The sequence below is a fragment of the Symsagittifera roscoffensis genome, chromosome 4, assembly GCF_963678635.1.
Source record: "Symsagittifera roscoffensis chromosome 4, txSymRosc1.1, whole genome shotgun sequence".
Classification (NCBI taxonomy): Eukaryota; Metazoa; Xenacoelomorpha; order Acoela; family Convolutidae; genus Symsagittifera; species Symsagittifera roscoffensis.
The window spans coordinates 42,339,382-42,411,284 of record NC_087065.1 but is presented as its reverse complement, the minus strand read 5'-3'; the positions used below and the strand labels follow the sequence as shown (position 1 = coordinate 42,411,284).

At 36.4% G+C, this 71,903-nt stretch overlaps 5 protein-coding genes across 5 annotated transcripts; 2 read left to right on the top strand and 3 right to left on the bottom strand.

Annotated features, from left to right (window-relative positions):
- Window positions 1-13,919: 13,919 nt before the first annotated feature.
- LOC134843565 (histone H2A-like) lies at window positions 13,920-15,090 on the bottom strand. The gene is made up of 2 exons (XM_063859689.1): window positions 14,664-15,090; window positions 13,920-14,289 (listed from the first exon to the last, which is right to left on the bottom strand). Exons 1-2 carry the CDS (start codon window positions 14,979-14,981, stop codon window positions 14,176-14,178), a joined length of 432 nt encoding a protein of 143 aa, XP_063715759.1. The 5' UTR covers window positions 14,982-15,090; the 3' UTR covers window positions 13,920-14,175.
- Window positions 15,091-15,141: 51 nt separating this feature from the next.
- On the bottom strand, window positions 15,142-22,024 carry LOC134843564 (vesicle-associated membrane protein 7-like). The gene is made up of 8 exons (XM_063859687.1): window positions 21,780-22,024; window positions 19,842-19,899; window positions 19,589-19,638; window positions 17,563-17,650; window positions 17,046-17,151; window positions 16,863-16,930; window positions 16,049-16,141; window positions 15,142-15,456 (listed from the first exon to the last, which is right to left on the bottom strand). Exons 1-8 carry the CDS (start codon window positions 22,001-22,003, stop codon window positions 15,391-15,393), a joined length of 753 nt encoding a protein of 250 aa, XP_063715757.1. The 5' UTR covers window positions 22,004-22,024; the 3' UTR covers window positions 15,142-15,390.
- Window positions 22,025-30,184: 8,160 nt separating this feature from the next.
- LOC134843563 (sphingosine kinase 1-like) lies at window positions 30,185-36,348 on the top strand. Its single transcript, XM_063859686.1, has 3 exons — window positions 30,185-30,584; window positions 34,683-35,751; window positions 35,869-36,348. The coding sequence occupies exons 2-3, from the start codon at window positions 34,767-34,769 to the stop codon at window positions 36,216-36,218; spliced, it is 1,335 nt and encodes a 444-aa protein (XP_063715756.1). The 5' UTR covers window positions 30,185-30,584; window positions 34,683-34,766; the 3' UTR covers window positions 36,219-36,348.
- A 3,624-nt stretch (window positions 36,349-39,972) lies between these two features.
- Window positions 39,973-41,458, bottom strand: LOC134844124 (protein DDI1 homolog 2-like). Its single transcript, XM_063860632.1, has one exon. It carries the CDS (start codon window positions 41,452-41,454, stop codon window positions 40,156-40,158), a length of 1,299 nt encoding a protein of 432 aa, XP_063716702.1. The 5' UTR covers window positions 41,455-41,458; the 3' UTR covers window positions 39,973-40,155.
- A 25,439-nt stretch (window positions 41,459-66,897) lies between these two features.
- LOC134844889 (flavin-containing monooxygenase 5-like) lies at window positions 66,898-69,816 on the top strand. Its single transcript, XM_063861716.1, has 4 exons — window positions 66,898-67,744; window positions 68,009-68,102; window positions 68,605-69,100; window positions 69,463-69,816. The coding sequence occupies exons 1-4, from the start codon at window positions 67,153-67,155 to the stop codon at window positions 69,814-69,816; spliced, it is 1,536 nt and encodes a 511-aa protein (XP_063717786.1). The 5' UTR covers window positions 66,898-67,152.
- The last annotated feature ends 2,087 nt before the right edge of the window (window positions 69,817-71,903 follow it).

The following is a 71,903-nucleotide window of genomic DNA, read 5'->3' as shown; positions in this document are numbered from 1 at the left end:
TCTGTGGTTGTCCAAATTTCCTCTCCACAGTTTTCAAAGCGTCCTTGTAGAACATTCCACTGTAAACGAATTCGGCAATTGCATTCTTCGCTTTGCCTGAAATGAGGGTTTTGAGATATTTCAGTTTGACAAAATCACTTAAAACTTTTGCATCGATTGCGCTTTTGACTTGACCAAACCATTCAGGCCACTGCAATGGATTTCCTTCGAAAGATGACAATTTCCACTCAGGCAAGGGACCTTTCTGGCTCATTGTCAAGATTTCAGCTAGATCTTGATTAGTGATTGGTTTACTGCCCGAAGACGTAAATAGTCCCGATCGTTTGTTCTGACTTGTATATGGCGCCATCAGCGGTTTCGAATAGATAGCGGCGTCTACAGCATTAGGATTACCGACATAAAAAGTTATTGCTCCGCTAGAGAACGGTTGAACATTCGATGGCTGTGTGACATAATATGAGTTAGGGGGGAATGTGACTGTTGGAGGATTAAGAGGACCAACGTTAGTGGGTAAAAGCTGTTGGTACATAAAACTTGCAGAAGTATTTGGGAAAAAAGTTTGTTGAGCAATGGGCATTGAGCTCGTCGGGATATTAGACTGATGAAAACTACTCTGCATCAAAGGGTTGTAGCTATAAAATTTGGTCAAAGGTAGCTGTTCCTGTGGCTCATACGTACTATTTACGTTTGGATTTGGCAAGCTGACACTTGTATTTGATGTATGAGGACGTTAACACTCTGTGAGTTTGTACACGTGGTTTCGAAATAGTTAGCACTTGGTTGATAGTTATGAATCATCGTCAGATTTCTACTGAAAGGCGGTTCAATACTTAAAAACGACAAGAACTCGGAAGCAGGTTCCAGGTTGACACTTTGGACTGGCGCCACGGTCTGAACTACTTCCTGAGCTGCGAATTGAGTGTTCACCCAACTTCTTGTCCGGTCTTCCTCCGTTTGGTTCTCCTGAACGGCCATTGCCAATTTCGACCTGCTACGATGAAGTCCCCAGATTTCAGGGGCATCTTCCAGATTTTCAGCCTCTTCAATAGTTGCTTCGGCTAACTTTTGACGGCTTTCCTCTACAACCACATCAAGTTCAAGTTGACCCTTCATCGACTGAATCTGGATCTCTTGCTTTCTCAAACGAAGCTTAGCATCTGCCTGGCGTTCAATTACCTAGCGTCTATTTTTTGCAAGGGCTGCCTCTCTTCGACAATCACTCGAAGTCATTGATGCAATCTTAGAACGCTATGAAAGGGGTTTCTTGGAACGGACGGATTCGCTTGGCGTCGGGGTTCTTGCTGTTGCTATCTGGTCCTCTTGAGTTTTAATTTGAAAGTAATTTTTAGCTAGACCTAATACATCATCATTTTTGCAGTGATAGATCCTAGGTAAAACTCAAGTTGAATTATCATTTCAGCAGCGTTGTTGCTGCGCATAGACAAAGATTTAAGCTCATCATTTTTATCTATAATTTTTTGTAAGCAAATCTAGATTTTTCGATGTACGTTTCAATTTTAGCTGGTCTATCATTCGCACTTATCTATTCCGTATTTTTGGCATGGTGTTCGAAACTATTCGTTTTCAACTCTTTCCTGGCAAGATAAATTTTGTTTAGCTTCTGACCGAGATCAAGCTCCGTTTTGAAATGTTTGTTTTTTGTTTTTAAGAGCAAAAAAAAATGAAGTGTCGATTGACGGAATCAAACTAAAATCAATTCAAGTAGCCGCGCCCTATACTAAACGAGAGGATCCTCGCAAGACCCCTAAGATTCTCGTTGACTACGGAACAGAAGGACAACAAACTACAAGATTGAACTCAAAGATGAAGTTAACTAATGAAAAAAAAATTAAATCAAGATTCATAATGCCTAACAAATGTTAAACATTCTTCGATTGTTGTCATTTGAGACATCTTATGCTTATCTGCTTTTCTTTTCTTTGAACTTGGTCGAGGACTTTTAACTTAATCGATAAACTCAGACAGATTGGGGAAATAACGTCGAATCATTCTCAAATTTTTTATTTCTAAAAACGCCGGAGGATGAGTTAATTTAAGCTTACGAATTAATTCTTTGTCGTTAGCTTTTCTTTTTGAGATTAAATGTTTGGTCACATCAATGGTTAACATTCCTGTTTCAAGCAAACGTCCGTAAATATTGGGGGTATTTTGACGGTGTACGTAAATAATGGCTGATATTTTGATTTTGTTTTTATATTCTTTTAAAATTTCAAATAGACTTTCTGGTGCAAGTGGGTTATCGTTGTTTGATCTATGCTTGCTCAAGGAATTATTTATAAAATCGTGTCAAATTAAAATGTTTTCTCTATCATACATTTTGAGGAATTGCTTAAAAGATATTGAACAGTCTTTTGTCGGTTATTTGCATGCAAATTAAAGCTTAAACCTGGAACTGCTTTAAAAGTGTCGTCGAGGCGTTTTTGTAGAGTTAATGGTAATGTATTTACGGAGTGATGGAGAGAACTCGCAGCAATGATGAACACCATTGAGAGTGATAAGCGATACGGTTGTTTTATTGGCAAACAATTTGAGGAGTCTGTTGTTGTGAAATAGACACATAAACCAAAAAAAATTATGACGATAATAATTTTACGAACCTTTAGGTGAGGGTTTGTAAGGTTCTACTAAGGCTTCAGTTCGGTACTATTTAAGTTAACGCGTACGGTTTATCGGTTAAACTTATCGACCTTACGGCGAAACGGTAGTAGCAACGGTCGCGGCGAGCCGAGCAAATTTTTAAAGATTATCTACCACTGGAGGAAGCCGAGGTAGGGATTCACTCGAAAAACTTGCCCGGCACGATTGACGGTTTAAACGATTGAACGAGCGAGAAGAAAACGGTGTTTTCGGGCTTTGCTCCAAATTCGGGCAAAAAGAAAAAAAAATTTGTCAGTGAAATTTGTAGGAAAAGTTGATATAAATTTTTTTTTCGATAATTTTTTTTTGAAAACAATTTTGCGAAAAACTTTCTGGAATTTTTTTTATCACTAAATCTGTTTCCACAAAAAAAAAACGATCTGTGTGTCTCGAAACAACCATTTTCATCAAAAAGGGGCGTTTGTCATAAAATACTTTTTTAAACTTGTAATTAATGTCATAGAATCAGCCCTACGGCTCCTACATCCCTATCATGGAACCATACCCAATCTATAAGTTCTTGATAGAACTTAAAAAACTAACTTACACTAGTTGAAATAGCACCTTGGCCATAATTTTCAGTCCACAAGAAGGTATCAAGAACCTAAATGACCGAATTTATCATTTTTGAAATGAATATTGTCGCAAAAGCCACTTCACTCGTAAAATTATCTTCCCGAGTCGCGGCACCAAAATATTCTGCTCAATTTATACAGTTGAAACAAAACAGAATCGGTTTTAAACTCACGAAATATGCTCGAAATATTGTGACATTAAACGTATCAAGCCAAAATAGCGGGGTTGATCATGCGCTGATTTATGATTTTTTTCTATGATATCAATTTCTTTTCACGCGGTTGAATTAACAGAAACTCAATTGCAAACCAATTTTGAACCGATTAAAATATTGGCATTTCATGTTCTGTCAGGTTCGGCTCAAATAGGATCGACGTAGGTGAGAATCGAACCCACGCCGAACTCCCCGGAACGCACTATGTATACGCTGGGCTATACAGCTGTTACTGCCAAGCGACTATACTAGATTTATACTATACTAGCTTTCATACTTTCAACTTTAATGCTATGTAGCCTTAACTTCCTCCACCCCCGAAAGAACGAGAACCGGAACGAGCTTAACGAGCGGCCGAGTCTAGTTTCCGGAAACAGTCCTTAGGTTTGCGGAGCGTGCGGTGTTGTCTTTGTCGTAGTTTAGCGACATTATGCGTGCTAGTGGGTAGTGGCCCCTAGGGCTAGTCGTTTCAACTAACCACAGCAAATCTCCCGTTTTCAAAGAATTTTCGGGAGGAGCATGCCACTTAACTCTTTTATTGAGTGTCGGGACGTACTCTTTTAACCATCGCTGCCAAATTGCATTTGCGTACGACTGCGCACGGGCATAGCGTTTAGAGTGAGAATAGTTCTCACTCGACCTTAGAGTCGGGAACGTTAGACTGTGCTGACCTAAAAGGAAATGATTCGGCGTCAATGCCTCAAGACTATATCGGTCGTCAGAAACGGGAGTGAGCGGACGGGCGTTTAGTGAACCTTCAACTAGGCACATGGTTGTGTTCAAAATCTCGTCAGTCAACTTTCTTGACCCTTACACACGCTTACAAGAAGCGCTTACAACTGCGCATCATTCGCTCCCATGCTCCACCTTGATGTGGTGCACTTGGTGGATTATACTTCCACTTAATGCCTTTGTGTACGAGCGACAGTGGAGCTTCTGTATTCTAATTTTTGATGCACAGGAGAAGCTCTTTTTCGGCTCCTACAAAGTTCGTTCCGTTGTCCGACCAAATTATTGAGGGTGTTCCTCGCCTAGAAAAAAAGCGCTCGCCATAGCCATCACACATGAAATTGTGTCCATGGATGGAACCAACTCAATGTGAATTGCGCGAGTCGTACAGCCAGTAAATAGAAAAACCCAGCGTTTCTCGGAAGATCGACGAATGGTTACAAGAACCGGTCCAAAACAATCAACGCCGCAGTTCGAGAACGGTGGCTGGCGGTAACCTAGACGCTCTAAGGGAAGGTCAGACATCATTGGAGTAACGGTTTCCGCTTTACTCTTTCTACAGCATACGCAATGTGTTTCAATAGCTTTTAGTGCAGATCTCAAGTGTAGTACAACAAATTGCTGATGAATTACGGAACGAAGGTAGTCGACGGACTGATATTCGTGCTTGATGTGATAAAAACGGAGAAACAATCGGATTAGGCGATTGCGGCTATCCAAAATTATTGAATGGTGAGTTTCAAATGCGGTTGCGGAGAGACGTTGGATACGGCCGGTAGATCTAATTAAACCGTTCGGTCCGATAAAAGGCGAATACAATGATATACGGCTCGATGTTTTCACATATTTTCCAGCTGCTAATTGTTTAATTTCAGCTGTGAATGACTCTAACTGCGAAAGTTGCAAAAGTTTTTCCTCTGCATTGACAAGTTCTGCTGGATCAGTTATGGCCTTATCTGGCGATCTGAAATGTTTATGCTTAGGTGAGAGTCTCAACATATATGCGACCAGCCGCTTTATCTTGGAAAACGAGCTATACTCTTCCCAAGGGAAGGCAAAGTCAGTCGAAACTGCAGTGCACGGAAAAATGGAAGAGACCTCTAAACCCTCATTCAGATCGTAGACCAGACCATTCCGGCGAAACTTCTCAGTAACTTCCCTATTTGAATTGAAAGGCTTCTCAGAAGTTTTCAAAAAGGAAGGACCGTTCAGCCAACTGCTTTGCTTGACGGAATCAGCAGTAATACCTCTAGTTACGGTGTCAGCGGGGTTGTCTCCACTCAAAACATGGAACCATTGGTCAATTGATGTTGACTCCAAAATCTCGGCTACTCGATTGGCTACAAAAACGGGCTGTCTGCTTGTCGAGTTCAACCACTGAAGGACTGTTGTGCTGTCAGTCCACATGAACTCTTTGGAAATACTCAGTGTCAGAGCTTTCTCGATATCATCCTTCAGGCGACTAGCAAGAAGCGCAGCTTGAAGTTCCAACTTCGGAATTGAAAGCATCTTCGTCGGGGCTACTCTTGCTTGACCGAAGAAAAACGCTTGTTGACATTTGGAGTAGGCGTCTTTCTGAGCTCTAAAGAATGCTACAGAACAGAAAACGTCCAATGAGCTATCACCGAACATGTGCAGCTCAACCTCATCTACTGGGAAGTCAAAATAGCAACGAGGTATTTTGAGCTGCCCTAAAACTGGCAAGCCGAAGTGCCATTCAGTGAATCTGCAGCACAACTCATTTGGCAGTGGATCGTCCCACTGTTGGCCACTCAATCTCCAGATATCTTTCAGTAGCAAACGTGCGCGTACGGTATACGGGCGACAAAATCTATGGGGTCGAACACGGAGGACCCAAAACTAAGAACCGATCACTGTGTAACAGAGTCTTTGAGTTCGCGGTTAACTCCTCTGCTCACAATCAACGTATCGGTAACGTGGTCCCATTTGAGACCGAGAACATGCGATGCGGTTTCCGGATTAATCGCATCGGTAAGAATTTCCTTACGGTTGTTAGTGCTGGTATTAGGGGGATTTAGTTTCAAGGAAAAATTGGATACGGGTTAGGGTTAAGGTTAGGTCACGTCTTCAACATTGCACTTGAAAGTGGTGGCTCGAACACCAATTGGTGATGGAAGTGGGCCACTGAGAACCCAGCCAATGGGCATACGGACAGCGACAGGAACATTTTGATTTCCTCCTTGGAAGTAAACGAGAGGCTTGATTGCATGAAAAACATCCTGCCCCAATATCATCTCGACGTCGGAATAGTTGTAGACAATTGATTTAATTGGCTGAAGATGTGGAAACCTGTCTTGGAGAATGGGAACGTCAATGGTTTCGGAACCAACGCTCGAACTGTCTTTGACAAACGGCGTAACCCTAAACGAGTATTCGTGGTGGTCGAATTTGGCAAACACATTCACTTCGACTTGTTGCATGGGAACGGATTCCGTCGAATTGAAGCCGTTTACCAAAATATCTAGCTTTTGGCCAGTTAAATTTAAACGCTGTGCTAGGTCCGCCGAGACCCATGAGTGGGTACAACAAGAATCGTACATTACAAGAGCAGTGGTCACGTCTGTGTGTGAACTTATTTCCAATCGAAGTACGGGAAGGAGTCCCGTTAGTTTCTTGTAAGACGGCGACCCGGCTACAATCGATGACGAAGTTTGCGGTTTATTCCGGTTCGGCGGGGCGGTATTGTTTGAATTTGAATGGCTTGTGTTGTTGCTAATGCTTGACTCTTTGTTTGCAGGCCTAACGCTGAAAACTTTCTCAGCACCATGCAACAAGACATTATGGGTGCTTTCACAACCAGAATTAGTGCATTTGCGGGCTTTAGGGCATTTTCGGAACATGTGGTCAAGTTGCAAGAAAGCAAAACACAACTTATTTTGCGCGGAGAATTGAGCTCGTTGAGTTGGGATGTTTTCCTTAAACACAGAACAACTCCAGAGTGGGTGTTTGCCCCTGTACTGGAGGCACGGAGCATAAAACGGTTTTTCAACTTTTGAAGCAAAAAGCTTTTGTAGGTGGTTTATGGAAACCAGTCTCTGGAGTCTCCTCAGGTCGTGACTTATTCTGACTCACACGCATAAGTTCATGTGCCTCAGCCTTGTTGCGGAGCCAATCATCAAAAACTAAAACGGTTGGCTGTCTCCAACATTTCTTTACAGAGTGGAGAGACCACGACTCTTTCATATTTGGAGGCAATTTTGAAATAACTTGATTCAAAACGTACTCTTCAAGTCGTACTCATATTCTAACGATTTTAAAACAGCGACAAGACATGATATACAGGAAGCAAAACTGATAAGTTCTGAATTGTGCATTTTGAGAGGGGGAAAGTTCGAAAGTTTTTCAAGATAAGCCGCCACAATCGTCTGTGGTTGTCCAAATTTCCTCTCCACAGTTTTCAAAGCGTCCTTGTAGAACATTCCACTGTAAACGAATTCGGCAATTGCATTCTTCGCTTTGCCTGAAATGAGGGTTTTGAGATATTTCAGTTTGACAAAATCACTTAAAACTTTTGCATCGATTGCGCTTTTGACTTGACCAAACCATTCAGGCCACTGCAATGGATTTCCTTCGAAAGATGACAATTTCCACTCAGGCAAGGGACCTTTCTGGCTCATTGTCAAGATTTCAGCTAGATCTTGATTAGTGATTGGTTTACTGCCCGAAGACGTAAATAGTCCCGATCGTTTGTTCTGACTTGTATATGGCGCCATCAGCGGTTTCGAATAGATAGCGGCGTCTACAGCATTAGGATTACCGACATAAAAAGTTATTGCTCCGCTAGAGAACGGTTGAACATTCGATGGCTGTGTGACATAATATGAGTTAGGGGGGAATGTGACTGTTGGAGGATTAAGAGGACCAACGTTAGTGGGTAAAAGCTGTTGGTACATAAAACTTGCAGAAGTATTTGGGAAAAAAGTTTGTTGAGCAATGGGCATTGAGCTCGTCGGGATATTAGACTGATGAAAACTACTCTGCATCAAAGGGTTGTAGCTATAAAATTTGGTCAAAGGTAGCTGTTCCTGTGGCTCATACGTACTATTTACGTTTGGATTTGGCAAGCTGACACTTGTATTTGATGTATGAGGACGTTAACACTCTGTGAGTTTGTACACGTGGTTTCGAAATAGTTAGCACTTGGTTGATAGTTATGAATCATCGTCAGATTTCTACTGAAAGGCGGTTCAATACTTAAAAACGACAAGAACTCGGAAGCAGGTTCCAGGTTGACACTTTGGACTGGCGCCACGGTCTGAACTACTTCCTGAGCTGCGAATTGAGTGTTCACCCAACTTCTTGTCCGGTCTTCCTCCGTTTGGTTCTCCTGAACGGCCATTGCCAATTTCGACCTGCTACGATGAAGTCCCCAGATTTCAGGGGCATCTTCCAGATTTTCAGCCTCTTCAATAGTTGCTTCGGCTAACTTTTGACGGCTTTCCTCTACAACCACATCAAGTTCAAGTTGACCCTTCATCGACTGAATCTGGATCTCTTGCTTTCTCAAACGAAGCTTAGCATCTGCCTGGCGTTCAATTACCTAGCGTCTATTTTTTGCAAGGGCTGCCTCTCTTCGACAATCACTCGAAGTCATTGATGCAATCTTAGAACGCTATGAAAGGGGTTTCTTGGAACGGACGGATTCGCTTGGCGTCGGGGTTCGTGCTGTTGCTATCTGGTCCTCTTGAGTTTTAATTTGAAAGTAATTTTTAGCTAGACCTAATACATCATCATTTTTGCAGTGATAGATCCTAGGTAAAACTCAAGTTGAATTATCATTTCAGCAGCGTTGTTGCTGCGCATAGACAAAGATTTAAGCTCATCATTTTTATCTATAATTTTTTGTAAGCAAATCTAGATTTTTCGATGTACGTTTCAATTTTAGCTGGTCTATCATTCGCACTTATCTATTCCGTATTTTTGGCATGGTGTTCGAAACTATTCGTTTTCAACTCTTTCCTGGCAAGATAAATTTTGTTTAGCTTCTGACCGAGATCAAGCTCCGTTTTGAAATGTTTGTTTTTTGTTTTTAAGAGCAAAAAAAATTAAGTGTCGATTGACGGAATCAAACTAAAATCAATTCAAGTAGCCGCGCCCTATACCAAACGAGAGGATTCTCGCAAGACCCCTAAGATTCTCGTTGACTACGGAACAGAAGGACAACAAACTACAAGATTGAACTCAAAGATGAAGTTAACTAATAAAAAAAAAAACAAATCAAGATTCATAATGCCTAACAAATGTTAAACATTCTTCGATTGTTGTCATTTGAGACATCTTATGCTTATCTGCTTTTCTTTTCTTTGAACTTGGTCGAGGACTTTTAACTTAATAGATAAACTCAGACAGATTGGGGAAATAACGTCGAATCATTCTCAAATTTTTTATTTCTAAAAACGCCGGAGGATGAGTTAATTTAAGCTTACGAATTAATTCTTTGTCGTTAGCTTTTCTTTTTGAGATTAAATGTTTGGTCACATCAATGGTTAACATTCCTGTTTCAAGCAAACGTCCGTAAATATTGGGGGTATTTTGACGGTGTACGTAAATAATGGCTGATATTTTGTTTTTATATTCTTTTAAAATTTCAAATAGACTTTCTGGTGCAAGTGGGTTATCGTTGTTTGATCTATGCTTGCTCAAGGAATTATTTATAAAATCGTGTCAAATTAAAATGTTTTCTCTATCATACATTTTGAGGAATTGCTTAAAAGATATTGAACAGTCTTTTGTCGGTTATTTGCATGCAAATTAAAGCTTAAACCTGGAACTGCTTTAAAAGTGTGGTCGAGGCGTTTTTGTAGAGTTAATGGTAATGTATTTACGGAGTGATGGAGAGAACTCGCAGCAATGATGAACACCATTGAGAGTGATAAGCGATACGGTTGTTTTATTGGCAAACAATTTGAGGAGTCTGTTGTTGTGAAATAGACACATAAACCAAAAAAAATTATGACGATAATAACTTTATGAACCTTTAGGTGAGGGTTTGTAAGGTTCTACTAAGGCTTCAGTTCGGTACTATTTAAGTTAACGCGTACGGTTTATCGGTTAAACTTATCGACCTTACGGCGAAACGGTAGTAGTAACGGTCGCGGCGAGCCGAGCAAATTTTTAAAGATTATCTACCACTGGAGGAAGCCGAGGTAGGGATTCACTCGAAAAACTTGCCCGGCACGATTGACGGTTTAAACGATTGAACGAGCGAGAAGAAAACGGTGTTTTCGGGCTTTGCTCCAAATTCGGGCAAAAAGAAAAAAAAAATTGTCAGTGAAATTTGTAGGAAAAGTTGATATAAATTTTTTTTTCGATAATTTTTTTTTTGAAAACAATTTTGCGAAAAACTTTCTGGAATTTTTTTTATCACTAAATTTTTTGGGTTCGAGACTCTCCTGGGGTACTGGGTATGAACTAGGATTAGGTATTTAGTACGGTCTTAATCGGTTTGCACTTAATTGAGAAACGGACCAAAAAAAGGTTCGGTCTTACAAATTTTTTGCAGGGACGAAAAACTCATCGGATTGTAGACCAAAAACCACAAAACTTCGGGTGTTGAGAAAATGGTATCGGCTGAAGATATTGGCCTTTGGGTTATCGGCCTTCTGGGAATGAATCTTTTCGAACTCAGTGGGTGCCACTAGCATCGTGTTTTGTTTCTGCAGTGTGCGCAATCGGCCAATGTTTGACAACCTGTCGCCTTTACCCCAAACCCTTTGTGAAAACCATCAGCCCACATGCCATATTAAGTACATAAGGATAAATTTCGATCCTTGTGACATATCAATTATGGCAAAAAGCTTCCTTCAACCAATTTGGAACGATTTCTAAGACGGATTAAACCTACGTTTACGCATTAATAGCGCGAAATATATCGCGCGTTAATTGTCCCAGTTGGCCAGAATGACAATCTTTAACAATTATAACTTCATGAAAAATGATCACAGACGAAACATCTTTTCAAATTTAAGCTCAGGACAACAATACCTTTTGAATTATTCAAAAAATTTCTGTCAAAAGTGGCTAGTTGAAAAGCCGAAATTTGTCTGAAGAAAAAAAAATCCCTTCCCAAATTTTTCCAAGCATAAGCACAGAAGCGAAGTTGCAGTCCGCATATACACGCAAAAATAAGACCCATAACGCTACTGGGAAAAACTGAATGGGTAAATATTTGAGTTCACTTGATGTTTTGAATCATGCACGTGTATTATTAGTCTCCATAATTGCTAAATGACGCGAGCCAATTAAGACGCATTAGTATTACCAGTCAGTTTTTAAAAAAAAATTACCACTACCATGTCTCAATTTAAAGGAATGGACGCATTTTAACTAGTACTCGAAAAAGTTCATAACAGCATCCGAACCTGTCTAAGTTCGAACCATCTTACTTTGTTGCGGGTCTCCTTCCCTAAATCTACGCTGCAGATCCCTGATACGTTAAAGCTTAAGTTCTATTTGTAATATAATAGCCTTGGTTAATATCGTCAGCATTGGCTGTACTTAATAGCTGGTTATTTATATTATGCACATACTGCAATAAAAAAACATTTTCAAAACGAACATTAATATTTGCGACTGAGGTTGGCAAAAAAAGAGAGTTCAACTATCACACTTGTGTAATCAGCTTTGCTTGTGTAAAAAAGTAATCCCTACCTGATTAATTAAAAACTATTAAGTAAAACAAAAAAACTCAGCTAGCTGGTGTGCAAGTAGCTCAAAATGTGCCGATTACAGCCCTCTATTTTTTTTTAATTAATTAAAACTGAAAAAACATTCGAATTTACCTAAAATTGTCTATAAAACAAAAATTCAGACTGAAGCTGATGGAACTTTTCTGACATGTATTGTTTTACTTGGTTTTAGTAGTTTAACTTCGGTTCTGCCATTTAAAAATTAATGGAAAAAAAACTTCAGCTTCAGGGTGTAGCCAGAAAGATGACGAGTCCTCCAGTTTTCATGATTATAAAAGTTTCAATCTACCAGGAGCCCCGGCAAACAGAACAATATAGCATTATTGGAAAAATCTCTTACATGTAGATATTGTTAAACAGAATGCAAACAGAATGCAGATATTGTTAAACAGAATGCAAACAGAATGTTAAGCAGAACGCAAACAGGTGCACATCGGGGATCCACATTAAAAGGGTACATCAATCTCAGAGAAACACAAACAACTTCAGCTGCATAAACTGCCGCACACATTTACAACAGAACCAACAATGAAAAATCACACGAACGCTGGCATAGGAGAAATAATTGAAACAACCAAGTTATGTGAATACTGCACGCCATAGAAAGAGCTTCTCTGACTTTTCATATTCCGCAAAAACCTCTCAAAGCAAACATATCCATTGCACGAACCGCGAGAAACCCTCGGCAGCTACCAACATAAGGCGCCATAGCCGAACCTGCAGGGGAGCACGCGAGAAGAAAACTGCAGGAGCACGTGAAAACTGCGGAAGAAAAAAATAACAGCTTCATCAAAAAATGATTCTTTGTGCACAACGTTTTTTCTCAATCCAGTTTTATCTGACAATTTTTAGTTAAAATTCACGTATCCATTAGCTGAAAACAGCTTAATAGCTGAAAATAACTTAATAGCTGAAAACAGCCTACCAAACACAGTTGATCCAACAAAAAAAGTAGTCGGCACAAAAAAACAACACTAGTATTAAAAACAAACAAGACTGCTCGTATCAGGGCGAAGCTTTGAAGGTTCTGACTGCCTCTTAAGGTTTATGGAGCAGTAATAACATCAAAAAGTTAAATGTAATAAAAAAATGAAAAAGAAAATTCTAAAATTTGAAACTTTTTATGAAAATCATCCCCCCACACGCCATATAAATTACAACAGGATAGATTTCGCTCCTTGTAACAAATCAATTATGACAAATAAGTTTCTTTCAACCAGTTTGGAACGATTTCTAAGACGGATTAAATCTCCGCTTACGCATTAATAGCGCGAAATACATCGCGCGTTAATTGTCCCAAATTGGCCACAATGTCAATCTTTAAAACTCCATAACTTTACGAAAAATGATCACAGGTAAAATATCTTTTCAAATTTAAGCTCAGGACAACTATAGCGTTCGAACAAAATAAAAAATTCCGTCAAAAATGGCTAGTTAAAAAGTCGAAATTTGTCTGAAGAAAAAAAAACCCACCCCGAGCACAAATATTCCGTTACTTTCGTATCGAAAGTCGGAACAATAAATATAAAAAACGCTTTCATCGATTCTTTTTAAGAATACGGTTGGAAAATTCTGTTTGACTTGCAAAGCAGCCGGCTATCCTTGTTTCTATTTTAGCAGCTAGTTCAATAATATGATCTGAATGTCTACAAAACAAATTTGAAATACCGAACAGTTTTAGCCCTGACACGCTATGCTTCCATAATTGTGCTGAAATGCTTTCAAAATATTTGATGATTTTATTTGATTTTCATTCACCTAAATGTTGACTACAAGAGCTCATTTTTAGGTTTATCTAGCAAACACAGTTGATCCAACAAAAAAAGTTTGTCTGCCACTGTCTTGCGGCAGTCACGGTAGCACTATTTCAACTATTTGAAGCGATGACAGTGAAACGAAAAATTAGCATGAAACAACAGCAGTTAAGACCTTACATATCGAACTTTTCATGACGAATTTTATTGATTTAATTAGCCTGTTTAGCTTCGATGTTTTAAACTCTTTTCACACGGGAAAGCAGAGCTTTGAAAAACTTCCAATTGGTCAAAATCAACTCTACCGTTCCATATTAAGCCTTACAGCATCTCACACACACTATATGAAAACATCTCCTCAATGGCTAATTCAAAAAGCACTTAAAAACAAATCAATCAAAAGTAAAACAAGATTAAGTCTCTGAGTCTGTGGGCTCATTACAAAAATACGAAGCAAGCTACACAAAGTTTCTCTTCTTTCACTGAACTCATCACTATTTGTAGCAATGCTCCATGTTTTTTTTGTAGCATCAAGTTAGTACTCCTGGCTTCCAACCGCAGCAGCTTTGGCACTCTTGCTTTGGGACTTCTTCGGTAGTAGTACCGCCTGGATGTTGGGAAGGACTCCACCTTGAGCAATGGTCACTCCCTAAACATGAGCCGCGTTGACTTAAATCTGGCCCTGCATGTCATATGGCATCAATCACCGCCAATTTTGTATTCAAATAATTTTTCCAAATAAACCTGTCAAAGATGATGGCTTGCTTTTTTTTTTAAGATCATTTATCCACGAGGGATAGGACCAACATACGAGCTGTACAGCTCATCACGGCGAACCGCTGTTGTGCCCCTGCTTAAGAACTACATGCAATTTTTTTGCTTTCTTTATTGGTCCAGCTTTGCTATGTAATTATTTAATAGAAACCTCAGAAAAATTACTAAAAAGTTATCAGAAGGAGACACCTTCAATAAATTTTTTAACATTTCATTCAAAAACGATCCAACTGTTAAGCGTTCAATTACATGAAGCAATTTGTTAAGTTCCTCGTCATTCCGGATTGCCAGCTGCAGATGTCTCGGGATTATTCGGCTCTTCTTATTATCCTTAGCCGCATTTCCAGCCAGTTCCAGAATCTCTGCAGTCAGGTATTCCAACACTGCCGCCAGATACACAGGGGCACCGGCTCCCACTCGCTGACTGTAGTTTCCTTTCTTCAGAAGTCGGGTGATTCTTCCCACTGGGAACTGGAGTCCGGCTCGCGAGGACCTGGTCTTCTTCTTTCCACCCAGCTTACCCCCCTTCGCTCCTCCCACAACTGCGCTCTTTCCTTTTCCGGGCATACTTGATACGCTTGTTGGTATTTTGAAATTTAAAAAGGATTGGCGTTAAAAAGCAACAAATCTGAAAAAAAACGTCTTTGGTTTAGACGACCTAATTTGGTAGGTAAAATTCGCATTGAATCTTGAAATCTGTCCGTCTATATATTTATCCAAGAAAAAGTCAGCGCATCAAAATTGTATTAAACTAAAATGTAGAAAACTAAATTTACAGAAAAATGAAAATAGATATGTTTCTGGACAAATTAGACAATTAAATTACAATACTAGTTGAATCAGGGTAAAAATATAAATTCTGAGAGTTAGCGACTGAGCAGCACGAGTGTTTAGAATGAACTGAACTGAGCTAGTGATATAGAAGATGCCTCTCTGAGGAGTGACAGTGAGGAGAGCTAACAATTTGAGAGACTCTTTAGGAGACGCATTTGTCCCATTTAAATCCCCCACATGCTATTGTCAATATCAAATAGATGGCCAGCTAGAACAGAGATTAACGCCTTATTAGTCATATTATTATTATTACCAAATGGTACTAAATCATAATCATGGTGAGATCCTAACGCTGATAAGTGAACATAGTTTCCTATCTTGAGCCTAATTTTGTCTTAAAACCAATTAAAGTCGGCTCATTAGATATTATTTTCTATACCGCACAAAGTCTACGAAATATATTGTTTGTATGACTTTTTTAAAATCCATATCAACGCTATGTTAAGCAGCACTACGAAGACAAATCCAGTACATAAGCTCCCATATGATAACGATACCACATTTCGTATGCCACTCAAACGCTTGTTCCAAGAGCAAAAAAAATTCAGCGTAGTTGTCATCAAGAATTTTCGTCAGGGGGCCCAATTCGCGAGGGAAGGGAGGGGAGTGTAAGCCAACTTTCCTGCTCTAATTCTGCTTTTGCATATTTAGATGGATGGTAACCTTATACATGATACCTTTCCATAGGCAGCCATGTATCAAAATGGAGTTCATACATGCCAACCTGCTGTACTATACGCTTATAAACGGCTATCAATTGATCAACTATATAATTTACATATTTCATCTTTCTAACATACCAGCCCGACTACTATAGCGATGCAGGTGATTTTGAAATTCCTCCAGAACATCACGCGTCTCAGGTCACGAGACCTCGTGTGGAAATTGACAGACTAAACAAAAAATTGGCAACAAAAACAATGACAAAATAACAGTAGCTGGTTGCTGTGTAAGAAATACAGAAAATTTGCGCATATTCATAAAACACCAAAAACTTTTTTCTAAATTTGCACCAATTTTTGTGCTTGGTGTGATGAGAGGAGAAACGAAAGCGTAGAACTTCAATAAATTATTTAATAATCGAATGTAGTTGTTTTCATAAAAAAAAACAAAAAAAAAGCGAAAATTGTTTGATTTTTTTAAAATTCAACTTTCTTTTTATTGCCGAGATAGCGCTAAACTAAGCTTCAAAAAATCGTTTTTTTAGAGTATTTCACAACTTGAATAAAACTTTTCATATTAAGGCACCTACTCGCTCGCTTTACTCGTAATTTTCGAATTACGAGGCCTTTCATACGATATATATAACTTAACACATTCTGATGATTATTTGTGGCACCTGATTTCCGCAAAAAAATGAGCCTTATGATTTGTTCTGAGAAATTGCAACTTAGCAACACATCAAACGAAGAAAAAATATCGGGTCAACTGCAAATAAATTTGATTCAAGCAGTCACGTTTTCGCACCCCAGTAATTCAAATCAATTCATAGTTATTTAAGACCACTAGAAAAATCATTTAAATCACACGTCGTAATATGTGGAAACTCACTTCATTCATTAAGTTTTATACTAGTTCTAATTAAGACCACGAAAAAGCTCTGGATGGACTTACATCATAGCTGAGTTCCATTGATTTCTCCACCAGAAGCTCTAGGCTCTCACCCCGATCAGTGAGGGTCTCTAGAAACATCACAGCGAGATTAATTTAGATCTTACTTTTTGAATCTCTACTCATTCATGTTGTTTATTAATTGAAAAGTTTTTTAATCGAATACTAATTAGTGTAATTTTTAACCTATGTTCTGAATCATGACATTCTTGACCTCTTCCGTTTGCTGTTGAATCTGACGCATCTTCTCATCTACTTTCGTGTTTGGATCTGCGCTTGACGAAAACCGCTTCTAAACACAGAGTTCGTTAAGTTCTAGCAAATTCAGATTTTTTTAGAATTGCAGGGCTAACACTTTTATCTGAACATTTAACGTGCTGAAATACCGGGAAATTGAACAAAATTTTAGCAAAGGTTAATTTTTATGCCTAGGGGCAAGCACCAGCAAAGGCAAGAAAACAATCAACATGCAAAGCTTACCTCGCTATCATTAGATATTCTAAAAATACATTGCGACGTAAAATATTAATCAATAGACCAGTAAGTAATTGTTTCAAGTGCCTAAGATTCCCAGAAACTAGAAGTATTTAGTATATCTGTTACTGCACTAATCTTTTGAAAAGAGTCAACTTTTGCAGACAACAGCTACGGTCTTGTTTATCAGCTTATATGGATTGTCGAAACACAACAGTTAGGAACTTACCATTTGCGTCTGTAGCACTGCTCCGAACTCAGTGTTCATGCTGTAGGGCATGGCTGTCAGGCCTAGACTGCCGTAGTATTTGTAGAATCTAAAGGAGGCGATAATTACAGATCAAAATCCTGGCGTCAAGATAACTAAGCATGAATAGCAAAATTACAAATAGAACACAGAGGCGAAGCAGGGCTTCGCGCCACTTGCGATGCACAAACTGTAAGTCATGAAAAAAGTTATCAAAATCAGATTACAAAATTGTTGCAAAAAAATGTTGCAAAATTGTTTTTAAATTTATACGCGCAACCAAATCAGCCTACCTCCAACTCACTTTTTAACTCTACCTGCTATGCATCGAAGTCTTCTGAAGAGACGCGATCGAACCATTGGTAAACAATATTGATGAAAGAATCAAAAACCACAAACTCTGTTCTACTTTTTAAATCAGTAAATGAAACCCATACATACCGAAAAATATTATTCAATTTTTCAGAAGCCTAAACAAATTAGATAGAAACACACCAAATGTGATCTGAAAAAACTGAAAACAATTCTAATAAAACACAACACTAGTGACATTGAGAAAATTCGCAAAAACTTTCGAAAAACATTTCCAAAATAATTCAGAAACTTGAAACGAGTTCAGCAGAAAATAAATCAGAAAAAAAATATTGAAAAAAGTAACTAGAACTACAAACTTTTTACGTAAAATCAAATGACTTTGAAAAGCTATGAAGCCAAAAAAACGCGGATTTTTATTCCAAAAAAAAACAGAAAATCCGATCAGACAAGAACAACAAGTTGACAGAAACAACGGTTCACCAAAAAATCAACAAATATTGAAGAAAAAAGATATGCCATTGAACTATTCTTTAGAAAAATGCAGCCCGAAAACAGATCAAAATTATCTAAACGTGTGAAAAAAAATCTTTAATGAGCGAACAAAAAAGGATAAATTCGTCTAGCATTTCTGAAAGAAATTATCGAAAATTTTGAATTGAACAATTTCTAATTTGGTAGCACTTCAACTGTTCTGAAGGTGAAATGTCCAGAAGTTGGTTCCCGTTTTAACTGTCCTGACACAATGAAACTACGCAAAACTGGAGGAACAAAAAATAAGCAGACAGCAATTCAAACTGACTTTGCAAAACGATGAAATCGACTAGCAATTTAAATTATCAAAATTTTGAATTTAAATATTTCTGATTTGCTGGCAATTCAGGCTTGCTTGGTCCTCGTTTTTCAATTGAAACAGCTACTTGTCAAAACAATATGGTCTAAAAAGCAATGAGAACATATTTTCAATTGCTGTAGAAAAAATTAACAAAAAATATACACAAAAATATACAAAATTGCGAAAACACAAACTCAATAACTTACTCCAGAAAAAGTATGATAAAAACAGCTAATTGAAAAAACAACAGCATTTAAAGGTAAAGTCCAAAGTTATTGTTCAAATTTAAAAATTAACGCAAAAAAGTAGAAAACTTTAAAAAAAAACTGTCAAAAAAATCGAACATTTTTTTTTAATTTTAAAAACTTTCACTTTTAATAGGAAGGGTTTGGGATATTGATTTAGATTTGTCAAAAACATTTTGTAAGACTTCATTCATTTTTATAAAAACAAGCAAAAATTAATTGAAAAATGAACTCAATCGGAAAATGAGCCGACGGAATTAAAGCCGACTCTCAAGTGCCAAAAAAACTCCAAAATTTTTTTGGGCACAAAGAAAACTATAAAAGGAAATCGTAACAGGCACACAAAGCCAATACCTAAAATGCACATACGACATTTACCTCTGCAGTAAAATACGCGTGGACAAAGTTGTTAACGGGAAAAAATCTAGTACGCGGTTGCAATACCCTTATCGCAAGGGTAATTAAGATTGTTACTTTTGCAAAATAATATTTTATGAACTGTTCTTTTTGTTTCATTTTTAGATCACAATTTATCTTTGCATACTTTTTAGAGTCACGCCCCGATTTCTGTTAGAAAAATATGAGATTATAAAACTAATATGGGGAAAAAACTCACGTGTTTTTAATTTCTTCTAGAAAATGGAATGCCACAACTCGGGGGAAGTTCTAAACGTCACAGTCAAATTAGGTAGAATATTAAGCTTGCTTGCAAACACTTGACGACTAAAAGGCTTTATTATGCGACCTCATACAACCCAATCAGATTTTACGTCGTATATTTAAAATCTGGAAATAAAACTCATCGAAGTTCCTTATGAGTTGTCTGAACAGAAAACATAAGAGAAAAGAACACTAGGCTATATACATACCCCATCTGTGATACAGAAGAAAGTGAGGCCATTGTCCGATATGTAATGGAAGAAAAATCTGAAACAAAGTATAATTCAAAGCACAACCAATATTGTACTGTTCTGTACTCAAAACACGTTCCGTCTAGATTTTCAGAAAAATTAAAACTGCGGTTGTTGGAGCGGATCTAGGATTTTCTCGAGGGGGGGGGGGGGGGGGGGGGGGACCTTTTGTCGATCTTTTTTTTGATTTTCCGAGCGAATTGATTTTCCTTTGATCGACCAAATTGATTTTCCGAGCTCTCCCAAAGCACTAAAAAGACCCTGTTTTGGTCAAATCAAATTTTCTGCGCCGCAGGCACACTTTAGAAAAACAGGCCAAAAAACTTTTTAGAAAAATTTGACCAACAAAAATGCGTTTTTTAAGCGCGCTCCCCCCTCAGAGTAAGTATATATTGGCGCCAAAGGCGCCTTTAGAAAAATTTTAGGGTCCGTCACCAAATATGGATATCTCAAAATAGTACAAAGGGGGGATCATTTGGGTCGACAGGGAGTCGAATCCCTGAAGGGGAGGGGGGGGGGGAGGGGTGTCTGCCCCCTTTAAATCTGCCCCTGGGTAACCAGATTGAGGGGGAGAAGCGGTCGTGCTGATCCCCGGCAAATTAGCTACCGCATTTTCATCACCATGCTACTGGTTTTTTTGAAGACAAACATCATTCATATTTATTTTGTACTGCTAATCTAGCAAAACTCAGAGCAACTATCATCCATATTGAAAGAACTGCTGAGGCTCTTTGGAAGTCGGAAGAACTTTGTTCTGTCGACAAGTTCTGACGACAGTTGTTTTGTTTAATTAAATCAAACAGTTAAAGCATACACACTCTTTACCCCTAAGTATGACCTTGATTTGAACTAGAACAATGATTTCAAATTTATTACAAAGAGGCGAAGCTGAGCTTCGCACCACTTGCGATACAAAACAAGAGAGCCGCTAAGTCGAAAAAAAAATCGAAAATATCGAACAAACTGTAATTATCAAAATGAATAAGGCTAGTTTTGAAATGCTAGTTAGCTTTACTAGAATATGAAATAATATTTTGAAGAAAATTTACCAAGCGGTAACAAAGCTGAAAATACCCTAGCAGAATCCCTTTAAGCCAAAAAAACTCCACATGACTTAAGACTTAAACAAGGTTATGAAGTTCCCCTCACCCTCAAAACACTCACTCACTCACTCACTCTCTCTCTCTCTCTCTCTCTCTCTCTCTCTCTCTCTCTCTCACACACACACACACACACACGCACAAAACTTTATTCGCCAGTCAACTGAAACAATCTGAGGCCACAGAGCCGATATAATATAGTCCAAAACCTATACAGCCGGAAAAAAATCGGAAAATAAAAAATCAAAGCCGAAAAAAATTCAAAAAAATTAATGGCTTATAGAAAGTGATTAACACGCTCAAAACACACACGCCTACAAATATTTCTTTTTTGCAGGTCGTACGACTCAATATGAGGCCCCTAAGCCGTTATAATATAGGCCGAAACTATCAAGCCGAAACATGAAATTTTAACAAATCGAACTTGTTAAAGTAACTTATAACCAATTTAAAAAGCAAATTCCAAACAAGACAGATATTTCAAATGCTAACATGCACAAAACATATCTGGGAAGCAAAGCTGCTAAAAGAGACTTCCAGGTGTGAGTCCAAATGAGTACTGTGAACAAAGTTATTTACCAGAAAAAATTCTAGTACCCGATTTCAATAACCACCCTTGCTTAGGTAGCAAGGTTAACAATGTAATGTTAACAATGAAAAAAAAGACATCACTTAACACATCGCGAAAATATCTCTGACGAATACTCTACTATTTTCTGAAAAAAGAAACAGATGAGAATTCTTGTCACATTTCGCTACCACTTAGAGTTTTCCACTGGCAGGAGGTTTGACTTACGTTCCGTGTTGATATGATAACTTATTCTGAGCCGGTGTGATTTTAGCGAGCACTTGTTCGCTAACTTCGGTGAAGTTTCCCGCACATCTGCCATATTTGGCAAGTACAGCTGTGTTCCTAGCGACCAGAGAATAGAGGATCCCCTCTCTGACTGAAAGCGAGTCTGTCAGGGATCGGCGGGAGTCTTTGGATGTCGATTTTCTGCTTCCACTACCCGATGCCATCTAATTGACATATAATACAAATATTCTGAAAAACATTTAGATGTTAACTCAAAACTAACCTTAAGCTCTGGTATCAGATGAAAAAAATGTATGTATTTATCTAAAAGTCTTATCAATGCTTCAATCTTACAATCAAGTTATAAAACTCACATTTATGCATGGACAAATCTGTAACTATGATCAGGAATAAAACGATGCATTTAAAATACCAAGATTAAATTAGTTTTAGCGTTATGATGATCAAACGTTGAAAAAAAAGAGAAAATTAAAGATGTTCTTTAATTATAACCTTATTGTAAGCAATTATGACAAAAACTGGGCAGTCGAAATTTTAAAAACCACAAGTGATCACTTTGTGTTAAATGTGAAACTAATTTCGCAGTTGATGCTGTGGAAGAAAATCAAATTCCACGTAGAGCATCGAATATTTTAAGCAAAGATTTTTTATGTGAGAGGCTGGTTTTCGTTTACAACATGAAACAGAAATCAAGCAAAAACTGGGCCTTTAATAATTGCAACTCGACTTGAGATAAATTCACTGAGTTGTTGGATCGCGAAATTTCACGGATCGTTCCAAAAAAATTGGACACTAAACAACCATCGTAAAACTGGGTAAATAACCGAGTGAAAAATTCTGTGACAAAAGAAACAAACTCTACCGTGATTACTTGCGGCTTAAAAACCATGAATCTATAGATACACTTTGTAAGCAAAGAAATCGGACAAAAAATGTTATAATCAAAGCTAAGAGAGAAAATTATCGAAACAAACTCAACTGCAAATAAAAAACTAATGCCTGCAGCTCTGTAATGATCACTCGGAAATTACTGGTAAAGGTAAGAAATTCAATTTGCCTAGGGCTTCTACAGATGTATGCGACAAGCTTAATAGTTGCTTTGTAACAGTTGGGTCTCAATTAAATTTGAAAAATCAATCAAAAACGGAAATTAGCTCAAAACCGAAAACGTTTTTCTTTCTTCATTGAAAAAACTAGTGAAATTGAAGTATCAAACATTATAAGCTATTTTCCCATTAAAATTTGCACAGACGCTTATGATTTCATTGGTTGCTATGAAAAAAACTTAAATTTGCTACTGTACCAGCACTAACAAATATCCTCAATCATTGCATAATGCACTCAATTTTTCACGAAGTTTTCAAGTTGGCTAAAATAACTCCAATCCACAAAAATGGCCATCTCTCACGACCGGGAAATCGCATAACTAGTTATCTTTAAAACATCAACCTCCTTAGCCAAATCAAGTTGGTTTCAGACAAAAATCGGGAACTATCCCAAAACATTTGGGTGATCTGGGAAAACAAATCTTAAAATTTTGATGTGACTTTTTGGATTTAAAAAAGCGTTCGATACAGTTGAGCGTTCTATCTTATTCGAAAAACTACATAATTTTGGGAATTAGAGGGAGAGTGAATGACTTAATTAAACCCTATTTGAACAACATAAGTCAGTTTACTTTTATAGAGCCGTTTACTTTGGAAATTGAAAACATTGGGTTTGGAGTTTCCCAAGTCTCTATCCTTTGTCCCCAGCTCTTTATCATTTACATGAATGATATTGAAACGTATTGCAACCATCTTCATACTATTCATTAAAGAGGACGAACAGCTCTGATGAAAAAAGGGGACAATGACACGCTGAACGGCATGACGTTAACAATTGGTAGAATGAAAACAAGCTATTCCTTAACACTGACAAAACTAAACTAGTTATTTTCACAAAATCTGAAGAAAAAAATAAGAAAATAAGAAGGATTATTGAGAAAACGTTCGAAAATTTGCATAGTTAGGCATATACTTAGATCGCAAATTGAACTACTTTGTTCAGCACTTTTACCAACTTTTTTTTACCAATTGAGGAAAAAATTAAATTCAAAACAACTACTGAGAGCATGCAAAAATTGCATCCAACCAATAATTCAATATGGTGTTCTGCTTTATGCAACAGCTAGTAAGACTAAGTTGAATGAGTTAGAAAAAAACACGTCGTAGATTAGCTTGGGTAATGTGTCGTGGGAAAAATTTTCAGTCAATAAAAAACATTAGTAAAAATAAATTATATTCAAAACAGAACTTACATCAATATAAAATTTTGAAGCTTTCAAGCAAAATATTACATGGTGATAAAATAGGAACAGCAATAAAACCTTTCCTTAACAAAAAATCTGGATAAGCTCGCTAGTAGTCGGACTTGTTCACAAAGTTAAGGTCTAGGCAAAGCGCATTGACAATTGATCAATCTGTAAGTTTGCGGACTAGGTATATCCTTAAACAATTTGATTTCATTCTAAAATCTATTCGGATTTTATCAATAACCTTTCACAGAGCAGTTTGGACCATTTTCATGTTAACTTTCTCGACAATTATATTCTGGGTTGTTCGGATATTTTTCTGATGAAAATTGTAGTGTTGTTTTTTTTTCGAGGCATGGGCCATTCTTTTTTAGGAAAAAAAACTTCTAAAATTACCAAAAAAACTGATGTTTTAATTATAAGAAGTGAGATTTATTTTAAAACTGTTCTGCTTTCTGAGACATCCCTCGGCCGATTTCGTTTGAAGTCTTTAGGATGCTCTCTCAAACCTATATTAATCATAAATTACTGAACTTAATTTTGTGTATACAGTTGGTTTGAAAACAAGTTATTATATTATTATGATTATTATGCTCTAAACATGCTTTGCACTTACTTCGAACATGTTCTATTTTATCCAGGTTTTGATGACCAAATCATGTCTGATCAGGAAAAAATGACACCTGTCTCTTGGTAGCTTGGCAAATAGAAGCTAATATGGTACTTGTTTATGGGTTGGTTTGGTAAGAGTGATCAAATTGAAGAGCATTTTTGGAAGTTCCCATCAGCATTGACTGTTTGTTTGATTTACTTCTTGAATTTAAGAATTAATTAATTAACTATTAAGGACTGCAGACATCTGACCTATTTGATGATCTGCCGGATCATAGACATTGGCACTTGGGATTATTAGTACAAAAAATGATCAATGAGTCTCTCAAGAATTTTATTTGCAGAGCATATATGAAATGATGTACACTAGCGATATAGCCATAAATGATGTCGACAGTTTAATGTCTCGAACTGGTTTAGGCATTCTATAGTTGATTTTTTTTCTCATATTTGTAGATTTGTTTTTCAAACAGCGAAGAATTTTTAAAAAATAATAAACGCAAGGCTAGGGTTCCAAGATGTTTGAAGTGGACATTGCATATGCCCTCCAGATCGACTGCTCGAGACAGAATGGCCATTTTGCATCTAGTTGTACAAACAATTTGTCTTAAAATTGATTCCTTTCACTAGTGGACTGCAAACGTCATAGCGAAATCTACAAAAACTGCCACGTTTTTGTTTTGAAAGACCTTCAATTTGAGAAAAAGACCTCGCGAATTTTAATCGCTAGTTTTAACTGAGTACTAGTATGTAACGCACCTCCGGAGCTTCGAATTTTTAACAACTCATAAAAAAACTGCATACATTGGAAATAAGATCTATCCTTATAGTGTACTCTGGCAGCACCCAATTACCGAGTTGGTAAATTCAAGTTTTTAAAATTTTATTAATCTAGTCTTTTTAATTCAAATTTTGAGAAACTATAAAATTTTGTAAGTTTCTTACTTCTAAGTTCTCTGAAAAATTTTTAAATAAATTAAGAAACGTCACCTCTCGGAAACTGAGAGCAATTGAGCAGTCGCTTTTGGACGCAAAGTTTGCAACTCCTGAGAGTACTCTTACAGTACCCAACTACAGCGTTGAGAATTTCAAATTTTGAGAACCTTGAAACTTACGTTTACTATAAAACCTAAAAAACCTACTGTATGAGAGTACTCTTACAGTACCCAACTACAGCGTTGAGAATTTCAAATTTTGAGAAACTTGAAACTTACGTTTACTATAAAAAACCAAAAAAAATGCCACAACTCGAAACCTACCAAGCTTTGAGCAATTATATTTGGAGGAAAGATTAGCAACCCCTGAGAACACTCAGACAGCTTCCAAAAATGCCATATCTCGATACTACAAGGTTTTGAGCAGTCATATTCAGAGGCAAGATCTTGAGTACCTAACTACAGGATTGAGATCTTCAAAGTTTTTGATTTTTTTTAAACCTTAAGTTTTTTGAAAATTTTCGAAAAAAATTATAACACAGCCGAAGCTGAGCTTTGAACCACTTTCGATACAAATAAGAATGACTATGATTATAATAAAACAAAAAATGAAAAAAAAAACTTCGAACATTGTTTTTGTGAATAAAAATTGCAACAAAAGTCTAAAATATTCGTCCAAAATTGCCTGCACCATCAAAAACTCTAAAAGAGCTTTGGAAATGTTATAAAGACGACAAATTTTCAAAAAAGTCCTTTCTGCGGAACTAAGCAGACAAAAAAAGCGAACAGACAATAATCTAAATTAGCCAAAATTTTCAATTTGTAAAAAAAGAAACAGTCTCAACTCAAATCGAACTCCGGATTTTGCCGTCTCAAGCATGTGCATTAGAGCAACTTGAAATGAAGCTGAATCATCGAGCTACGGGAACCAAGCCGACAAAAACACGGACGATAATCAGAAAAAGCACAAAAACCCTAGCTTGCGAATAAAAGTGTCCGACCAGATTCGAACCGCAAGCCTTCGCCGTCTCAAGCTGTTGTTTTTACCTCTACGCCAGATGGTTGATTGTATTTTAATTACCAGGCAGCAACAAAGCCGAAAATACCTGAGCAGAAACCTTTCATGTCGAAAAAAAAACCCGAAAAAATCTAAATTTTTGACAATGTTACGTCCCTTTCCCCTCAGAGCACCCACACGCATACAAAAACTTTTTTTTGGACGTAACGACGCAATAAGAGACCACTAAGTCAATATTAATTAGACCGAAATTTATTAGCCGATAAAAAGACGAAAAAAAAAGAAAAAAGTGAAATTTTAAAAAATCGAGCTGGTGAAATTACAAACGATGTGAGAAGCAAACTTCGATTTGGCCATTTTTTTGAAACGCTAAAAACAACTGCAGTCTAAATTGTTAACAGCTAAAATATTATTAGATGTGGGAACTCAGCCGACAAAACATGAGCAGACAAATAAAAGCCGAAACGTTTTTGAACCGGAATATTTACCTTTTAAAAAAACTGGTCCTGGTCAGATTCAAACCCCAGGACCTTTGCGGTCCCAGGCGTATTCGTTGCCACCAAACTAAGTGTGCAAAAGACACTAAAAATTTGAATTCATTATGATTCACGGTACATAAGGAGTAAAATGAGTCCTGTGGACAAGGATGTTTACGGAAAAAAAGTTTAGTACCTGATTGTAATACCCTTGCTTATCGCAAGTGTAAAAAACGCCATATCTCGCAAACTACAAAGATTTTAGAAGAGAGTTTTGAAGGCAACCCTTGCAATCCCTTAGAGTGCCCCAGGAGAACTCAACTACAGGGTTGAGAATTTCAAACTTTGTGAATTCTTTCAAATTTAAATATCTAGAAATTTTTGAACAATCTCGCAAATCGTCATATCTTGTAAATAATGTAAATAAAAGGAATTGATTATTCATTATTGGAGTCTAAAATTGCAACACCCAGGGAATCCCTGACAGCATTCCACTATTGGGTTGCTAATTTCAAACTAGGTGAAACACTGAATTCAAACAAGACAACCAAAATAATTTTAACCATTGCATACGATATAGCGATATAGCTTAAACGTAAAAAAACTCTTTTGTTAAACATTCAAAAATAATACGTTGAAAAAGCTTAAACCTGGAGAGATAGTGAAGGCCGTATTTCAATATATAATCGACTTAGAAGCAATTTTCGCGCCACAACTAAGCCAGCACCCGAGGGTAAACGCCCGTTCAGGCGAATAAAAATGTCCTAAACTCTAATTTCTAGCGATTAAAGCTGAAAAAATTCAACTAAGTCAGAGTTGCTTAATTTCAAAATACCCAACAGGCAGTTGGAAAGACTCAACAAACGCAAGGAAACAGAAAAAATACAGAATTGATTTTTTGTTGATAAAAACATCAATTTTCGATTTTCAAAACTAAAAAAAGATGGCCTTAAAATTCTTTGAATTGTAAAAAAAAATTATTATGGGCTCTTTTTTTGATAAATTTAAACCAAATTGAGAAAAGAGAACTATATGGTAAAGTTTTTATTCCGCTGGGAAATCTGAAAATTAAATTCCATTATCGAAACTAGAAATCGATCACGTTTTTCGTGACCTTTACTTTTTTGCTGTTCGATAAAGGAGGTTGCCTAGCTTTTAAAAAATGAGACTGTTCTAAGACTGTTCCTATAAAATCACGACCTATAAAAGAGTGGACTCTCAAAAATTACAAATGAATAACCGAAAACAATTAACACCGTAAAAAATTAACAGCACGAAAGTAATTGGTGAGATTGCAACTAAGCCAACAAAATATAAGCAGACAAACGATAGGCCGACAACTTTTTTGAAACCAAAAATTTTCAATATGAAAAAACAGATACTGATCGGGTTCGAAACTAGTCCTTTAAACATCGCATTAGTCGTTACCTCAGGGGCAAAACCGCAGGAGAATCTATGAAAATTGAATTTATTATCAATCAAGCTATCAAATGATTTTGTTAAACTAGTAGTTAACCTTAAAAGTTCCAATTTGTTTGCTTTCAGATCCAGACTATTTTATCATAAGCGTAAAAATTTCAGCCTATCAATTAAAAAACTTTTACTAAAATTCGAACAGAGCTTTCATAAGACAGGGACTAACAAGACGAAAAACAATTTCCAAAAAAACTTGAGGAAAAAATAAACATGTTTCATGCTTTTTTTTCTAGTTTTTTTAAGAGAGTCGAAGAGTTTAATTCAAGATTTTCAAATTAGATTGCCGAACACGGCAAAAATTAGCGAGATCCTTCGTTCGGTATTCGAAACGGATTTTGTCGAACAAATCAGGGACGATAGCTCGCGGCAAAATGTGAAATATCAATTAGCCAGATTGGTATTTCATAATAAATATTTTTCGTTTGCTATTCTTATAAGCTATCACACACAAAAACGAATTCGAATCACACAAAAAATCTTTGTTTATCCGTCTTAAAAAAGTTAATTAAAAAAAAACTTTTTAAGATAAAACTTAAAATAGTTAATTAAAAAAAAACTTTTTGCTAGATGCTGAGATATTTCAAAAGTTTTTTCAGATATTTAGTGCCGCGACGACTTGATGAGCCCATGGCTTCACCGTGCCGGTGATTCTTTTACCCATTTTTAGCCACCTTGTACACTGATTGTAACCAACAGTTCATTTCATCTTTTAGACTTAGAATCAATTCAACATTATAAAGGTAATCAAAACTTTAATTTTATCATTTTTCAAATTACCACTTCCTGAACAAGAACTAATAGTACTGAGCTAATTAATCGTAACCGCCTTTATTACAACACGACAGAAACCTTGAGCAACACGAACATCACGACAGAAACCTTGCCTTCAAAAAAAACTATTACTTGCTTTTGTTTCCACAAATCAATTGCTGAAAAACAATGGACTGATTTTAAAAAAATAATAAGATGCTGAGATATTTCAAAAGTTTTTTCAGATATTTAGTGCCGCGACGACTTGATGAGCCCATGGCTTCACCGTGCCGGTGATTCTTTTACCCATTTTTAGCCACCTTGTACACTGATTGTAACCAACAGTTCATTTCATCTTTTAGACTTAGAATCAATTCAACATTATAAAGGTAATCAAAACTTTAGTTTTATCATTTTTCAAATGACCACTTCCTGAACAAGAACTAATAGTACTGAGCTAATTAATCGTAACCGCCTTTATTACAACACGACAGAAACCTTGAGCAACACGAAACACGAACATCACGACAGAAACCTTGCCTTAAAAAAAAACTATTACTTGCTTTTGTTTCCACAAATCAATTGCTGAAAAACAATGGACTGATTTTAAAAAAATAATAACTGAATCCAGGAAATAGAATAGGAACTGTAGCACTATTGTAACAAAAATGATATGAACTAAAAAGGACCGTTGACAACGCTATTAGAACACTTTTAATAAAAACAAACGAATCATATATGCCAAGGTAAACACATTTCCTGCTTCATGATAGAAAAAAACCAACAAATACAGAAAAATAAACACAGCAAATTGGCCAGAACAAAACTAGCGCAGCAAAAATCTAATTAAAGAAAAAACAGCACCGAAAACGGAAAAACAAAATTCTTAACTTGCACTCTTTAGTTTTTTATTTAAGTTAACAATTAGCAGAAACTTCTGGGAAATATCTGAGAAACTATTAGGCGAAGGATATTGAACTAGGTAAATACTACATATTTCAATTTTGATGAGTACGGAAAAAACTCATTCGAAGAGAAATATTCAAGTTTAATCACGGCGATTTTGCATGATTTATTAATAGCAAAACCTAATGCTGAGCTAGAGCACTCTGAAAAACTTTGAATTCACATTTCGTTTGACTTCCTTTTCAAGACAGCAAATCAGCAGGCCTTATTTTATCGACCACTTCTCACCAGTACATCAATATCCTCTATAGCTAACGTGTGAGTAAAAACTCGTTTATTTGACCGTTTTAAGACACTAACCACTGTCAAAGCATTGAGAAACAGATTTATCGACAATATAAGTGCTAATAAACCAGATCTCTACATGAAGCCCTATATGACCCCTAAAAAATTCAAACTGCAGTTGTCTTTATGAATTCAGAGATACACTAGTGGATGAAGTTAAGCGCAAGTGCAGGTTTCTTCTGTCTAAAATGGCTGTGTTCAATGCACATTTTGGACATTTCCCTCGAAATTCAAAAAATATATATTGACCAGAGCAAATAATGAGAGCTAAAATCTATGAAAGTATCAATATTTGCTTTCAATGACTTGCCTATGTAAACCGGGTATAATGCCAGTTTTCCATTTCTGCACTAGAATTTTTACTTCGCGTGAATAAGTAACAAACGTCTTAGTTTAGTAAAGTTTCCACACTGATTGTTTCCATGTTCTCGCTGAGAATGAATCATGTCGCATGAACAAACTTTTTACTCCGCTTATTCAAGAAAGATTTCAGTACTACGATGCTAACTTATTGCGGATGAAGATGTCTGGCATTTTCAAACCCGGATTAATTTGGTAAGTCATTGAAACCAAATATTGATAGTTTCATAGATGGTAGCTATGATCATTTCTGCATCTCTTGATGAATATATACATCTTTTGAAATTCGAAGGAAATTTTGTCCAATACGTGCCTTGAAAACAGAAATTTTCAGAGTAAAATCCTGAATTTGCGCTTAGTTTTGTTCACAAGTGTAGCAAGTGAAATCAAGCTTTTCAAAAACCACTAATGTTCACAACACAGATCTGTGGACAGCCAAACTTAAACCCCTTGGTATTTTCATTACAAGGCACAATTCAAGACCAATGAATAACAGAAATCAGAATTATTTTAATGACTACACTAGTGGACAAAATTAGGCGCGAATTCAGGTTTTTAATCACTAAAATGCCTGGTTTCCAATGTCCTCTTTCGACACCATTTACTTCGAAATTCAGAAAAATTTTCATATAGAGCAGAGCAAATGATCAGAGCTACCCTCTATGAAATTATCAAAATATGGTTTCAAAGACTCACCAATGTAATTTTTTATTTTTTACACTAGTGGGCATAATTAGGCGTGAATTCAAGTTTTTACTCTGTAAAATGCCTCTTTTTAATGTCCATTTTGGACAAAATTTCTTTCGCAATTCATAAATTTTTTACATAGACCAAGAGAAAACGATCAGAGGTACCATCTGTGAAACTATCAATGTTTGGTTTCAGAGATTTACCAATGTAACCCGGGTCTGAAAATTCCAGATTTCCTCATCTGCACTAAGTTTTTCAATCAAAAGTGAGAAACAGTCAAGTTTAGTAAACTTTTCACACTTAATATTTCAATTTTCTCACTGAGCATGTACAACTTGTTTACTCTGCTCATTCGAGAAAGAGTTCACTAAGATGAAAAACTTGAGGAAACTTCAGCAGATGAGGAAATCTGGCAGTTTCAGACCCGGGTTACATTCGTAAATCTCTGAAACCAAACATTGATAGTTTCATAGATGGTACCTCTGATCGTTTTCTCTTGGTCTATGTAGAAAAATTTTTGAATTGCGAAAGAAATTTTGTCCAAAATGTACATTAAAAAGAGGCATTTTACAGAGTAAAAACTTGAATTCGCGCCTAATTATGCCCACTAGTGTAAAAAAAAGCCCCAATTTTAATTTAACGAAGTCCCTTTAGTTCACTAAAAAGGTAGCTAAAACCAACTATTCAATTGAAAAAAATGGGTAACTAAAACTCGCATTTTAACGAAAACATTTAAGAAGATTTGTTGCAGTAAGAGAACACAAACATCCTCAATGAATTTTCTGTTAACAAATATCGCGGGTCTGGTAGAGCAACGGCCTTCAACAGTGCAAAAGGTGACTTTTTGGCACTGTTAACAAAAAAAACAATATTGTTGGCAGTGTTGCACTTCAGTACTTTTGTACAGCCTCGACAAAACATCCGAGTATTTTGAGAAGAATTTTCAACGTCAGATTTTTCATGTTGTGATTTTTTTGCCAACAAACAGGCATTTTTGTAGCAATATAAGTTCGAAACTCAGTTGCATTAAGCGTATCCGACTCAAAGTTTTAAATTACTTGAACAGAGGCGAAGCGGAGCCTAGCACCACTTGCAATACAACAAAAAACAATAGAAGTACAAAAACAAAACATTGAAAAAACTAGGTCTAGTAAAAAAATTTCGTATGTCTCGATAAAAATTCAATCTAGGCAAACAAGTCCAGCAAAACATTTGAATTTCAAATTAGCAACGTAACAAAAATGACGAAGCGTAAACAAAGCCGACAATTTTTGAGCAGACACTAGTTGAGCCAAAAAATTGATTTTGTAAAAAATTTTCAAGTGCCCTAGAAACACAATGAACAAAATTTGCAAATATAATGAACATAGCCAACTGCCAGTTGGAAAAGAGAAATGAACGCAAAAAAAAAACAAGAAAAAACTGACTTCTTTTTTTGAAGAAAATCTCATTTTTCGCTTTAGTGAAAAAAACATAGCCTTAAACCGCTTTGAATTTCTAGAAAAATTTATAATTGACAACTTTTTCATGCAATTAACCAATTTGAGAAAACTGGATCAACAAGTTAAGATCTAACTTCGCTGGGAAATCTTATAATTAAATTCCACGTTCGAAACTAGATGTCGATCACGTTTTTTGCGATCTTTACACTTTTGCTGTTCAATAGTGGAGTTTGCCTTCCCTTTAACAACGAAAATGCACTGATCTTAAAAAAAATCACAGGTCGAACCTCGAAATACCGAAATTAAACTTGAACAAATTTGAAGACTTTTTCCTAAAATCAATATTGACCGAGTACAAAAAAGCAGATGCATGAAATTTGTCTACTTTTTTCTAATTGGTCAATACTGAAACTAATGACTTGTTTTTTTCGCTTTCTTTGAGATTTTAGCGATTTCTTTGAGAATTTGAATACTCAATTCTAATTGCCTGCTTTTAACTGAAAACAAGTTCCAACATCCGGTCCGTCCATCATGAGGAAAATGGCTTTTTTTAGTTTATTAACAATTACCCAGAAACTCATCAGTGCTTTGGGAGAGCTCGGAACATCAATTCAGTCAGCCTTACAGAAGGTCAAAAAAATCCGCCTCGCCTCCCCCTCGTGAAAATCCTAGATCCGCCCCAGCTGAAACTACCAAATTAAAAGACAGGACACTTTTAGGAAGGGTAAGACTTTCAAAAAATTGTATAAGAGAATATATTTTTGATTGATAGCCAAAAAAGGTCATTTTTACTTTATAAAATTCAAAAGCTTTGCTTTATAACAAATTTCAAACCTTTTGCACAAACTTTTAGAGATTTCACCTTTTATGAAATTTGTTGGGCTGTTTAAGAGGCTTCTTTTGATAGAATTTCCTCATCAATTAGTTTGATATTTTCAGCGTAATTCTGGATTAATTAAAAAAGTCAAAATGACCCACTTTGGGGTAAAATTCTAAGCAACTTTTGTTCTCTTGACTTTTTGTCTAATCCTAACTATATTTGAGATAAACGCGTTTAATTTTCTAATGTTGTTCGTTCCTCAGACGTAACAAAAGGAGAGATCTTTGTTTGGGATAGACATCACTCCCAATGCTCAAACATAGTAAGCACATCGAGCAATTTGGTGTTTAACTTCAGAAATAACTTAATGGTATCAGTATCATCTATTGTATATCGGAAGCATTGGCAGATTTAACAGATTCAACAAAACCGCACTAAGTCTAGGTTCATTTTCTTTCCTAGTTTAACTGACAATTCAAAGACAAACAATTCGCTCAGCTTCCAAACAATCGACTGTTAGGTTGCTTCCCGAATTCGAGAGGGATTCAAACTTTTCGATTTCCTTCTTTATACCATTTGCGTCACGAGTTTCTCCCCTTAGTGCCATAATCAATGAGGCGAATGAAATAAACGAATTTGCTTCAAAACTTATCTGTAATCATAATAAGACATTTTGAACTTAAACCCTAAATCTCATAAATCGAAACTGTATCGAAATAGGTAACTGTATTAAGATGCTATTCGGATAATCTGTTCTAGTGGCACAATTCACTCAAACTTTACACCGAAAACCATCTCGGATCTTCATTAAGTTTTAAAGGCAGTGATCGGAGATACACAAAAATGGACAATTCTGAAACACATGTAGCTATTGAAGAGAGATCTTTAGCTCACTATCTTACAACAAAGACATATTACGAAGCTAAAACTGGTACAAAAAACATCCCGACAATTCAAACTGATTCTTTGAAACCATCCAATATCATTGGATCTCGAATCAACGAAAACGGAAAAGACCTAATCATTTTCTCCTATCCACTATGTGGCCGGAAAAACTATAGAAAACGGCATGAAACACTTCTTACATTTTACGAAGTTTCGGAAGCTCAAAATACCAAAAGCATCATTTCGAATATCATCGGTTTTCAAATGCGCAAAGTTCTGATTGTGCTTAACCCTTATGGCGGTGCAAAGAAGGCTTTACAATACCTTGATAATGTGGTCAAGCCGATGTTCAGCGAAGCCGAAATCAGCTTTGATGTCTTACATACTAGATATACAAGCCACGCAATTGAGATCGGTCGAGATTTTGATAAAACGAAATATACCGATCTATGCTGTTTGTCGGGAGATGGTACTATGCATGAGATAATCAATGGTATTAGTCAGCAAAGTGATGGTACTAAAATTGAAGATATATGCATTGGGATTCTCAACGGCGGAACTGCCAATTGCCTCGTTGCCGCGCTTTTAGAGCGTCGCGGAGAGCGCGGATGCAGCTTCAAAAAAGTAATTTGGAACGCAACTTTCGCTTTCATCAGAGGTGCTCCTAAATTGGTTGACCTTCTGCGGGTTAATTATTTGGACAAAAACCTGTATTTATGTCAATCACTATCTTGGGGCCTTATTTGTGACGTCGAGTTTGAGAGTGAGTGGCTTCGCACGTTTGGAAGCTCTCGCTATTCTGTTTATGCTATCAAACATATTATTTTGAACAAGGGTCATAAAGGAAGCATTCACTACATTCCTGAAGATATCAGCAATACATCAGAAGCCTTTCAGAAATATTTGGAGAGAAGTCCGAAGGAACAAGCATACCATCAAAAAGGTAATTAAACTTATTCGCATATAAGTATTTTAAAAAATTTATCATGAAGTGGATTATGTGCATTATTCGAATGGTCGAAAATATTGATGTCAACACATTTGTACGACATGTTTTTAGAGTCCTCAGAGTGGAAAAAATTCCCTGGAAACAAATTCTCATTCGTGGCCTTGATGGTCAACGGCTTCTGGTCTTTAGACAATGTCGCTAACCCTTTCTCGCATTTGGACGACGGAAACGCCTACCTGATGCTGGTCCCTAAACCAGTTACCAGGTTAACTCTTCTAAGATTCTTTCTTCAACTCGAAAGTGGAAAGCATGTGTACTTCTCTCAGATCGAGTACGTCTGTGTGAAGAGAGTCAAGTTTCAATTCCAAAACGAACGAGCGTGTAACTTGGACGGAGAAATGTCAACAAGTGCTATTATGGAGGGAGAAATCAAACCGCAAGCAGTCAAAATGATATATTAAAATTCTTAGACGTAAAAAAGCTATACGGCCAACAAATTGTGTTTAACAAAAACCAAAACTCTATCCAGCTGATATAAAGCCTTCACTATACCTTTATATTTCCTTGCCTTGAAATAAATTTTGTGTCTTCTTTTCTCATAATCATTGCAGCAAAATTTGGAGCTTGCGGTTTCTTATGTTTTTTAAAATTAACCTGTATTTTAGTGATTTAGAGATCTACTGATCTCAAATGATACTTTGAGAATTCATAAAGCGATACCACCAGGATGCGAATCAGAATCAATCGTGTAAATATTAGCGTTTTATATTTCAACTGAAGTGGGTCGAAAACATACCAAACACGAGTTCGACTAAAAATCCCTGTTCGAGCAAGCTCTATAGTCGCGCTCAAAGTCGAAACAAAATTGAGTCGGTCAAACAATAAAACACAAAATAAGTTCGAGCCGGTTGATACATGTAACTTGAGCAACAAACGAAAAACCGACAATTAATTATTACCAGCAAACAATTTCAATTTCATACATACTGAAAAAACAAGGTCCGGCCGGGACTCTAACCCTAGATCTAAATTTGCACAGGCAACCAATCTACCTCTAGGCTAAGTGGGAGCGATCCTGGAAGTTGTTAAGGTTATTTAATACAGCAAGAAAGAAAAGGCAGCAAGATTTGTAAGAAAATTTATTTTACGGTTAAAAAAGTCTACTTCCCGGTAAATTTAAAATTAGTAATTAGTTTCTATCGAAGATTGAACTGACTTTCACATGAAGCGCTTGTATTGGAAAGCCCTGTACATAGCAAACAGACAGTGGAAAAAGAGTCAAGGAACGCAAGTAAACAGAAAAAACACTGACTTACTTTTGAAAAAACGTCATCTTTTGTATATCTTTCGAAGTAGATAATATATTCTTTCACTAGGTTAACAAATCTTCCCACTCACATAATGTTTTTCTTCTTGAATCTTTTTGAAATTCAAAAACAATTTAAGACCAGCATTTTTTTTAGAAAGCTAACCCAATTTGAGAAAACTGGCTCATTGAGTAAAGTTTTAATTCCGCTGGGAAATCTGATAATTAAATTCCATGTTCAAAATTAGAAGTTGATCCCGTCACAGAGTGGAAAAAATTCCCTGGAAACAAATTCTCATTCGTGGCCTTGATGGTCAACGGCTTGATGGTCAACGGCCTTGATGGTCAAAAAAAATCAAAAGGCAAACCGCGAAAAAGTAAATTTGAGCCTGAACAAATTTTAGGACTTTTTCCTGGAAAAAAAACCAAAAACAAATCATCGCGAACTATATAATAGTCTGAATTACTTTCACCGAATTAGACAAACTGGCAAGGTCTCGGATTCGAATGCTTGATCCTTCGCGACATTACCCGCTCCTTGACCACCACACTACTCGACCCATATTTTCACGAAAATTACATTCATTAAAAAGAAACCTATCAAATGATTCAAACCACAAAACACAAAATAAGTTCGAGCCCTTTGATACATGTAACTTAACCCATAATCGAATTTAAGTCGAACACAAATACAAACATAAAACTCAAATCCGAAATCCAAAGTCGAATCTAGTTCAAAAAATAAAGTCAAACAGAATAAATATAGTTTTGCTACGAATTAAGTTTTTAGTCTGGTTTTTTGTTTTGAACCCTCAACATACGCAACACACCGTTTGAAAAGTATTAGTTAACTCAAGCAAATCGTAAAAACTACTGATTGAAGTGGTTTCGACATTTTTCTGAAGAAACGCACTCCTAATTACTTAAAATTAGTAGAACCTCACTTGAACAAGTCCTTTTGAATTTCTATTTAGGACAAATGGCTTTGATGAGATACAGGTCTAGACAGAGGCGAAGCGTAGCTCCGCACCATTGGCAATGCATAGCAAAAAAATCAAAGTTGAAAATTTTTTAAAGAAAACAAGGCCAAAAGAAGGTTGGAAAAGTATAAAAGAACAAGGAAACCAAAAAAAAAAAAAGAGAAAAACTTGAACATTTTTCAACATTCGAATTAAAAAATATACACTTTCTTAAAATTCATGATTGAAAAATTTTGATAAAATTAACCCAATTCAAGGAAAGTAGATTATTGGGTATATTTACTTTTATTTCGCTGGAAAATCTAAAAAAAATAACCACTTTCGAAACTAGAAGCCATTCACAATTTTCGCTTTCGTAATTGGAGATCCCATTTTACCTAATTTTGCAAGAATTTGAACTCAACTTGTGCATTCATTAATCCATTTAAATGTATAAATGGATTCCTGTAGTTATTAGCACATTTTAGCAATTGTTCATGAAAAAAAATCATCAAGACCTATTTAAGAAGAAAATAACGTCGTTTTTTTACTGTTAAACAACATCAACCGCAATTTTCATAAGTTTGTCTCGAGTGAAGTTCAAATTGAGGAAACTCTACCGAGCAACACAATTTGCACTGTTTAACTTATAGTTAACAAAACTTATCAAGCAGCAACTAAGCAGACACATCCAATTAGCTCAAAAAAAATTTTGAGCTAATTAAAATTTATAGATTTCAATACTTACATCCACCTTACCCAGAAGCACAGGCGCATTTAAAAAATTCTAACTTCGAGGTACCATCACATTATGAGGCTAAACCGCTATAACATAAGCCGAAACCTTCTAAGGAGATAGAAAAAAAAGGAAATCATTCTTGGCAAAATTAATATATTACAGGAATAAACAAAATAATTTCAAAAACCGCTCAAATAAATAGAAAAAATATCCAGACTTTTTTTTAAAAAAAATCTATGTAACACACGGAATCCAGTAAACATTTTCGACCCAAGCATGGGCGATACCATAACATTAAAAGGACAGAAATCGACAATGGTTTTGAAATTATAAGCCCTTTAAACCTAACGAGCGAATTTTTGTAGGCAAACGTGTTTACGGGAAAAAAAGTACCCACTTAATAGCTTTGCCAATAATAACATTAATAATTTTCACCTCCTTTTTGCCCTGAGTGTTTCTTCATTTTTTGATAAGAACTAGTGAGGCCGAGAATTGGTGAAAAGCTTTGCATTCAGCATTGAAAATGTTACTGGACTAATTCGAGACCTAGGCAATATAAAACAAGGATAGCTGGTTACTGTGCAAGTAGCACAATCTTCCGACCAGTCCTTAAAACACTACAAGAAAAAAGTTCAGTCATAGTAAAATAAACAAACAGGACAATTGTTTTTGAAGAAAAATGAATTAGAAAAATCAAAAAAAATCATTCAAATATTTTTGTTCTTTTTTTTGCAGAATTTTTTTGATTTTTTGAAAATTTTGATTACCCAAATGACATTAAGAATCTCCAAAAACTCCAGAAAAATTAAAATTAAGCAAAAATAGGCTATTGTAAACGGCCTAAATTAAGCATTAATAAGCGAGCTTGCTTGCTTTACTCGCACGAATTTAGACGAAAAATGAAAATTTCAAACCCGTTTTTCTCGATACTGAGATTTTTTCGACATTTTTACTGTAGTTTGAATCACGACCGAAAGGGGTTTCATATGATATATCACTCAACTCTTTCCGATAATTAGTTGTGGTAGCTGATTATGCGTGGAAAACAAAAAAAAAGATAAAAAACTAAAACACGCGAATACGAAGTTCCTCTCCATTTTCAACGGTCGGAACAATTATTTTTCCACCACCGACGAAAATTAACGTATCGAATGAAAATTCAGTAATTAAGTCAAAAATTTTCAACATAAACAACTGGCTTCAACTTATGCAGTCTCGCTATAGTCTCTTTCGATATTTTCTAGTTTTAGCAGCGTTTTATATATGAAAAACGCCAAAGCGGTCAAAAGTAAATTAAGCTAAAAAAACCAAATCAATCGATTGCAGCGAATGCGACAACAGCGTCAGTCGGCATTTCCTGAATTATGCAACTAAAGCTATAATTCTATCGATGGTCACTTCTGAGGAGTTAAGGCACGGGCCATGAGGGCGCCAATGGCTTTGTTCATATCACCATTATTTCGTATTAATTCTTTGATTGCATCCGATTTATTGAAACCAAGCTCGACAATTTTGCCGAGATCTGCTTCTGAATATGTTTTACTGGAATTAGAATTTTGGCTTTTCCCCTTGGACGATGATGCTTCTATTGCGGATTGCTCCAGTGCGTTTTTAAGATCTGAATCATCGGCAGAAGTGGAGCCATTGGCTCCGTTCGCACTCAACTTGGCGTAATCAGGCAATTCTCCTTCTGATAAAAATGGAGTGGCAATATTTAATGCGCCGAATTTCAATTTATTGTCCTTCAAATCAATACAGCATTGATGACGCCTTAACATATCTAATCCCAGCAGAACATCCATAGTTTGGTCCTCAAGAATGCTAAAGGATGTAGGCAAATATGTTCCAGCAATTTCAATTTGCACCATATGGGCTCTGCCCAAAATTTTTTGAACTCCAACTCCCTTTGCAACTCCAGCCCAACGAGTGTCCAAAAGCTTCATAACATTGCATCGCTCAGCGCATGCTTTGCTCATTATTGTCATTTGTGCACCAGAATCAACGAATGCTTTGGTAGGAACTCCGTTCACTTTGCAGTCAATATATAGCATATGTACTGTTCCAAAGCTTTCTGGAGAAAACTCCATGGCGGTTTCCATGTTCTCATTGATGTTCGCCATCCTTATTTCTTCGTAAAGCATCTTTTGGGCTTCTGGGTCTAACGGGTTTGACAGAAGACGCAATTTGTTTTGCTCTCGTTCTTGCATTACCTTTCTCTGTTTCAGCAAGGCTTCTTTGAACAATGAAGGGTTGTTTATGTTTTTGGCTAGGTCAGGATTGCGCTCTCTGAGAATGGACAATTGGTGAGGGTCCGAAAGGAAAACTTGGCGTATTGTCTCCGGGTCTTCATTGTTCCTCGCTCTTTTTGATCCAGGGGCCGGCTCATTTGACGCACCCTGGTTTCCTCGGTTTTGCGCCTGAGAAGCCATCGATGCCAATGCAGACATCAGGTCTGCTTGTGCTCCAGCTTCCACAGTTTGAAAGCCAATGATATCGTTGTCTTTGATTTTGTAGGAAGCCAGAGTTGCTTTGTTGTCGCCCAGAGGTGCATTGTTGTGAAAAAACACTACATTGTCAGCTGGAATAGAAGACTCTGCACTAAAGACTGCTTTGAAATCCTCCAATGCCATCTGATCATCTATTTCCAACATAAATACATCATCCCCGGTCAACGAAGTTAGTGTTAAATGCATAGTTAATCTAAAATACAGTTCGTAAACCTCAGTGGTTTTAACTTCTTATTACAATATCGCTTTTTATAAACATGACGCAAGTATTCACGGTGCTAACCAAGAAAATGAAACTCATAACAGCCGAATCTAATCATAAATTTACGTAATCTTAACTAGCGTGTAACGCTCCTCCGGTGCTTCGAACTTGTAAGAACACTATAGAAAACCGAATAAACTGGAATTAAGATCTGCATCTTATGAGTGTACTCTGCCAGCACCCGATTAAAGGGTTGGTTATTACAGATTTGGTTTAAAAAAATTTATTCAAGTTTTTGTTAATTCAAACGTTGAAAAACCATAAAAATTTTAAATCTTAGTTCACTTTAAAATGACATAAAAAAACGTAACATCTCGAAACTTTGAAAATTAAGCAAGCGCAATTAGACGCAAGTTTTGCAATTCCTGAGAGTACTCTCACAGTACTCAGCTACAGCGTTGGGAATTTCAAATTTCGTGAAATGTCAAATTTAAGTTTTCTAAAAGTTTTTTTTGAAAAACCATAAAAAACGTCATTTCTCAAAAACTGCGAAAAATTCAGCAGTCAAATTGGGAGGCAAGATTCACAGCCCCTAAGATTACTCTAATAGCCCCCAACTTAAGAGTTGGGAATTTGAAATTAAAATTAAACGAGTTTCCTGAAAATTTTTCTTAAAAATCACAACATACGTCATATCTCAAAAATAACAAAAACTTGAGCAGTCATACTGCGAGGCGAAAATTGAACCTCCTGGGACTACCCTGACAGAGCCTCACTATTGAGATGTTAATTTCAAACTTAAAGACATTTTTTAAATCTAAGTACTTAGAACAACTTTAAAAAAAATATAACAAACGTCACACTCGGAACTAAGACCGTTTGAGCAGTTGCAATTTGACGCACGATTTTCAACTTGGAACTCTTGAGAGTAACCTCACAGTAGCCAACTAAAAGGTTGGGATTTCAAATCTGAAGTTTTTTAGGTTTTCTGGAAAAAAAATTGAAAAAAAAAAATCATAAAAAACGCCATATCTCGAAAACCAAAAGGATTTGAGCAGTCATACTCGGACGCCAGATTTTCAACCTTTGAATGTACTCTGAAAGCGCCCCATTATGGAGTTGATTGAGAAATTCAATTTGGGTTAGTTTTTCTATATCCAAGTTTTTTGAAATGAAAACAAAACTCATAAAATAAGTCATATCTCGAGAGCTACAAGGTTTTGAGCAGTCATATTTGGAGGCAAGAATCGCAATCCTTAAGAGTAATCTTACAGCACCCAACTGCAGGGTTGGAAATTTCAAATTTTGTGAATTACTTTGTTATTTGGGTTTTCTGAAAAATTTTGAATAAAAATCTTTTAAATCGTCGTATTCGTACACTAAAAGGATTTGTGCATTCATAATTGGAGGTCGATTTCGCAACCCCTGGCGGAACCCTGACAACATTCCACTTCGGTGCTTCGAATTTTTTGACAACTCATAAAAAACCATATATGAAGGAAACCAGATCTGCAGGCTTTTAGTGTGCTCTGACAGCACCCAATTACGGGGTTGGTAATTTCAAAATTTATAAACTTTTTTAAATTCCAATTTTCCGTCAAATCCCAGAAACGTCAAATATCGAGAACTACAAATATTCGAGTAGTCATATTTGGAGGCAAGATTTGCAACCCCTGAGAAAACCCTGACAGCACCCTGATTTGAATTTGAGAGTGTTTGAATTTGACACCCAATAAATTGAATTTGAAATTTTTTGGTTATTTGAATTTGAAATTTGAGTAAAAAACAGTATTTGAATTTGATGTTTGAGCATTTGAAATTTCACGAAAACTATTTGAATTTGAAAAAAAAACATCAAGTAGCAAAAACGAATTTAAGCTCTCAGCTTAAATTTTTTCGAGCGTTTTTTTTCTGATTTCGATAGAACTTATCTGACCAACTAAAAATTCAATTTTGATACTTTTTCGAGCACTTTTTCCCTTGAATTGAAAAATTGAACTCATCGAATCAATCAATCAGCTACCAAGTTTCAACTACAACAACTGCCTTCTTCTTGAATACCAACTTAGGCATTTTCCAGCTTCTCATTTTTATATTCAAAAGGCTTCCAATCGGCATTCAGTTTTGGCATCACTCTTGAAAAAAGAGAATATAAAAGAACTACTTGGCGGCGGCGGGGCGACAATAGAAAAAAAACGACTTCATGCGGCCGACTCGACTTCCTGCGGCTGAAGTAATGACGAAGATGTTGAGTTGAGACAACTAACAATTCTTACATTGTAATGCTCATTTTCATTTCAAAACTAAAAATCAAATAGTCAAATATTTGAATTTGAAAAATCAATATTTGAATTTGAGGCAAATTATGAATTTGAATTTCAGTTTGACTATTTGAATTTGAATCTGACATTTGAATTTGAAATTTGACAACCCTTGACAGCACCCAACTACAGGGTCGAGAATTTCAAATTTTGAAGAAAAAAATTCAAGTTTTTTGAAAGCTTTTTTGAAAAAAAAATCACAAAGAAAGTCATATCTCGAAAACTAAAAGGAACTGAGCAGTCATAATTGGAGGCAAATTTCGGAAACCCTGAGAGAACTCTGATAACTTCCAACTACAGGGTTGAGAATGAAATTTTGAAAAAAAAATTCGTCCAAGTTTTCTGAAATTTTTTGAAAAAATCTTAAAAACGTCATATCTCGGAAACTACAAGGATTTGATCCGTCACATTGGGAGACAAGATTCGCAACCCTTGAGAGTATTCCTAAAGCACCCAACTACAGGGTTAGGAAATTCAAGTTTTGTAAATCATTTTGTAATTTGTTTTTTCTGAAAAATTAAAAAAAAAAATTACAAAAAGCGTCGTATCTCGTACACTACAAGGATTTGAGCATTTCTAATCGAAGGCCAAATTCGCAAAGTTTTGGGAAATCCTGACAGCGTCCCACTATTGGGCTGCTTATTTTAAACTCAATGGAATAACCACTGAACTCAAGCTGGAAAATCGAAAAAAAAATCTTAACCATTGCAATATACGATATAGCTTAGACGTGCAAGAATTCTTTCGTTGAACATGCAAAAAAAATACGTAAGTAAATCGTACATAAAATTATGTAGTTTCGAAAAAATCTACTACGGAGCCAATCATGTTAGCTAACTTGGGTGCCCGATACCAGACGTTCTGCTGAGATCTGCTTTGACGGGGTGTCTCAAGGTCGAACAGAGTTCTTGCTGATCTACGCGTAGATACATCATTTGCGAACGAAACATATTCATGCCAGTCAACTTCATAACGACCAGAGATAATAGAAGATAAGAACAACAAATCTTGCATTTCAAGATACAAAGAAGCTGGGAGTAACTTAAGTTTTAGAAAGCGTTCTTTTTAGTTGAGCTCTGAACCCACAATCCACCGGGTGGCGGTCTGCTGCACATGTTCCATGACCGTGCTATCACCCTTGTTTGCGTACCAAACTTGACGGCCGTAAGTCATAATAGGCATGATGTATCCACAGTAAATGATTAATTTCGCTGTGATTGACAGTCGTGGGGACGTATTGCTTTTAACGGCGAAGAGAGCACCAATTGCTTTGCCACACCTGGCCTCAATATGTAGGCTCTATTTGAGACGACTGTTGAGATTTCAGTTGAGTGTAGTGAAGCCACAAACTGCATTTTCATCAAAAACATCCGGATGAAACAAAAGAAATTTCGATTGCTTGGAATAACCACTAAACTGAAGCTGGAAAATCGAAAAAAAAATCTTAACCATTGCAATATACGATATAGCTTAGACGTGCAAGAATTTTTTCGTTGAACATGCAAAAAAAAATAAGTAAGAAAATCATACATAAAATTATATATATACAAAAATCTAAATGATAAATCAAACTCATAAGTTGAAAAATGTAGAAAATGTCAAGATATTAGGGTCTTCATCCTCAAATAAAACACAGAGGCGAAGCAGAGCACGACTTACAATACAAAAGTACATAACGAAATTCTACTGATAATCTACTTCTGATACAAAAACAAAAGCTAAATGATTTATGTTTAAGAAATCGTCGACTGAAAACTCGGCTGAGGAAAAATTTCACAATTCTTGTGGAATTAAATTACCAAAAGAAGATTCAAGCCAAAATTACTTCTTGCTGATAATTATTGGATGGAGAAGATACAAAAAGTGAGGTTTTGGCCCTGACATCATGATGCAAAATTCATCATTAAAATTCTCTTATAATCTTCGGGAACCAAGCAAATAATCCTAATGATAATAGTAATTTGAATGTGAGAGTAAACAACTCTAAGGGCCGAGGGCCCATCAGTTAACAAGTCCGAGTCTGTACTTGGTAGAGTTGGTGCATGATGTACACCAACAGAGTATCGTCCGCGTACAGCTGTTCCCATGTTCGTAGGATGATATGAAGTAATTCCAGTAAAAGTTTGTTAACCTCTGCTTCAAACCGGTACTTTCGAAAAAAATCTACTACGGAGCCAATCATGTTAGCTTACTTGGGTGCCCGACACCAGAAGTTCTGCTGAGATCTGCTTAGCCAGGGTGTCTCAACGTCGAACAGAGTTCTTGCTGATCTACGCGTAGATACATCATTTGCGAACGAAACATATTCATGCCAGTCAACTTCATAACGACCAGAGATAATAGAAGATAAGAACAACAAATCATGCATTTCAAGATACAAAGAAGCTGGGAGTAACTTAAGTTTTAGAAGGCGTTCTTTGTAGTTGAGCTCTGAACCCACAATCCACCGGGTGGCGGTCTGCTGCAAATGTTCCATGACCGTGCTATCACCCTTGTTTGCGTACCAAACTTGACGGCCGTAAGTCATAATAGGCATGATGTATACACAGTAAATGATTAATTTCGCTGTGATTGACAGTCGTGGGGACGTATTGCTTTTAACAGCGAAGAGAGCACCAATTGCTTTGCCACACCTGGCCTCAATATATAGGCTCCATTTAGTAGTAGTAGTAGTAGTAGTAGTAGTGTAGGCTTTAGGATTTCTCCATGGGTTTTGAACCCTCGTTTATAAGTTCATAATTTTTCCCGGTGGGTTGCAGTTTCCACACCAGCAAAGAAAACTCCACATACACAAGTTGTTTTCTGCAAAATTTCTGTTGAAGAATTTCCAAAACGTGTTTGTTATAGATATTTTCAGGCTGTCATAATCTTGATTTTCGAAGTCCACAATTTGGCTAAAGTAGTTGTATAGCGTATTAGAACGTATATAATAATTTTCATTTGACTTTTTCAGTCTTGTTGCATGAACAGCAATCTCACCACGTGTTGCTTGTCTCGTTCGTGATTCGTTTTTATGAATAATTGTATTCAAATCAATGTCATGTTTATTTTTTAGTAGTGAAACTAAGTACAATATGTCGTGTAATTCAAAGTACATTGAGAGTGGAAGGAGCTTTAAAAATTTCAGTCTTTCAGTATAACTAATTTTGAAGTTATTTGTAATCCAAGATAACGCTCGTTTTTGTACTCTTTCTAGTTGTCTTAATTCTGCTTTGTTCGGATACCATGTTTGCGATGCATAGCTTATGATTGGTACGATGTATCCGCAGTATAAGTTCAATTTTGACTTTAATGATGTTTTTTTCGAGATATTTCGTTTGATTTTGTAAAAAGCTCCCATTGCTTTTGATATGCGATTTTCAGCATTTACTGACCACGAAAGGTTGTCACACATTAAAATACCTAAGTCTTTTTGGGTCTTTGCGGTATCAACATTTGTATTAAATAGTGTAACTTCCATTTTCCCTTTGAGGTTTAACAAATTACATTTATCTTCATTCAGCGGCATTTTATTTTCTTTGCACCATTTTTCAACATTTGCCGTGTCTTTTTGCAGATTAATTTCTTCAGTAGACAAGATCTTCATATCGTCACAATAGCCAAAACAATCTGAATTCTCAATGCATTTGGGAAAGTCGTTAATGAATATGATAAAAAGTAGAGACGACTATTGAGATTTCGGTTGACTGTAATAAAGCCACAAACTGCATTTCCATCAAAAACATCCAGATGAAACAAAATAATTTTTGATTGCTTGCTAAAAACAAAATCAGAATGAATGAAAAAGAAAGAAAAAAAGAGAAAACATTGAAATTTCAGAAAGTTGAGAAAAATTTATTTTCCAACATGATACACACAGCCAACTAACATTTGGAAAAGAGTAATAAACTCAATGAAATGGAAAAAAATGACTTATTTTTCTCATGAGCCTTCAATAATTGATTTTCGAAGAAAACAAATGGCCTTAAAGCTCTTTGAATTTGTAAAGCAATTCAGGATGGCCACTTTTTTGTTAAAATTAACCCAATTTGAGAAAACTGGCTCGTCACGTAAAACAATAATTTCTCTGGGAAATCTGATAATTAATTTTCATTTTCGAAATCAGAAGTCGATCACTTTTTCGTGACCTTCACAATTTTGCTGTTGATAGTGGAGTTTGCGTTCTTTTTAACAATAGAAAAGCACTTAAGGGGAAATCACAAGTCAAACTGCGAAAAATAAAAACTGAGCTTGAACAAATCTTAAGAATTTTTTCCGAAAAATTTGAAAAAGTCAGCAAGACCTATAGAGTACTCACTACGTTCATTAATCTTACAGAAAAGAATTTACAGAAAAAAAAAACGAAGTTAAAAAGCCTAAAAATTTAACCCAATTAAATCAATTTTGTCAAAATGAAGCTAATACACGACTGTCTTAAAAAAATGAAGACGGCCGTTACTAAAAAATAAACACAAATTTTAATTAGTTTGAAAACATTTTTACTAGAAATACTAATGATCTTAAATGCCATACAGCAACCTCTAAAAATATCGTGGGCAAACAATCAAGTCAAAATGTGCAAGCTAATTTTTTCGAAATCTTTTCTTTTTCTAGAAGCTTATTTTAGAATTTTTACTTTAGATTAATTTAAACATGTTTTATATTTATCAGGTCAAAAAGTACGATAGTAACCGAGGTTACAGTAAGGACTCCCCTCGCCACATTCAAGTCAAAACCAACGAAATTTTCTCAATATGGAAGAGTGAAGTATAAAGTGAACAAGGAGTTTAACATCCAAAATACAAATATACAATGATAAAAAAGGGAAAGGAAGCTAAGACGAGAAAAAATCAATGCTCAGAGATAAAAAAAAATGCCTTCAAGAGAGTCAGTGGGCTTTATTGTCCCAAGAACGGATGCCAAGTTCCCAATCTGAAGTGCTACTGAAATACGCTGTTTTAAGAGAGATGGTGCACAAGTTTCACGGGTGGCATCAGTAAGGCGTCTGATGCCACATTTTATACCTCAATCAGTCGGAGCCAATTCGGTTCGCTTAAGACATGAGACTACAAAATCCTGTTACAGCTTAAAAGCCACTCCCAAAATACCCCCTACTCTAGCAATAAAAACATTCCCATGGGTAGGTCTGTGAACACCTAAAACACACGAACGACGTTAACATTAGGGTTGGAAGCTCAAGTATACCATTAGTTTTTATTGAACAGTGGACTTTTGATCCATTTCAGATGGATCAACCTAAAACCCACCTGATCTCAACATTATTGTGTAAATCTCAACCTTTTGATATGAATCTCCACTCAAGTAATTAAAGTAATCAAATTAAAGTAATCAATGACCGTGCTATCACCCTTGTTTGCGTACCAAACTTGACGGCCGTAAGTCATAATAGGCATGATGTATCCACAGTAAAGGATTAATTTCGCTGTGATTGACAATCGTGGGGACGTATTGCTTTTAACGGCGAAGAGAGCACCAATTCCTTTGCCACACCTGGCCTCAATATGTAGGCTCCATTTGAGACGACTGTTGAGATTTCGGTTGACTGTAGTGAAGCCACAAACTGCATTTCCATCAAAAACATCCGGATGAAACAAAAGAACTTTCGATTGCTTGGAATAACCACTTAGTTCAAGCTGGAAAATTGAAAAAAATATCTTAATCATTGCAATATACAATAAAGCTTAGACGTGCAAGAATTCTTTCGTTGAACATGCAAAAAAAATACGTAAGAGAATCGTAAATAAAATTATATATATATATACAAAAATCTAAATGATACATCAAACTCATAAGTTGAAAAATGTAGAAAATGTCAAGATATTAGGGTCCTCATCCTCAAATAAGACACAGAGGCGAAGCAGAGCACGACTTACAATACAAAAGTACATAACGAAAATCTAATGATATTCTACTTCTGAAAACAAAAAAAAAGCTAAATGATTTATGCTTAAGAAATCGTCGACTGAAAACTCGGCTGAGGAAAAATTTCACAATTCTTTTGGAACTAAATTACCAAAAGAAGATTCAAGCCAAACATACTTCTTCCTGATAATTATTGGATGGAGAAGATACAAAAAGTGAGGTTTTGGCCCTGAAATTATGATGCAAAATTCATCATTAAAATTCTCTTATAATCTTCGGGAACCAAGCAAATAATCCTAATGATAATAGTAATTTGAATTTAAGAGTAAACAGCTCTAAGGGCCGACGGCCCATCAGTTAACAAGTCCGAGTCTGTAGTTGGTAGAGTTGATGCATGATGTACACCAATAGAGTATCGTCCACGTACAGCTGTTCCCATGTTCGTAGGATGATATGAAGTAATTTCAGTAAAAGTTTGTTAGCCTCTGCTTCAAACCGGTACTTTCGAAAAAATCTACTACGGAGCCAATCATGTTAGCTAACTTGGGTGCCCGATACCAGAAGTTCTGCTGAGATCTGCTTAGCCAGGGTGTCTCAACGTCGAACAGAGTTCTTGCTGATCTACGCGTAGATACATCATTTGCGAACGAAACATATTCATGCCAGTCAACTTCATAACGACCAGAGATAATAGAAGATAAGAGCAACAAATCATGCATTTCAAGATACAAAGAAGCTGGGAGTAACTTAAGTTTTGGAAGGCGTTCTTTTTAGTTGAGCTCTGAACCCACAATCCACCGGGTGGCGGTCTGCTGCACATGTTCCATGACCGTGCTATCACCCTTGTTTGCGTACCAAACTTGACGGCCGTACGTCATAATAGGCATGATGTATCCACAGTAATTGATTAATTTCGCTGTGATTGACAGTCGTAGGGACGTATTGCTTTTAACGGCGAAGAGAGCACCAATTGCTTTGCCACAACTGGCCTCAATATGTAAGCTCCATTTGAGACAACTGTTGAGATTTCGGTTGACTGTAGTGAAGCCACAAACTGCATTTCCATCAAAAACATCCAGATGAAACAAAAGAATTTTCGATTGCTTGCTAAAAACAAAATCAGAATGAATGAAAAAGAAAGAGAAAACATTGAAATTTCAGAAAGTTGAAAAAAAATTAATTTTCCAACCTGATACACACAGCCAACTAACAGTTGGAAAAGAGTAATAAACTCAATGAAACGGAAAAAAATGACTTGTTTTTCTCATGAGCCTTCAATAATTGAACTTTGAAGAAAACAAATGGCCTAAAAGCTCTTTGAATTTGTAAAGCAATTCAGGATGGCCACTTTTTTGTTAAAATTAACCCAGTTTGAGAAAACCGGCTCGTCACGTAAAACAATAATTTCTCTGGGAAAACTGATAATTAATTTTCATTTTCGAAATCAGAAGTCGATCACTTTTTCGTGACCTTCACAATTTTGCTGTTGATAGTGGAGTTTGCGTTCTTTTTAACAATAGAAAAGCACTTAAGGGGAAATCACAAGTCAAACTGCGAAAAATAAAAACTGAGCTTGAACAAATCTTAAGAATTTTTTCCGAAAAATTTGAAAAAGTCAGCAAGACCTATAGAGTACTCACTACGTTCATTAATCTTAAAGAAAAGAAATTACAGAAAAAAAAACGAAGTTAAAAAGCCTAAAAATTTAACCCAATTAAATCAATTTTGTCAAAATGAAGCTAATACACGACTGTCTTAAAAAAATGAAGACGGCCGTTACTAAAAAATAAACACAAATTTTAATTAGTTTGAAAACATTTTTACTAGAAACACTAATGATCTTAAATGCCGTACAGCTACCTCTAAAAATATCGTGGGCAAACAATCAAGTCAAAATGTGCAAGCTAATTTTTTCGAAATCTTTTCTTTTTCTAGAAGCTTATTTTAGAATTTTTACTTTAGATTAATTTAAACATGTTTTATATTTATCAGGTCAAAAAGTACGATAGTAACCGAGGTTACAGTAAGGACTCCCCTCGCCACATTCAAGTCAAAACCAACGAAATTTTCTCAATATGGAAGAGTAAAGTATAAAGTGAACAAGGAGTTTAACATCCAAAATACAAATATACAATGATAAAAAAGGGAAAGGAAGCTAAGACGAGAAAAAATCAATGCTCAGAGATAAAAAATGTCTTCAAGAGAGTCAGTGGGCTTTATTGTCCCAAGAACGGATGCCAAGTTCCCAATCTGAAGTGCTACTGAAATACGCTGTTTTAAGAAAGATGGTGCACGAGTTTCACGGGTGGCATCAGTAAGGCGTCTGATGTCACATTTTATACCTCAATCAGTCGGAGCCAATTCGGTTCGTTTAAGATATGAGACTACAAAATCCTGTTACAGCTTAAAAGCCACTCCCAAAATACCCCCTACTCTAGCAATAAGAACATTCCCATGGGTAGGTCTGTGAACACCTAAAACACACAAACGACGTTAACATTAGGGTTGGAAGCTCAAGTATACCATTAGTTTTTATTGAACAGTGGACTTTTGATCCATTTCAGATGGATCAACCTAAAACCCACCTGATCTCAACATAATCGTGTAAATCTCAACATTTTGATTGCCTCTCCACTCAAGTAAATAAAGTAATCAAAATAAAGTAATCAAGAAATTTGATGTAATTAGTTTCAAATCAAGTAGTCTTGTTTTGTGAACCATTGAGCAGCTTGACTGGTCTGCCTACCCTATCAAGGTTCTCTCTTGCCCAGCGATGGCTCTCTCGTAGGAATTTGCTATGCTCTCTGTCAAGCGCAATACAGCTCTACCCAAATTGATGATTTCAGTAAAATTGCGAGCAGCAAAATTCCTCCAGCACAACTTTCATCGACTTTTCCGCATTTCTGATTCGGATCTTCTGTTTAAATTAACTTCTGTTTTTCAGTTGTCGCGACAAACTTGACAATTTTTTTTTCAAAGATCAATTTTCTCTCCAAAATCAAGTTCAGACTTCCAAATATGACTGACTGGCACACAACCAAGAAGCCACCTTTGGCGGCTAGGCGAACTTGCAAAAATGGCTATCATCAGTTCTAAAAAATTGACTAAACGCTGTGCCATCAACTTGCATAGATTTGAACTTGCACAGTTTTCTCAAATTACATTATGATTTAAAGTTGTGTTCACCTAAATGGATATACTATCAACACAAAAAAATCAGAAACCATGCTTGCAAAATAACTGAAGAAAAAATTGAAAAAATCAAACGAAAAAGAGCTTTTTTCTTTTTTTTTTGAAAGTTTTAGCGTGTAAAGAAAAAACGTGCAGAAAACTTGTGTCTGAAAAAAAACTTTTGCAAGTAGTTCGCTCTTCCACTTGAATTCAACACTTAAATTAAAAGATTTTTACGAACAAAGCAGTGGTCAACTAAGCCACAAAAATTGGTCAGACCTCAATTGAGCCGTTTTACAAAAAAAGCAGTTTTATATCTCCAAAAAGTTTCAGCGGTAGATCCACTAACGCATTCACCAAAAACTCAGAAAGTAGAAGTCTTGAACGTGGAATGTAATGAAACTGAAGATTTTGAAATAGAAGATCCTGTAAACAAAATTCTTTACGAGAAAACATAGCTACAGCGAAAACCAAGCTTTGGGGAAATTTTCGAGCTTCAAAGTGAAACAATATTTGGTTAGACACCTCTGTGAATATCAAAACGTAACATAAGATTGTTTCATTTTTGATAACGTAAACCTAATTTGAGAAAACCGGATTAAAAATGAAAATTTCAATCCGGTGGAAAATCAGACATCAAAATTCCACTTTTGAAAGCAGAAGTCGTGTTCTTTTTTAGCAACAGTTCCACGTTCGTTTTGGAGCTAAATTAACCTAAATTTTAGCAGACGACTTTTAATTGAACTCAATATTGCACATATAGCAAAAACCATTCACAAATGCAACAAGTTGCACAGAGTGTTCAACCATGGTCTTAAAAAACACAAAAAGTAATTTTTCAAGTTAGTGTGCCTTTTTTTTGAGTTTTCGAAATTTTTTTGATATAAAAAAAATGACATTCAAAGTTTCATAGATTAACTATACTTGGGTCAAACTAAAATCAAGGTTGAAATAGCTATTGTAAACGGCCTAAATTAAGCATAAAAAACCATGCTCAAAATTAATCAGTGTTATTCGAATCGCAAATAAATGTGTTTTGCCATGATATATCTCTTTACCTCTTCCGATGATTATTCGTGGTACCTAATTTTGCGTTAAAAAAATTAAAGAACACCCGATTTCAAATATCCTCTACATTTTTCATATGCTCGGAACAATAACAATTATGAATGCACATCTGTGAACAGTTTAAATTGTTTCGTGATTTTTAAGTGCATTTTGCAACGTAAGAGATAAAATATTCTGAAACAGTCCTTCACTGATTTCATGAGTACGCCCCCATCGCTAGATCTCTGGATACCTAAAACACTCGAACGCCATTTGAAACAGAGCTGGGACCTCAAGTAAAACACAAATAATTTTTATTGGATAGTGTACATTTGATCCACTTCAGATGTATCAACCTAAAACTCGCATCACCTCAGCATAACTAAAGAAAAGGCACTCAAGTAGTTCAATTCAGATAATCACATTTTGACAACAAATCTGAACTAACTCAAGACACGACTAAGTAATACAACTATAAATCAAGAAGTATTCTAAAACATGACTCAAAAATTTTCTGACAAATTATCTTGCTCAAGTAAGTTTTGGACCTTTGGATCACTTCAGTGGGCATTTTTCCCAAACTTAGTGGCTCTTGCTCCACTGTCTGCACTTTTGTATCCAATCTCTGTGCTTTCTGTCAGAAACAAGGCAACTGAACTCCAGTCCGATTTTGACAAACATATTGCGAACAGCAAACTGCCTCTCGTTTGCTTTTCAACGGCTTTCTTGCGATTTTTTTTTGGTTTCTTGAATCTCGACTTTTGCTTTTCCGCTGTCGCGAGTAACTTGAGCATGACAGGGCCAATTGAAAATTTCAATTCGATTCAAAAACAAATCAACTTTCTCTCATATGACAGAGTCGCACATTCTCCCAAGACTCAAGGTTGATGTTTCATCGCTCGTCTCTGTTGTGTCAATGAGCCTCCAGAAAATCAAAAAAGAGTTATCGTGCGAGTGATCACTTACAGAAAATTTATCTACTTACCAAAAAAATCAAGCCTTTTAAAATCTTCAAAGTAAAGCTGAACAGCGATCAAAATCGGCATCCACCTGCACATGGATCTGACTTAAGAAGTCCTTTGAAGTTTTTTTCGATCAACCAAATCGGAAAAGTTTTATGTCAATTTTGATGAAGTAGAATAAATTACAATAAATAATAAACAGTGTCTCTAAAATTATTTATTCCCACAGACGTTTAATCTGAGGTCACACTTAAGCTCAAACCCCTTGATTTCGTCCCATGTCTTAAGAGTTTTTCCAGAATTTGCCCAGACGCGCTCAATCAGCTTTTGATGTGCTAGTTGTGGATATATTTTGCAACGTGATCTGTTTTGACAACTCAATTTTGTTTTCGAACCTGATCACAATCGCTACCATAGCTTTCAGCTGGTTATAGGCCTGCATTCATTCATTTTTTCCCGTACTCACGTTCTTCGCCAAGTTCTCTTCCATTATCGACTCTTTGCATTCGGGTTGTCTTTTGACATCTTGCCTGCTTTTTTCACACCAATCGTCCTATTTCGGTGAGTGAACAGATGTCATTTGAAAGCTATCGGACCAAACTCGGCCAAAACCGCTCAATATTCCATTGAATGCCTCCTCATTGGATTCTTGGCTATAGTGTACAACCAAAATATCAGCATTGCCCTGAACCATGGGAAGAATCTCATGCAACTCTTGATACTTTATAACACTCCTCAATCCATCGTAATGCTAACAGAGCTTACAGCAAATAAAGTTACAATTTTCTGATGATCTGGCAATCAATGGATATGATTTCTTCTATAGTCCAGATCATACAAGGGTTGCTCATCTCGGACTAGCTAAATGCCAGATGCTTCAAGTAATTGTTCAAAATCTATCATCATGGCGTGATCCGAATCCTTTTCATCTACCACTGGAGCATCGTTGGGGACCTTTCCACTTATGCTCTGCGTCTCAAAATCACTTGTGTTCTCCTTCTCGTAACTCAGACTTTACTCAAGTCTTCCATTTTCGTACCAGGCACGGCTCCCAACATTTGCTTCATTGAATTGTGCGATTGACGGATATACGTGCCAAACTTACACATTACTGTTTGGCTACTGAATCTAGATCGGCTGGTTTGACACTTCCGCTACAACAATGTGCATGGAATATTTGCTTTTACTAAAACTCTTCATGTCTCATCCCACCAGAGAAATCGCATTTGTCGGTAGCCCATAAGATTTATTTCGGCCACTAGACCCACTTTCCCTGCTTTGATTTGATTTTTGGTAATTTGAAAGGACCCTGGCCACGTTTCCACACTAATCGCATTGACCAATCGATGTCTATACTCTAGTATTTCTAGTGATTCCAGGCTGATCTTGAATCAAAAGATGGCTAGATTCCCAGTCTTGCTGGCATAGCAGTCCGTCACAATTTTTAGATCACTCTTGTCTTTGTTTGCGATGTCACCAAACCACGCAATTAGGTTCTCCTTCTGACACGTTTGGCTTTGCACACAAGAGTTAATCGCGTCTTCCCCTGGTCGCCTCAGGATCCAGACAGACAAGTGCCTGGCTCCAACTTGTTTCGCGCTTTTTCTCCTTCCTCGATCTTATCTTTTAAAATCCCGTGATGGGGCAGCATCAGTTTGCTGACTTCTTTCAGATCCTCAGATCTTCATCCCGACCGGGCAATAGCTTTATCTTCTCGGTGTGTCCACCACAGGCTCGCTTGAGGGCATGGGTAACGTGATGGCCTGAGTAGTTTCCACACTACGCCAAGGTTTTTGACCAGAATATTTTCTTCGCCATCGAATCTCACTTCCCCTTTCTTCTCTGATCAAGGTACACAGGTGATTTTGGATTCCTTCTCAAGAAGCGACCCTGGTTGTTGTTTTTCTCTTTCCGGGATATTGATTTCCACTATCTTTTCCTTGCAGAATTATAACAACTCGGGAAATTCCAAGTTCATGCATGCAACACCTGCTTCAACGCTCAATCTCTTGTTTACGCCCAAGATGACGCTCGAGACGTATTTTTGAGGTTTTACCCTTCATGGCATTCTTGTGACAAGCCATAATCATAGCATCAAGAATTACAGACATTATCTATCTCAAGAAACAAATCGCAAAGTTTTTTTTCCAGCTAGACTCAACCCAGATTCATCACGAGCTATGTACATTGCCAACAAACTGTAGATTTTCAGGTCTCAATTTTGCGTTTTCGTGCGATGTGAGGTCCTTAGTGTCACTCTAGCCTGGCATCAGGCGAACAAAAATTTTCCCTCTGTACTGACGAAAGGATTTGCGATTAAGAAGTTCGCCTGTGATGGAAACCTCATTTCAGTCTCAAAATACTCCTGCAAAAGTTTTTCCCAAGTTCTGGCCAGCTGACTCCTCTTCTCAAAATTGTTTCTGTCAGCTTTCTGTTGCAAGGCCCAAATCCTTCTATTTTTTGCAATGCCTAAGTCCAAGCGCTTCGAACAGTTCTCTAGTTCTTTGTCAGTGTCCAAGTTAATCCAACATGAACGATCTGTGTTCCTGGTCGGATTCTTCTCGAGTGGACCCTCCGTGACTTCCTTATCAATGTGCATCCCACGTCAGTCCACTGGTTGAGCCCCTGTTTGTCTTCGCATGCTATGGTCTATAATCCTGTTCCGTATCTGACCTGTCCTCTATTTCTAGTTCAAGGTTCTTCAAATTTGGGAGTTTTTCCTACAGTCCGAGGTTTTCCTTGACTGTTATATGTAAAGTGAGAGCAAAACAATTTATATATTGGTCAGCGGTTTTTCAGTTTGGCAACATTTTCCTCTGTTAAAGCAAAATTATGTTAATTAAATTTTTATAAACTAGTGTGTAAAAAATTATGTACTTATATGTGATATTAATGAGCCTCATCTGTAAAACTCCTGTGGAAGGAGCTTTTATTTCAATTGTTTTCATAGTAATTTTTATCGTTCATGCAGCGAAAGGTTTCGATACAGTTTCTATAATACATAAATGGATTGATGAGAGCATTTCCTCTTAAGTGATCGGAGACAAAAATAGATTTTTGATGACTGGGACGAAAAACGCTGAGGGATTTTGATGAAAAAGAGTATAATGCACTTGCTTGCACCTGCGACTGCAAGCAGGTCCAGCAAGAGGGAGTCCCCGACGACAGTCTCCTGGTTCAACTGCTTCACGTTAGACCAATCAGCTCAGGTGCATTCTCGTAGTAGATCAGATCCGCGCGGTAGTCTACGACACACTAGACGCAAATGTGAGGGTAACGAAATTATATTCTAGCTTGTACTTATTATAATACTTCATTTGTTTCCTGCTTTTGGCTCTGCAGTCTATGTAGAGAGTTTTATCATCAGGAAAAAGTTTCAGACCCCGGTTGAGGGCGATGTTGGTTTGCGTTAGTAGACCCGTCCTCTCTATAAAATGCGCTGCTGGGCATTTGTACTTTCCTAGATATCAGCCCGAGTCACCACAGGTGCGAACCTTCTCAGAGAGCTCTACGCTGTTTCATGCTCTAAAAAGTGTTCTTCAAAAGGACAATCCTTTTGAATCTGATCATGAAGTGTTTTAAATAATCCTTCTTCGCTTGAGAATAGAACTGAGTGCAGTCAATTTGTCTAATTGGAGCTTCAAGGGGCTTTGGCGTGGCTTTGGTCTTCCTTGTATCGAAGAATATTATTGCAGTTTTTTTGGTATTTGAACAAATTTTGAAATGATTTTGAAAGCAATCGAATGCACAATCTTGTCTTGAAGAAGCTGGAGCCGGACGTTTCAACCAAAAAGTATTTTGATATTGATAATATCGAACACTGCCTAAAAATGGATTATTTTTCTACTACTATTAAGGTAGCTCCTAACAATCAACAATATCCGCAACAGGCGAAAATCAGAATTGTCGCGGAATCCGCAATATTGCTACTTTTCTTTTATCTTCTTTGCTGTTTTGGATTTGACAAACAAATACCGAAAACATTGTACCGTTCAAAATTCCTCCAAAAATAGGCCAATTTGTGGAATCCGCAACCGTATTTGTGGAATCCAGAACAGTTTGTGGAATCCACAAACAAACAATGAGACATAGACATGTGTATAACTGAATTGAGCTGTTGCGGACTCCGCAAAACCTAAGTGGAATCCGCAAATGTGAGTAGAATCCGCAAAATTATTAAGCGGAATGCGCAAACTAAAAAGGTATTCAGAAATTGGTTTATTATTGAACTTGCATATGCACATTACTCCCTGATTCAAGTTATTTTGTTCACAGGGAGTAAATGGTCTGTTTAACTAACTTGAGCAAATTAGTTTTAGTTAAAAATTACCGAAATTGAATTACAGCAGAAATGAATTTTAAGTTCAAAAACACAAATACTTAGTCCTGAAAATGTTGCCTTATCAAAGTATGTGCTGGTTTCGCATTTTGAAAAGATTTCAAAACGGCTAAATTGAAACATTTTTATTTTAACTGAATGGCTTGAAAGGAACTGATGAAAAAATTTCCAGGAATTTAGATTGATGACAGGAAGTGAGATCAAGTTAATCTTTGTAGGAAGTGAGATTGAAGCTGGGCTGGGTATATTTGAAAAGAATTAAGATGAGATCGAAATTGCGTTTGATTGTCAGGAATTGAGATCGAAGTTGGGTATGTTCGACAGGATTTGAGACCAAAGTTTGGTGTTTGACAGGAATGGAGATCGAGTTTTTGGCATTCCAACTGGTAGCTGATCAACGTAAATAAAAGATATAGTTTTAAACGCTACTACACATACATATATTTAAACGGAATCCGCAAACAAAATACGGATTCCTTTTACAGTTTGCGGATTCCACCTACAATTTGCGGATTGCACTTACAATTTGCGGATTCCACGTACAATTGCGGCTTTCGCAACAGCTCAATTGAGTTATACACATGTCTCCTTATTTGTTTGTGGATTCCACAAATTGTTCTGGATTCCACCAATACGGTTGCGGATTCTGCAAATTCGCCTATTTTTGGAGCCTTTTTGAACGGTACAATGTTTTCGGTATTTGTTTGTGGAATCCAAAACAGCAAAGAAGATAAAATAAAACTAGCAATATTGCGGATTCCGCGACAATTACAATTCTGCTTACAATGCGAAATTTGCTTACAATGCAGAGATTGCACAGTTTGGCCTCTTAATGTCTTTCAGTGTTTATAATTTCCTGGGCTAGAGTCGCTGCCGATTTTGGGGATTGCTTCTTTAGGTATGTTATTTCTCTTTGATAACGGCTCTGCAAAGTGTTCCCCTGGGTACTGAAGTCAGAGGGGCGATCAAGATGCAGTACTATACTCAATCCCGAAAATGTTATATTGGTGGCAGTTAATCTGTACCGTATTATGTTGCTTGCCCCTTTTTCTTGTTGCTCTTTTTCTTGTTGCTCAATTGTATTAAAGTCAGATAACTAATAGTCCGAATAAACAGTGCTCTGAGTGGCCAGAATTTAATCTAATAAAATAATTTAAAAAAGAAACCGCGATTTGTCAAAACAAATGCTAACTTGTAACTCAGTTTCTCGTTAATCCAGTTAAACAATTATCTACACTCTTGCTATCCACGACTGTTCTATCTTTCACTCTTGAGAAAAAACTAACTTAACTTACTCACATTCATTGGTTAGAGTTTCTATCGTCGAACCTCTAGCTAACTACGAGAACCAACCGTTCTCTCTCTTAGCGTAACTGTTTTCTAACCATCTTTGAGCATCAACTATCTACTGTCTCTGCGATTGTGCCAGTCGGTCATATTCTGTTTTATCTTGATTTTGTGGGGAAATGCTAATTTTTGAAAAATTCGAATTGGTCAGGTCATCCTCAAGTTTATTGCAGCAACTGAAATAAGACGTCACTGAAATCACAAGACTTGAATTATAAGTGCGGGAAAATGGACAGAAAATCAGTCTGAAAACCAATTGCTATTTGCAATTTGTCTAATAATAACAATCAATTGGTATAGAGCTGTCTTGTTCCTGATAGAGAACGCCGAGAGTTATTGCTAGAGAGTTATCACTGGAGTAAGGAGAACCATGATTGGGCAGGTCGACGAGGAAAGCGACTCAATGGTCCAGACAACAAAACTACTTGAGTTTAAACTATTTATTTCCTCAAACTTCAGGAGTTGATTTATTTACTTTTTTTAAACTTGATTCTAGAATCGTGTCGAAATGTGAGTACTGAATTTAGTTTCTTGAGTGTATTTTACACAGTCAACAGTATATTAAAAACTAAAGATATGGTTGAGTTTCGAACCCTGTTTTTAACGGCGTCCGCGTGTTTTAGGTATTTAGAGACCTAGCCATGGCGGCGTTCTCATTTCTAGAGTGGGGGAAAGGGTATTTTGGTAGTGTCCTTTAAGCTGCTACACGATTTTAGAGTCCCATGTCTTAAGCGAACCGAATATGCCCCGACAGAATGAGGTACAAAAACACAAGACGTAGTGTCCCTGACCCTTGAGCCAATGGTTATAGGGCCAATTTCTCCTAACATCATATGTCACATAAGTGGACGACTGTTATAGATAACTGTTCTGCCTATGGGTAGGCCACGCGTAACTATCTGGATTTGTTTATCTAACTGACTTATAGTAAAAGTTATCCTCGTCGCTACAAGGCTCGTTTTTTTACACTGGTACCCTTGCGCGAAATCCTAACCGAATCACCCCTTGGCGGCACTAGTTATGACTGCAAAGTTCATCATTGGTATCGCCAGCTAAGTTGTGCAAAGAGCAAGTCCACTTTCACCTCTAAGCCTGGACTTTTTAAAGAGGAGCTTAGGTGTACAGAAATGCTATGACTGTTTAGCAAGACTTATTGCTGCTATGGCATCAAGTCAGATAAATTCAAATTTAGCAGCAAGGGGTAAAAAAAAATGGCTTCTTGTTATTGGCTCTACCGTCTATGTAGTGACTTTTACTTTAAGGAAAAAGTTCCCGGACCCCGGTTGAGGGCGATGTTTGTTTGCGTTTGCAGACCCCTCCACTCCATGAAAAGCGCTGCTAGGCAATTGTACCCACCTAGATATAAGCCCGAGTAAGCAATGATGGTCGGTTTCCTCTCTGTCTTCACTTGATAACCCTCTCTCCATATATGGTCTCCTACACAGGTGCATACCTTCCCAGAGAGTTCTTTAATGTTTCATACTCCCAAGAGTTTTCTTCAGAAGTACAATCCCCTTGAGTTTGATCATGGAGATTAATATCCTTCTTCGCTCGAGAGTAGCAAGAGATATTGACAATTTAACTAATTGGAGCTTCAGGGGGTTTTGGGGTGAGCTGTTTCTTCATATCAAAAAAAATATCATAATTTTTCTTAGTACTTGAATAAATTTTGAAAAGATTTTAATAGCATTCGCATGCACAATCTTTTCCTGGACAAGCTGCTGTTTGAACGTAGTGGTGTCCAGACTGATATGGTGGTTTGGGTTTCAGGGTGGGAAGGTTGTCTGACCCAAATCAGGACTAGCACAGCTTGCATATTTGCAGCTGAGATGCAGCCACATTATATGGTGTGTGGGTTTCAGACAGACTTGAATACTTAAACCATATAGATTTTCCCTTAAATTTGAATCTGAATATCAGAATAAACAGAAACTAAACTAATTTAACGATACAAATCTGGTATAAACAAGGATAGCTGGTTACTGTGCAAGTGGCGTGGAATGTTCAGACCATAATCTTTAAAAAAAGTTACCTGAAATTTTTTTAAAATTTTTTTCAAATTAGTGAAGTTTTTCTGCGAAGGGTGATAAAAAAAAATAGTGTTAAAGTAAATTGTAGTCATATTTGACATTCATTGAAACATAAGAAAGCTGGTCACAAACTTTTTTTTAGAAAAATGACCAGAAAAACAAAAATCAAAGAAAAAATTTTTGAAATTCATTTTTTTTTCCAAAAAATTTCGAGAAAAACTTTTTCAATTTGTTGCAGTTGTTTGTTCCCAAAATCTAATTGCTTAACGTTAAGTTTTTAAGGCCTAAATTAGACATAAATAAGCTGTTGTAAGCCTGAACGCCCGCTTTACTTGCTTGAAATCAGACGAAAAATCAAATCTACACAACGGTTTTTCTCGACAGTAAGAAGTTTAAATGTGGTTCGAATCACATTTGAAAGAATTTTAGTAATTTAAACCACTCAACCCAAACCGATGATTAATTTTGGTATCTGATTTTGCGTGGAAACAAAAGAAAAACAAAACAACAAGCCAGACCACAAAGTCCTCCCCATTTTCAATGGTCAGAACAACAAAAAAACTAAAATAACCAAATACAAGTTGCTCTCGATTTTCAAATCTTCTAAAAGTCAAAATATTGTTCTGCAATGCAAGTATCACTAAACTGAAGTTTTTGATTGAATCTTTTAAGACTGCCAAAGAAACAAACTGACCTGGATTTTGAAAAATCACAATGTTTTCAAATTATTCTTCTTTTACTGAAATACATCAGCTTACGATTGGCTCAGTGTATATCTTTTCCTGGACTAGAGTCGTTGTAGATTTAGGGGAATGCTTGCTTCAGTAGGTTTGTTCTCTTTCTCTCTCTCTCTCTCTCTCTCTCTTTCTCTCTCTCTTACTTAACGGCACGGCGAAGTTGTCCCCTGGGCACTGAATTCAGCGGGGCGACCAAGATTCAGCACAATCCCCAATTCCGAAAGTTTTATGTCTGTAGCAGTTATTCTGAACTGTACTATATTGCTTGCCCCTTTTTCTTGCTGCTGTTTTCGCTGTTCTGCTGATACCCACGATCGCAAAATGTTCTAACAGTAACTTACTTCAGATAAGTTTACATCCAAGTAGAGTTGGCTCTTAGTGGTCAGATTATAATATAATACTCTTATCGAAAGGAAAAGGTCCGCGATTCATCAAAACGACTGCTAACTTGCAATTCATAATCTTTTTATCCCAACTGAATGATTATCTACACTCTTGCTATCCTCAATAGCTCAATCAACTATCTCTCGCTCTCGAGAAATAACTAACCTAACTTATTCACTAGTACTTGGGACAATTTCTATCCTCAAAAGTGTCAAAAATTTCTTTAATTAACTGGGAAAACCAACCGTTGGCTCTCTCAGGATAACTGTTCTCTAATTAACTTTGAGAACGAATTATCAACTAACTTTGAGTACTATCTAATTGTTCTGCTTCTTTCTAAAAGTAGGCTACCTGTAACGTTCAGGTTTGTCAATTTGTCAAACTGAGTTTTAGTTATAGTTAGAGTTATCATTGTCCCCACAAGTCCTGACATTTTCTCTGGTACCCTTGCGCAAAGTCCTAACCGGAATTTCCCCTAGCGCCACTAGTTAGGAATGCCAAAAACACCCTAGATATCTTCAACCAAGTTGAGTATATTTCAAATCCAATTTCACCTCTAAGCAAAATATGTTAAGTTGACACAACTTCCGAAGCATGTTTTTTTAATTATCCCCGTTACGCTCCGGCCTCCCATTAGGGGTCAAATTATGCCAAAGAGTCAACACCGGGGAGCTAGGTAATTGTTCTTACCTTTCATATTTTTTGAGGGAGTTACATATCATGTCGCGCTCCTAATACTGTCATTTTCCTCTGATTCTACTTTTCTTAGCGTATTTGATTTTCTATTAGTATCTTCTTTGCCAATCTTAGTTGAACTCAATGTTTGCCAAGTCCGTCCACTCCTACTCAATCCTCTACTCCAATAACACAGAGTACAAGATACATGCCTTTAAATTCTGCTTCATTTTCCAAAGGATAACTTTCCCTTATTTATATTTCGGGTGACCAGCTTCAACTTTAAATGGTCGGAGCTTGGGAATACGCCGCTTTCCGGTGTTCTTCACGGGGTTTTTTATGCAAGTTTGGTCTTAAACACCCACAGGTCATTTGAACGGGAACCTTCTTTCGTTTTTGGGTGCAAGTCCCGTGGGGGTTCTGCCTATTAATTTTCATCCATATCCCATTAGTATTTTTTACAGGTAACCCATTTCAAAGGTTCATTGTCATTTATGCGGCGAAAAAGCTATTAAAAACAAAACGAGTCGCCGGAGGGGTTTCATTCACTGAGATTCTTTTGTCGCGGAACGTGCCTAGTTCTCATTATCATCATAAAATTGTTGTTATTTTGCATAAATTGCCTATTTGCTGGGAAAAGGATGTTTTTCCTAATTGCTAATAACTTCCGGTCCAAACGATGGATTTGGCTCAAACTATTACACATGATGTCTCTGGTCACTACCTATCATATCTAAAACTTTTGGCTCCTTTTGTTCAGTGGTAACCGAGAAAGTGGGATGCGGAATTTTTGCTGGGATTAGGTGGGGATGATCGGAGAGGGGACGACTATTTGCTTAGGGCATAATATTGCAAGTAGGGGTCCAGGGCGTCCCGGACTCTAGACTTAAGCCTACCTTAACTAGGTCTGCAACATACTATCTTTTGGTCCCATCTCAACTGCTAGACTATAGTTCTAGTAAGACTTTTTGCACTTCCAGGAACCGTTATATCTTGCGTCCGAATGATACGATAGTATCACTATTGGTACCGTATTATAATCTTTAACAAAACAAAGGAGGGACTAATTCTTTCACGATTCGAATAATTCTGAGATCGGTCATTTGTCTGCTTTTCTACTTGTTTTGTTGATTTGTTAATACCAAGCTACGTACTACTTTTTAATTTTCACTATACTGCATGCATTTCTTAAGCGTTTGCTTTCAGCCGAGTTTTAGGCTTGCCGAAAAAGTGTTAAAATCACCGACCCTACTGTCGCTTTTCCACCAGGGGTCTATATGGTGAATGACTTGCAGCGAAAACTTCCGAGTATAAAACGACGGGCGTAAGGACTTGTGTTTGTTTTCTTCAAAATTGAATGAATGCTCTGCAAAAACAGAATCGGTACAAACTTTTGATCAAATTCTCTCATATTAGTTTTTTTGAAAAGAATAATGGCGAAAAAGTCGAAACTAAAAACTAAAAAAATAAAACATTCGGCATGCAAAAGATCTGGAAGCCTGAATTACGAAAAGTAGATGCTGGTTAAAACACATACTGACGATGCAAAAGTGTAGTGTTCGTTGTAGTATTGAAAAAGATGATTATATATTAATATATAATCATCTTTTTCAAGAATCCAACGAACATTACACTTGTACACCGTCGCGATGTGTTTTAACCAGCGTCTACTTTTTTCTTAAATTAGTCTTCTAGATCTTTTGCATGCCGAAGGTTTTAGTTTTTAAATTGTTTTAAGCTTTCTTTTTTATTTAAATTTGAGTTAAATTTCGATAAATTGATTTGAAAAACAGACAAGTACTTTCTTTGTGATGCATTTATAATCAGTTCTAACTTCACCAAAGTTTCTGGGATAAGATGCGGTTTATTGGTTTTTAATTACTAAAGTTGTAGAAAATTTTTTTTGATTATTTGATTAAATTATTATCAAAAAATTTAAATGGAATCAAATATCTTTGATAATAATCAATTATAATCGATTAAAACTGGATATAATTACATTTAAAAATAGTAACAATTTTATTCATTTTTAATCAATTATAACTTAACTTTTTGATTTTCGGAGAGACAGACCTCAACATTTTTATCTTGTTTAGCAAAATAAAACCTTTTCATCAATCATTTTCCGAACAATCCAGCTCTTTCTGGCAATACCTCTCTGTATATGAGTTCAATTCAGTCGCAACTTTTACCCCGGGGACTACTGAGGAGAGAAAATGGGGTTGCAAAACAATCCAATAGGGTTTTCAAAAATGGGAGTATTGCTAGAGAACAACCCGAAAACAGCCATGATCAGGGCAGCATTGCCAGAAAGCGCTCAATATTTTCGGCACACAGGTCGGCAGTTATCCATGGATGTAGCGATTTTTTCAAATTTTTTCTTATTCCACGAATAGTTTTCAAGAATTCAGTTTCCGGATCCGCTGATTTTTTGGCTCAAACTTCAACTAATTTGGCATAAAATTCCCGAGAGACGTGCTTTGATAATTTTCGAAAGGTGCTATGATAAGCCGCGTTTTGGGATGAACAGATTTTGTTCAGAAACTTTGGCAAGGGATGGATTTTCCTCTAAAAATGATTATGATAAAATATACACTCAAACATTTCGTCCCCGCTTTCGAAAACCATCTTTTGAGTTTCAATCTTTATCGCAATGTAAAATACTTTCACATATATTCTCAATTCTCTATAGCATCTTGGTTTGATCAACCTCGTTTCATTTTGATCAAACTTGCATAAGTTCAAAAGTTACTTCAAACTTATCTCCGAATAACCATTGAATGATTTCAGAAAACTCTCTTTCTTGAATGTCATCTGTTTGCGTTATTGGAGCGGGAACCGCTGGCTTAGTTGCAGTTAAGACTTGCCTCGAAAATGGTCTTCAGCCTACTTGTTTTGAAACAAGCGATGAGATTGGAGGTCTGTGGTTCTATTCGGACCAACTGCGCTACAAACAAGGTTCAGCTTCTTATAAAAACCTGACCGCTAACACTCCTGCTAATTTTATGGCATTCAGTGATTACCCTTTTCCAGAAAACAGTCCAATCTTTCCATCACATGAACATGTTTGGGATTACTTGGATAGCTATGCTGAGCACTTTTCGTTAAAACAGTTCATAAATTTCAACGTCGAAGTTACCAAAGTACATTACGATTATGCAAATAAAAACTGGATTGTAGAAACCCAATATGTTGCCAAAACAGACCATGGTGACTATGAAAGAAGTCCTCGCGATGATATTGCATTCGACTATGTTATGGTGTCCACGGGAATTATGAGACGGCCATTTATTCCTCAATGGAGGGGCATGGAGTCCTTTAAGGGAGAGATTGTTCACTCAAACTTGTTCCGAGATGGATGTGATTACAGAGACCAGAGAGTGCTAGTTATCGGAGCTGGTAAGGAGATAGTTCGAAATTTTTAACCTGTTGTACTCATGGAGAATTTTATTATCAACTTTGGTGTCATCTTAGCAATTTCCACTGCGAAACAGCTATTTTTGTCATGAAATATGACTGAAGATACAGTTTTTAGAGCAAAACGTCAAAAAAGGAAACCAAAGAAAAGTTTGATGCTTACAGCTTTGCCTTTGTTTATGTTAACGCTCTATAACTATCTTTTTTTGTTGCTGCTGTTGTTTGTAAATGTTATTTTTTTGCTAGGAAACTCGGCTGGAGACATAGTGTCTGAAGTGAGCAGGTGTTGTTCTCAGGTGGTACACCTCAGCAGCAGAAAAGGTCTGTGGGTAGTCCCAAGGTCAGTCCACTTATTACATTTTTGGCCATCAAGCTTTTAGTTTAAATATCAATTTTTTCCCCGTAGTCGAGAAGTGGTGAAAGTTTCAATGAACACTAATTGTTTTTTTTTTTTCAAAATCAATCACTTTTTGTGGAATCGGCATATCGAATTCCGCGTCCAGACAATTCGGCCAAAGACAATTCAGCCGATTTGGAATTCAGACAATTCAGCCAAAATATGCAGACAATTCAGCCAGAGACAATTCAGCCAATAATAGTGACCGCCGTAGTCGCGCCAACGTGTTGCGAGCTTGCCAACAGAGGGTAGGAATCTATACGAAATTTAAAGCCGGTTAACCACCGGCGACCTTAAACCGAGAAATAACTCCGGTCTCCGGTTGAAGCTTATAAAATTTAGGAGTTTTTTCGGATTTCTTGCGTTTTATTAATTTATAATTCAGGTAAAACTTTCAGTTACGTTGCAATTAAACATCTCGTAATTTAAACTAGAATCATTTCAGATATTGGCACCCGGGCAAATGCACCTACGTTGACATTACCATGAACAGATTTGGTTACTATTTGAACAAATTCCTTCCTAAAAGTCTCCTAGAATTTTTTGGAAGGAAAATTGCAAACTCACTATTGAATCAAAACGGTTTTGGGTTTAATCCGAAGTATTCGTTTGTGGAAAGTAATGACATCATGGTTAATGATGACTTGCCACTATTGGTTGGAAACGGTCGAGTAAAATTCATCAGCGAAGGAATTGCGTTCTTCGAAGGAAACGATGTCCATTTCGCAGACGGAAAAGTTTTGAAGGACGTCGATACTGTCATTTGCGCAACTGGTTACAATTGCGATTTCAGTTTAATGGACGAAACTGTTTTCGGTGGGCCGACTTTCAGAGAGACAAAGCTGTATCAGAATGTTTGGCCAATAAAAAGTGAGCAGTATGGAGATAGTTTGGCTGTTATTGGTGCAATTTCTGCAGATGGCTCAATACAAACAATCCAAGTTAGTCTCAACTTGTAATTTATCATTTTTACAGAGTTTTTTTTGCTGTATTTGTTTATTTTTAATTAAGCCGCTTAAAATGGTTTTGAAAAACATGGCTGCTTTTTTATGAAAAGTTGTATCAAGGTAAAAAATGATCAGATACCGTTGACAGATCATTTTTTGGTATATTATCATCAAAAAGTTTTCTAGAGAGAGTACGCACTCTTTTATCAAAAATAGTATATATCGTTACAAAAAAAGTCAGGAGATAAAATGAAAGGTTGTTTGCCAAAAGAGCGTAAAAATGTAGGCATTTGGGCAATCGGAGTCGCGAGGAGACGGGGTTTGTTTTTGGGCAATATATATTATTATTTTTTTAGGAACTACAATCCAGATGGGCGGTATCAGTTTTTCTAAAACAAGCCAGACTACCTAGTGTCACTCAGATGGAAAAATGGTTTGTGAACAACAGGAGACAAAAAACTAATCAAAGCGACAGTGCACTAATGCGACATCCTTCAATCCTCTATCAGGACTTTTTAGCCCAACAGGTTGGGTGTTATCCTTCAGCGTGGAAAATTTTATTGCAATATCGCAGTTTAAGTTTGGTGTTTAAATTAACCTTTGGAGCCCATATGCCCTTTGGGTTTCGATTGGTCGGACCTCATTCGTGGCCCGGTGCCTTAGAACGGTATCAGAAGCATCACAAAGCTGTTTCATTTATGAACTATTGACAAAAATTAACATTAACTTTGCATTTGTTCTTCACAGTAGTAATCTAGGAGATTTGAGATTTCTTCAAATAGGCGAGACTTCCAGTCTTAAAACAAGGCTCAAATGTGTCTTCGGCAAGTTTGTTGTCACAGATAACTTTAGGCGGGCTCAGATTTAGTATGTATCAACAGTTTTGAATGTCTTGTAATAAGGATGACCCTTATCAAAATTACAGTTAAAACAAATAGCAAAATATTGTCTGATTATCAAATCTAGCCCTGTCTTATTTTCCCCTTACTTTCAAGTTCTGATGAATGATTAAAATTAATCGAGAAAATTGTCTAAAACTTTCAAAAAATTCCGAACCAAATAGTCGCTTATAGGGCATTTTATTGACTCTCTCGTACTTGCCTTAAATTTGCTCGGATCCAGTTGCTCAATTTCACTCTTCAGCCACATTGGCCAAAAACTAGTGTATTTTGATTACTTAAGCCGAAAATGTAAAATGTATCATAAATGTTTCAGTTTAGAACTTGCTTGACCGAGGAACATAGATAGAATATGCATGCTAAACATAAACTAACTCGAATAGATTTTCGACGAACAACTTGACATCCCGGGTTGACGTTCCATAGAAGAAAAATGCTTATCATACAGTTTCATATATGAAGTCAATGGAAAAAATGCTTATCATACAATTATCATGTATGAAAATTATAAAATAGTCATTTCATCATAGAAAAAATAAAATTTTCAAAAATCACCAAAAAACGTGTCTGGGTAACTTTAAATAGATTTAAATAAGTATATCTATGATAGAGGGCATATTGACAATCAAAAACATAAATTTAATTTCTGTCAGAAAAATGCTTATCATAAAGTTTTCATATATGAAAATTGTATGATATGCATTTTTTTCAAAAACAAAAAAAAATTTGAGGTTACACTGGGTTTTCTCATGACAAAAAATCCTTGGTTACTGTTTCGGTTGAAACACGAAATTTCGAAACAAAATTTTTTTGAATTTTCATTTATGAAAAAAATGCTTATCATACAATTTCAAAGTATGGAAAAAATGGTTATCATACAATTTCATATATGAAAAAAGTGTTTATTTTGCTATTTTCATACATACACTTTTACTCTATGAAATTGTATGAAAGAGTATGATAAGCATTTTTTTCATATATGAAAATTGTATGATAAGCATTTTTTGTCAACCCGGGATGCTCCGTACATACAAAATTACTTTGCTTGAATTGAAGTTTATGCAAATAAAAAAAAACGCGTACTTCAGTATAACGAAACTTTTCCATGCTAAAAACTCCTCGGCGAAGATTTTCCATGTTGCGTTTTACGGCTATTTAAAAACGAAACAAAACTGCTCGCGTATCAAATCAAAGCACTGAATATTCCGACTGTCCTTTAATTGGTTTCAAATTTTTTTCGATATATAAAAAGGTTTAAACTTATGGAATTAATACGACCGATTAACTTGCCTCAATTCAATTTGGATCAATTTCAATTCAATTTGAACATTGCCACACAAAAATTTTTGACAGTACTTTTTCAGGAGCAAGAAATTAATCGTGAATCGATCCGCCACTCAAAAAATGTTCGATTGGAAGTTGGTTTGAATAAAAAACCACCCCAAGCATATATATTCCTCCATTGGTTCTCTTCCGTTGATGCATCTCAAACACAGAAGTTGATACAAAACAACCGGGGCTTTTTCAACTCCCAATTTTGAAAAAATTGAGACAAAAGTTTGTGCTTAGGGTGGTTTTTTAAATAGCAATTTTTGCGGATTTACAACAATTGTGAGAAGTTAATTTCCAAAGCTCGTCAACTGAAAATAATTTCCGCTTGCGATCAATTGTTTTAAAATAAAAGCGGATTGAATTTTGGGCTATTTTGACCACTATTATTCAAACTGAGATAATTAACACTCACTTTTTGTCACATTAAACCGTAACGGCGAAGTAAATTACTGAATTTTGGGTTGAGGTAAGCAACTGGCACTTGATAAAACAATACCAAACGCAAGTAAATTATCATTTCGCTTTTTAAGTAGCGTTTGGGGTGTTAATATGAAAAAAAAAATAAA

Bases quoted from the DNA above. Each gene is read 5' to 3' on its own strand.
- LOC134843565 (XM_063859689.1), bottom strand. From the start codon at position 14,981: ATGCCCGGAAAAGGAAAGAGCGCAGTTGTGGGAGGAGCGAAGGGGGGT. The intron at 14,290-14,663 runs GTAATTGAACGC...GCTCATGTTTAG, and splicing joins AACTTAACAAATTGCTTCAT to GGAGTGACCATTGCTCAAGG.
- LOC134843564 (XM_063859687.1), bottom strand. From the start codon at position 22,003: ATGGCATCGGGTAGTGGAAGCAGAAAATCGACATCCAAAGACTCCCGC. The intron at 19,639-19,841 runs GTATGTATATAG...TGTGACGTTTAG, and splicing joins TCTTCTGTATCACAGATGGG to AACTTCCCCCGAGTTGTGGC. The intron at 16,142-16,862 runs GTAAGTCCATCC...TTTTTTGTTTAG, and splicing joins CAATGGAACTCAGCTATGAT to TCTGTCAATTTCCACACGAG.
- LOC134843563 (XM_063859686.1), top strand. From the start codon at position 34,767: ATGGACAATTCTGAAACACATGTAGCTATTGAAGAGAGATCTTTAGCT. The intron at 35,752-35,868 runs GTAATTAAACTT...ACATGTTTTTAG, and splicing joins ACAAGCATACCATCAAAAAG to AGTCCTCAGAGTGGAAAAAA.
- LOC134844124 (XM_063860632.1), bottom strand. From the start codon at position 41,454: ATGCATTTAACACTAACTTCGTTGACCGGGGATGATGTATTTATGTTG.
- LOC134844889 (XM_063861716.1), top strand. From the start codon at position 67,153: ATGTCATCTGTTTGCGTTATTGGAGCGGGAACCGCTGGCTTAGTTGCA. The intron at 67,745-68,008 runs GTAAGGAGATAG...TTTTTTTGCTAG, and splicing joins AGTGCTAGTTATCGGAGCTG to GAAACTCGGCTGGAGACATA. The intron at 68,103-68,604 runs GTCAGTCCACTT...GAATCATTTCAG, and splicing joins GGTCTGTGGGTAGTCCCAAG to ATATTGGCACCCGGGCAAAT.